The sequence below is a fragment of the Amblyomma maculatum genome, chromosome 10, assembly GCF_055883805.1.
Source record: "Amblyomma maculatum isolate TAMU_Amacu chromosome 10, ASM5588380v1, whole genome shotgun sequence".
In the NCBI taxonomy this organism is placed as follows: domain Eukaryota; kingdom Metazoa; phylum Arthropoda; class Arachnida; order Ixodida; family Ixodidae; genus Amblyomma; species Amblyomma maculatum.
In genome coordinates this window covers 66858860-66930948 of record NC_139353.1, presented here as the reverse complement: position 1 = coordinate 66930948, position 72089 = coordinate 66858860, and the positions used below count along the sequence as shown (strand labels likewise).

General features: G+C 43.6%; 1 long non-coding RNA gene across 2 annotated transcripts; it reads left to right on the top strand.

Moving 5' to 3' along the window:
* The first annotated feature begins 35269 nt into the window (after positions 1–35269).
* Positions 35270–57487, top strand: LOC146176726 (uncharacterized). 2 transcript variants are annotated; one of them, XR_014701556.1, is made up of 3 exons: positions 35270–35543; positions 35892–35992; positions 57238–57487. It is a non-coding gene; the product is annotated as an uncharacterized LOC146176726 (long non-coding RNA). The 2 variants fall into 2 exon arrangements; XR_014701557.1 differs by lacking the exon at positions 35270–35543 and adding an exon at positions 35576–35768.
* Positions 57488–72089: the final 14602 nt, after the last annotated feature.

Here is a 72089-nt window from a genome sequence, read left to right as displayed (position 1 = left end):
ATGAAGGCAATTCTGGATCACTACTCGAGCGCTGCACGCTCCTAAAGGCTTGAGTTGCTGCGTGCAGGCCGTTCTCAACAAAAGTCCTGCAATTGGCGCACTCATTTTCTTTAAAGAGCTACAAAGTTTTGCGTCCATTATTGAAATCGCAGCACGAGTGTCAATTAGAGCCATGACGGCAAGACCCTCGATGAAAACTTCAATAAGGCTGGCTGGCGATAAATGAGGACTTGCGCAGTTCGACGGGGTCGCAGTTCTTGTCTCACGAACTACGTCTTCTAGTTTTCCTCACATCAAGCGTTCCATTGACGTTGCATCGGAGAGATAGAGCGGCGTCGCGGCGACGGTGAACGGCGGTCGGACATGGCTGAGCGGTCTCGACAGAAATGATGGCTTTCTGGTGGCTCCGTAGGCGCGGAATACTGAGGTGCCGAAGACCGGTACCCAGATCTTTGAGTAGGCGGTGCTGACACAAGGAGACGGTTTTGGCAATAACAGGAAATATGTACAGCTAGCCCGCAAGTTTAACAAAGTGGCCGGTCATCTGTCGTGCTGTAGGGAATTGCGGCGTCTTGGAGCCGGTCAAAAATAGGTTGCTAGACCTTGCATCGGCACCGATGGTAGAGGGTAAGTTACCGGCCGTGGTCGTGCAACCATTTCTGCCTAAGTCAAAAGACCAGCGGCAGGCTTTGGGGTGATCACGTCATAGATATTAGGAGCGGCGACAGGTCGTGGAACGGCGTCGGTATACGTCAGCAGAGCAGCAGCGACAACTGAAGGCGGATGGACAAGTGTGTGCGCCTGAGCAACCTGTTCCTGGATAGCCTGCCGCAATGCTGAGGCCAAATGGTGTGGCTGCTCTTGAGGGCTAGGAAGCAGGGAAAGCTGCCGCACCACCTCTTCAAGAATAAATGCTTAAATTTTCTGCAGCAAAGATCAGTTGTCTACTGCAGGCGACAGTCCGGAGAGCAATTCAACCTGTGCTTGGGGCTGATGCGTCAACACTATCTGCTTGCGCAACTCCTCGAAGCTCTGCCAGAGCGTGAAGACTTCTTAGATGGGGTAAGCAAGTCGCATGTTGACATCGGGAGGGTGTAATGGTCAAAACCCTTCAAGATGTGTTTGATCTTTGCGGCCTCTGGCCCGTTGGCGTCCGCACGTTGCATACGTCGACGACTTCTTCTATATAGCTTGTAAAGCTTTCGCCAACCTGCTGCAACCTGTTTATGCAAGCGTTGCTCGGCACGCAATTTTCCGACAGCCCGGCGACCAAAGACTTCTGCGAGCGGCGTTTTAAATGCAGCCCACGAAAGGACATCGCTTTCATTGTTACGGTACCACAAATTTGCCAGGGCGGTGAGATATATATGACGTCGTTCAATTTAGTCTTGTCGTTCCATTTATTGCAGACGCTTACCCGTTTTTAAGAAGTGAGCCAGTATTAAACTTCGTGCTCATCAGTCCCCCTGAAGATAGCCGGGTCCTGCTGGCGAAGGAAGCCGGCGCAGAAGACAGTTGGACCCGGTTGATGTTGGACGCCGTCTGGCATCACAGGTGTAGGAAGCGTGCGGCTACAGAGCTCCAGAACCGACATTTTTAATCAGCGACTCGACGAAATGTAGGATGGCAGTTTATTAGAGGTACTGGGACGCGATCTAGGAGCCCGTCTGAAACAGTTCACGTACGAGTATATCCAGAGCACACACCGATATCGATGGTACTGGCAACAGCGCACGGAAGCTTCTTTTTCATCTTCGAACGTACATCTTACTCTTTAGAATACTAATATATACTTCATGTGCATTTAGCTTTGAATATCTTAAACATTTTTTTCATATTAGCTTGCTTTCCCTTTGCACCGCTCTCCCTAGTGGTTGCCTTGTGTTATGAACAGTGAAATTAATTGCAATGAAATAGCGAAAAAATATTTCTGCGATGCTTGAAGACAATGCTTCAATTCCCAATGACATAGCTATGAACTCTTTCGGAAGCCTGTGCAATCCACTGATGTATTGTTCCCGGAACTGAGAAAAACATAATGTCGATGTTAAACTTGGTATACAGAAAACGCCCCTGCATGTCTTATACTCTTGCGCTCCTCTGTATGGTACATAAAGTATATGATAAATGCCAGCAAATAAAATAAGAAATCATGATGGACCAGTTTATATAAAAAATAAGCGATCGTTGGAAATCTCGGAGAAATCATTTGCCGCTGGTTGGAGAAGGATGTACAATTTCGCACTGTCATTTAGAGTGGCAAAAGTATGACTGCCATGGTGTAACAGCAGTTTGTATACTTCTCTCTCCCGACATATTTCACGTCAACCGCTCGCCGTACCTTCTGTACCCATTATTGCTATAAACCTCCCTTGTTTACAAAATACTTTTAGCATTATCGAACTTAGCAAACAATTTATCGTCTGCGTGTTTCAAATTCCTGCCATTCGGGCTTAGTGGGGAGGCGTATTACAGAGATCTGAGGAACATTGTACAATTGCGTTAGGATGTACGTTTGAATTAGGTAAATAAAAAAAATATAACATATTGCGAATTCTTTTTAACGATTCGTAATATGAGGAGAACACGCAGAACACGTTCCCTTAGATATTTATATCTAAGGAACGTTAGAATCCCTTAGTTATATTCCCTTAAGTGGTGACTGATCACCTACCCGGCATTGTAGTTTTTCCTGGTACTGCTGCTTTTAATTCTTTCGCAGACCACAGAATCTCTGCTTCCGCGGCTGATAAGTACATACTGAAATTTGTTTTTTCACTTCATGACCCTCTTCCTTGACGCCCACTTTCCCCTCCCCAGCTTTTCTTCTTCGGAAGCAAAAGCGTATTTAAACCCCTGCCAGTGATGATCGCTATGACCAGACGACGACAAATCCACTTGTAGAAACGTCGGCTCATTTGCGAACTGAGGCGTACCCCATTCACCCCTGTGGCTATTATGCAGTAGGTCTATGCGATCAAAGTTCGAGATTTTCTGCATAGTTTGAAGTGCTAGGCGTAGTGCAGCAGTCGTAATATTGAATAAAGGTGCAGAATTGGGGATTGCTAATTTGCTCCGTAAATTAACCTCAGCACCTAAGAGCAGAGTCATTACCCACCGACCAGTTACATGTTCTTTGTCTGAATTCGCGACCGAAATAGAAGGACTAGCCTTTATATTTGTTTTATCACGTTTTTTGAGGACATTAACATGAAGCTGCATGCCGCGTCACGAAGTGGCAGTACAATTGAGGGGAATTATTGGAGGCTAACAGCATAACGCACACCATGTTTTTCTTTGTTTCTTGTTCTCCAGTATGAAGACAATTATAGACATCAAAACAAGTTCTGGCATCACTTTGAAAAAAACTTGCGTTTACCCTCTGCTGATTTCTATTTCTTGGTGTTATTTATAGACCTGATAAATTGCTTACAGAAATAAAGCTTAAGGTGAGAACTTCTGCGCAAACTATTATCAAATAGGCTTATCTGCGGGAAAAAACAATATAAACACAAAAATTGTGTTTTTATTAGCGCGGAAGATTTTCCAAATAATACACTAGAAAGATAATGGCATTTGTTGGCGCAGAAAACGTTTCTTCAAGAGAACGTAAAAGCGTGTTTTAAAATAAACGCCAGAAAAATCAATAAAACATTAAGAGAATCATTACAATGCTCAACTCCTACTTCTAGCATAGTCTAACTGGTGAAGGCAATAACTTATACACATCTCTAAAATGTCACGCGTTTTGAAGCCAGTGGTGCAACGCAGGACTGCTTCAGCTAGCATTTAAGTATTCAATGTCTAGTCTATAACTGCAGTCTCAAGAAACATGTGCTTTGCTTTTTAGAACTGTATAACCGTGCTACAGAGAGAGAATGCTGCAAAGTAAATGACAGATTCGATCACACTTGTCTAGAGCGCTCGAACAGAATGCATCAGAGCAAATAAAAGTGAAATATTTTTGAGGTTTTTGGCATTTGGCGAAAATTTGCCCCTGTGATATTCATAACTATCTATTCACCTCGCCGCGGCGTAGGGATTATCATTTAAATCCTGCGGACGCTTTAGTTCTTCGCTACCGTTTTTCCACACGAGAATAGGTGAGCGCTGTCAACTACTGTGATCGACTCGGTATTAGATGCCAATTACTCTTTCGATGTGAAATGCTATAAAATCACTAAGACGGCCTATAGCTTCACGGAGCGTAAAAATCTTGGAGAGGGAAGGGAGGAGAAGATCTTCTTCCACACACCCAGACACTTCTTTTTTCACTTGTTGAGTGCCAGCAGAGTACACCACATAACGTTACCCCCGCCTCAGAAACACAGTCCCGGTGCGTTCTAGGTAAAGGAAGCGTGAATAATGCGGCTTGAGTCGTGTCACGTGCACAATGTATGAAGCTCGTGGTGCGGAAGACTTCGGGTTCAAAGGTTCGATTTCATATGTGACGTCGGTGAGTCGGCGCAAGGTAGGGGCCCGTGTAGAGTGGTAGAAGTTTTTCGCATAAGCCCACCCGGCGTGAAGGGAGCCAGAGCAGAAAGAGAGAGCCTGGGCGTGGTGCACATCGCGATGGCAACTGTTATAACGGAACTGCTGGGACCCTTGGGTGGTAAAGAGCCTGTCGCGTGCAATGTAGCGAGCATCATTAGCGCGGGATATGGCATCAAGAGCGTAAGTACTAGTGGCGGCGTCCGTAGTGGGTAGCGATGTATCAAAGATGAGTAATGGGTGTCGGCCAAAGAGCAGCTAAAAGCGGAATAGCCAGCGGTATCATGACGAGAAGATTTATTATAGGCAAATGTTAAAAAGCGTAGATTAATGTCCCAATCCCGATGGTCGCCGGAGACACACATTGATAACATATCTGAGCGTACGATTGAGGCGTTCTGGTAGAGCGGTAGTAAATTTGTGACGGACGGTTCACGCACGGAGTAGCTCGTCAACCACTCTGGAGAGGAGGGAGCGACCACGATTCGTGAGTAGTTTACGAGGGGCACCGTGTTGTATCACATCGTGGAAGAGGAAATCAGCGGTGTCAGTAGCGCACCTAGTCGGGATCCCGCGGGTAATAGCGTAACGCGTAGCAATATCAATAAATAAATATCAAGGTAGGCTGTTGCATCCACAGTAAGTTGGCGTAGGCTTGAACAAACGGCCTTATTCACAGTGCTGCATACTGGCAGCTCGAAATAAACTCCCCCCAGTACAGCACATGACAAACGCATATATACACACACAGCAGCCCGACACATGCGCAGAACAGACATGATGGTGATACCATTATATCTTATCACACAACAGTAAACGCACGTGTCGCATCCCAGATTCCGACGCAACACTTCCTCCCCTACTAGATCAAAAACGGTCATAGCCCTAACGCTCCGGAGGTCTCATTTCCCGGTTGCTCCGTCTTAACGGAATAGGTTCATTATCAGATGGCCACTGATCCTGTGGGCTGGGTCCAACCTGAGGCGCTGGCTGCGCCGAAGGCATTGGAGGAGAGGCGATCTCTGATGCGTGTGGCAGGCACATTTCTTTTGCAGTTGGTTTTTCATCATCAAGAACAGAATGTCGCAAATGATCAGCATGCACAAAACGCACTTTGTTTCCAATGACAACCAAGTACGTAGTGGGGGACTTTACACGCGTAATTTTTCCAGGACGCCAGTTTACCGAATCACCGCGCACAGAACGCCCTAGTACCTTGTCCCCAGCAGCAAAGGATCGCGGCTTCGCTCTACGCTTATCTGCAGCCTGTTTCACCCTTTCGCTTTTCTCTGTCATTGCACTTGCCAATTTTGGTCTCAACAAGCAAAATCTGGTTCGCAACTTTCTTCTTAAGAACAATTCAGCCGGAGTCTTTCCGGTGAATGTGTGCGGCGTTGTTCTATAACAAAATAGGAAGTTGTCTATTCTGTGCTGCAAGGTTCTTGTAGTTCCCTTTTCTCTGTCCTCTAGCAACTGCTTGTATAGTGCAGTCTTTGTTGTCTGTACAGCCCGCTCCGCCGACCCATTCGACTGTGGGTGGTACGGAGGGGTGCATGTCTGCTTTACTCCATTTGCTTTCAGGAAGTTTTCAAACTCAGCAGCCCAGAATTGCGGCCCGTTATCAGTTACAACTTCAACAGGTAGACCATGGGCAGCAAACATGGATCTTACAACTTCAACGGTCCTAGCGGCCATCGTCGTTGTACACACCTTCACTTCCAACCACTTGCTATATAAATCAACTGCTAAAAGGAACATTTTGCCTTCCTTCACGGCGAAATCGCGATGAACCCTTTCCCAAGGGTGTTCGCACACTTTCCAGGGAGCCAAAGGTGCTGGTTGTGCTGCAGGTTGAACAGTTTGACAAATGCTGCAAGTTCGTACCGTTTGTTCCAGCGCTTCGTCGATACCTGGCCACCACACCATTGACCTTGCGACCATTTTCATCTTCGTGATTCCAAGGCGCTGCTCGTGCAGCAAGTTTAGTACAACACTGCGCAAACACTCCGGGACGATTACTCTGTCCAAATAATGCAGCCCGCTTCAATGGAAAGTTCGAAACGTGGAACCCAGAAAGGCTGCAGGTCCTGAGAAACAGATTTTGGCCAACCATGCCATATCATGTCGCGAACCACCATTAGCAGCCTGTCGCGCGTTGTTTCCCGTTCAATGTCTTTTGCCGTCAAAGGAAACTCGTCAAGTGTAGAAACATAAAAAATGTCTTCAGTCTGCTCTGACGTTTCTGGCAAAGGAAGTCTAGAAAAGAAATCGGCATGGCCAATTTTCGTACCTGGTTTGTGCGCTATTTTATAGCTGTAGTTCGCGAGGAACACAAACCAACGGTGCACCCTAGCAGTTGCCACAGCACTGCTGTTTCATTTCGGGTCGAAAAGTATGGTTAGTGGTTGATGGTCTGTCAACACCTTAAATGTTCTACCATAGAGGCAGTTATGAAACCTTTTCGCACCAAAAACAATATTCAATGCTTCTTTTTCGATTTGGCCATAATTGCGTTGTACAGGTGACAGTGACCGGGATGCAAATGCAATTGGTTTATTTTTTCCATTCACGATGTGCGACAGTACAACACCAAGACCATATTCGGACGCGTCACATGTTAGCTGTATTTCTTTTTTGACATCGTACAGCTCCAGAACACGCTCGTTAGTAAGCATCTCTTTAGAATTCGTAAAGGCAGTATCACACTGACGCGACCAGTGCCATGCAGTGTCTTTGCGCAACAAGTTATGCAGGGGTTCGAGAACTGTAGCCAGATTAGGCAAAAATTTTGAGTAAAAATAAGCCCAGAAAGGCCTTTAGCTGGGTCCCATTTCCAGGTTTTGGTGCATTCTTTATTGCTGCCACTTTATCAGCTGTGGGATCTAATCCATCTCTGTCAATTTCATGGCCCAGATATCGTATTCGTTTCTGTAACAGCTTACATTTCGCAGTGTTGACCCTTATGCCATGTTCTCTTAGGCGTATGAGTACCTGCTCCAATCGGTCATGGTACTGTTTTTGATCTTTGCCCGCGATGACAATGTCATATAAGTAGCAGGCTGTGCCAGTCAGTCCGTGTAGGATTTTGTCCATCACAGCTTGAAACACTCCTGGCGCGCAGGCTACGTCGTATGGCAAGCGTCGGAACCGGTACAGGCCGAGGTGTGTATTGACAGTGAGCAGTTCTTGCGCTGGCTCGTCTAATTCCAGCTGCAAGTACGCCTTAGACAAATCCAAAACTGAAAACACGAACCCGCCTTGTAACATTGCAAAAATGTCCTCTGGTAGAGGGAGCGGATACTGGTCAACCTCAATTGCCGGATTTACCGTGACTCGGTAATCACCACACAGCCGAAGCTCCTCGCCGTTTTTATTTGGAACAATCACCAGTGGTGTCGCCCAAGCACTGCGGCGCACCTTATATATGACTCCAGCTTTTTCCAAATTAGCCAATTTCTGCTCGACCCGTTCTCGCAGCGCGTACGGCACTGATCGCGCCTTACAAAATACAGGGGACGCGTTCTCCTTAACTACAATGCTCGCCTTGAACTCTTATCGCTCCGTAGCCCTGCTCGAACACTTCGCGATATTTCTCAGTCAATGTCATCAAGGTCATTTCTTTCGTCAGTGACTGCACATGCATCACTTCATTCCACCGGATTTTGATTTTACTCAGCCAGTTGCGGCCAAACAACGTAGGCATTCTGGCACATTTCGTCTCTTTAGCAATTACTAGCGGCAAGCGAAAACACTGCTCGTAGTACTTAACTTCCACATCCATTATACCCTTGATATCATCCGGAGTGCCATTGTACGTAACCAGTTTGACGTCTGTTGGCCTGAGCTTAGTGTATGGAAAGTGCTTCGCACACTCTGCCTCTGACATCACGGAAACCGCTGCTCCTGTGTCTAACTCCATGGGTACGTTTTCCCCATTTAACCGTACACTGACTACAATAGCAGGACTGGCAGCGCAGTTGTCGGCGTGGCAAAGGGTAAGAAGTTCACTGTCCGACGATTCCTGCTCTAGCTGATGTACAACTCTAGTTTTGAACATTTTAGCAACATGGCCTATCTTTTGACATTTGTAACACACACTGTTCAAGAAAGGACAACTTACAGGTGCGTGCTGCCCACCGCATCGATGACAATTCGATTTAGTCCTTTGAGCCGTAGACTTCGTTTTTGGCTTGTCAGAGGCGCGACAGCTGAACGCCACCCCTTCGGAGACCGGTCTCGCCATCGACGACTTGCTCTGCCAGAGGACATCACTGCCGCTTGAAGAGTGCTTCCCACTGGTTTCAGACATCATTGCCACTGTGTCTCTCGCTGCCATTTCCATGGCCGTAGCGATGCTGCAAACACGGTCCCAGGTGAGTTCGGCGTCGGTCATGGCGAACAGCCGGCAACGTATCGCCTCCGAGTATAGGCCAGCAATGAGGCGGTCCCGCAGGGCTTGCTCCAAGAATCTGCCGAAGTCGCATGAGGCTGCCGCTTGCTTTAGCTTCTCTATGAAATCCGCGATATATTCTTGAGGTCCTTGCTTCCTTCGATTAAAATCATATCTCTCGCTCACCACGGACCGCTTCGGAGTGTAGTGCTTCAGCAGAGCCGATAAGACTTCCTCGTAAGTTGATTTGCTGGGTGACTTTGGAAGAAGCAGACTTTGGAGCGTGACATACGCTTTTTCTCCTATGGCGCTGAGGAACAGATGCAGTTTCTTTTCCTCGGCTACTTCATTCCCCGTGAAGTACAACTCGAAGCGCTCGATGAAGACGTCCACGTTTCTGCTGTCAGAATCAAACTCCGGTAGCTTGCCGACTGTGGACGCCATCCTCAGTTCGTGTTATCCCATCCTCGTCGCCAGTTTGTTGCATCCACAGTAAGTAGGCGTAGGCTTGAACAAACGGCTTTATTCACAGTGCTGCAAACTGGCAGCTCGAAATAAACTCCCCCCAGTACAGCACATGACAAACGCATATATACACACACAGCAGCCTGACACATGCGCAGAACAGACATGATGGTGATACCATTATATCTTATCACACAACAGTAAACGCACGTGTCGCATCATAGATACCGACACAACATAGGCTACGTAGTCTAATGTCTCCATGGCACCCCGAGGGCTCTAATGGAGAGAGACTAGACCGTTGTAGATAATGACCAGCTAGAGCTCAGCCTGAAGGAATCTATTTAGGTGCAAATCCGCGAATAATATGGAGCCTGAAACAATGCAGATTGAAAAACCAGTGTCACGCAGTGGTACGTGAAGCAGAGGGGTCGCACTTATTTCGGAACTGACCATGCCATGGCTGAAGGTGTTCATGATTTTGTCCAAAGGCAAACCAAGTTCGCTACCAGTCCGTCCAAGCACATCAGTGATTTACTAAGCTCGTTCAATGCTAAGCTCGTCGCCTTGAAGCATCCAGGCGCAACAGCGGTCAAAGACACCTGCCTCCGCGGATTGGTATTTAAAGTTTGAACTCCTAAGGGTACACTCTTTTTATGAATGAGAGTAATGTTAGCGCTTTTCTTTGATTCTGAGACCGCCGTTGTCATCATTCATTGCGTACACAACGTGGTCAGTTTTCCTAGCACGATATTCAGTAGACATCTGATCATTCGCAACTTCGTCTCCCGTTTCATGCTTCTAATAGATTAATAACCTAGTCCATCGGTAATGATTGAACGTCTGATTGCTCTCCGTGACTGGCTAATGTGTTGACTGCGTACTTCATTACTGTCTTCAATTCTTATGTGAGTATATAATTCAGTAAAGCACACATCGGTTACTTTTATTATGACGTCACTATCAGCAATGTAATTGCCTGTCTTTTCCCTCTGAGGATACAGGTGATGTTTACCTGTCTAATTTTTTCCATCGCCTCTTGCAACAACTATCTTTAAATCCTCCTAGATTTTCTTCATACTGTTTTCTTGATGTTGGACACTTTACGCCAATTAATTATATTTCATAACTCTTTCCGATCTATCCTGTCTTTCACGTTTCATTTGTCTGCTGAGATAATTTACTAGTGCCTTCGCTGGACACTCTACGGCCTATATCCGTGCCCTTGCAAATAATATCACACCGTTAATTACCCTCCTCACTTGTTTGGTGTAACAAGATAGCCGAACTGTTCAATATATTGTGTTTTTGTCAAGCGAGCTCTGGTGCAGCTCAGCTAAATTGTCTCCTCCAGAACTCTTGCCAGCAGTCATCACCGTTCACTATAAATGTGTGGATGGGTCGTGTTTTTTTTTCGGAAATAGCAATTGTTAAAATAAAATATCTGTAAGTAATCTTCATTCATTTATCTGAAATTGTTCATCTCAATATGTAGCGTAATGTTCAGATAAGCAACAATATCTTTATAAGAAAATAGTAACTTGGACCTTTTTTACTGCTTTCATGCTAAATGTGAGCATCTTATAAAGTTTGCCATTGTCCATACGAAATTTCTATTTCGTTGATAACATTGTTTTTTGTCGTTGGCCAAGGCAAGGACATACAAAAATCCTAGATTGCTTTGACTGCATAGCCTTTAGCCTGACAGAAGTAGCCCCATTCTACAACCAGCCCAAAAGCTGCTTATGCTATTGCGAGCTATGCTATTTCTCCTTGTTTTCTGCGGAACATTATAAGGTTGATATAGCAGCAAGTTTGAAACAGCATAGGCACACGTCAGCATACATAACTAAAGGCTGGTGAAGGAGATGCAGCTTATATATTCTATATTGTAAAAGAAGGCTAGGTCGAGACGGCGAGGTCGTAACGGCAAGGACAGCCAAGCCTTGTCTCACACAATGTGCCCGGGGGGTCGGAAGCGGCCAGCCTGGTCGCTCCTAATTAACCGATGTACCGCGGCGCACAAACGGTTTCAAGCGAGAAACATGAACAATTTCAGTTCCACGGTGGCGTCGATCGGCTGGGGGATCAACAGGCATGACTTTGTACTTAACTGGAGAAGTTTGGCTGATAATCTCGTAGGGACCAAGGTAGCGGTGGTGGAATTTGTCACTAAGGCCAGGGGTGCGCAGTGGTGTATACAGCAGTACTTCGTCACCGGGACGATAAGAGACCACGCGATGCGTAGAATCGTAGCGACTCTTGCGGTCTTCCTGGCACGCTACTGTGTTGAGGCGGGCAAGATGACGGCATCTGGCCACACGAGATAAGAACTGGGTAGGTACTGATGTAGAGTAGTCGGGCGTAGAGAAGAAGGAAGCGTCGAGAATTGTAGTGGGAGGACGGCCATAAACGAGAAAAAATGGAGAATAACCGGTAGTCCGCTGTACTGCTGTGTTATAGGCGAAAGTGACGAATGGTAGAATAGTGTCCCAATTTCGATGATCCGGTGTGATGTACATAGAGATCATATCCGATAAGGTGCGGTGAAATCGCTCAGTCAGCCCGTTAGTCTGGGGATGGTAGCTTGAGGTTGTCTTATGAAGGGTGGATGACGCGTGAAGAACTTCGGCAACGACTTCCGATAAGAAGGCCGTCCCGCGGTCACTTAGGAGCCCCCGAGGAGCGCCATGACGCAATACAATTGATCGCAAAAAGAAATTTGCTACTTCTTGAGCGGAACCGGTCGGTACAGGTGCTGTCTCAGCGTAGCGTGTAAGGTGGTCGACAGCTGTTATAATCCAATGGTTACCCCCATCGGAGAGAGGTAGGGGACCATACAAGTCAATGCCGACTACGTCGAATGGCGCGGCGGGACAGGGAATAGGTTGTAGAAGGCCAGCGGGTGAAGAAGTCGGCCGTTTGCGACGTTGGCAGAGAGGGCAGGATGCGACGTATTTGGCAACGCAGGAATATAGGCCAGGCCAAAAGAATCGTGTTTTCACTCGGTCGTAGGTTTTGTCAACACCAAGGTGGCCTGCAGTAGCGTCATCGTGGAGAGCCGCCAGTATACGTGGACGAAGCACACGCGGCACGACTGGGATCCAGCGAGTTCCATCAGGGCAATACACGAAGCGGAGTAGGATGCCATCTTCGAGCTTGAAATTGCGAAGTTGTCGGCGAAGCCGAGCATTGGGTGGGTCCGAAGCGCCAATAAGGCGGTCGATGATGGGTCGGCAGTAGGCATCGGCTAATTGCTGTGAGCGGAGAGCGTGTTTGTTTTCAGAGTCATCAAATGAAACTGTTGTGATATACGTCGGAGAAAGAGATGGTCGGCTGTGGTTATAGGTGGAAATGCATTTGGAAGAAAAACAGCAAGCCGATTCCGAAAGTGGACAGCGAGAAAGAGCGTCGGCGTCTTGGTGTTGGCGAGCCGATTTATAAGTGACGTCGAAATTGTATTCTTGCAGGCGTAGAATCCAACGGCCAAGTCAGCCTGTCAAATTTTTGAGCGAAGACAACCAGCAAAGAGCATGGTGATCGGTCACAACTGTGAAATGCCGACCATATAGGTAAGGGCGAAATTTTTGGACAGCCCAGACGACGGCAAGGCACTCCTGCTCGGTAATGGTGTAGTTTTTCTCAGCTGGAGTCATAGTCCGACTGGCGAAAGCAATCACTTTCTCACGCGAAGTTGCATCGCGCTGCAGGAGTACAGCTCCAAGACCGAGACCACTAGCATCAGTGTGCAGGATGGTTGGAGCGCTGTCACTGAAGTGACCAAGAACAGGGTCTGATGTGACGGCGTGCTTCAGATTATTAAAAGCGGCTTCGCACTGTTCAGTCCACACGAAAGTGCTGCGTGCTTTAAGTAGTTCATGAAGTGGAGCAGCAATACTTGCAAAATACCTTATAAAACGCCGGAAATAAGACGCCAGGCCGAGAAAACTGCGCAATTCTGTAAGCCGTTGTGGACGAGCAAAGTTCAAGACCGCGATGATTTTTTCAGGATCTGGACGAATGCCGTCATGGCTGACTAGATGTCCCAATATTTTAATTTCCTTCTGTGCAAAGTGGCACTTCTTGGTGTTGAGCTGAAGGCCCGCTGAAGCGAGACACGTGAGGACCTCATTCAGGCGCGTGAGATGGTCGTTATAAGTTGACGAAAAGATGACAATGTCATCCAAGTAACATAAACAGGTTCTCCCTTTTAGGCCACAAAGCACAGTATCGATCATTCTTTCAAATGTCGCTGGTGCGTTACAAAGTCCGAAAGGCATAACATTAAATTCGTAAAGGCCATCGGGAGTTGAGAAAGCGGTTTTTCCTTTATCGTCCTCGTGCATAGGCATTTGCCAATAACCTGAGCGGAGGTCCAAAGTCGAGAAATATTCGGCACCTTGGAGAGAGTCAAGGGCGTCATCAATTCTTGGCATTGGGTATACATCTTTGCGGGTAATTTTGTTGAGTGCCCGGTAATCAACACAAAAGCGCACCGAGCCGTCCTTTTTTTTAACTAACACTACTGAGGAGGACCATGGGCTTGTCGAGGGACGAATAATATTGCGATGGAGCATGTCATTTACATTTTCTTCAGTTACTTTTCGTTCAGAGAGGGAAACCCGATAAGGCCGTCGGCGAACGATAGAGTTACCTTCAGTAATGATGCGATGGTGCGCAACACTAGTCCGTCCAAGTGGTGGGGAAGTGGCATCAAAAATGGCTTGGTGGTGTTGAAGCAATGTCAGCAGTTCTTGGCGTTGGTTCGGCGTGAGGTTAGGATTAATAGTCTTTGTGAGAACAGAAAGAGAGACGTCTGGCGAAACACGGCGCTGAGGCAGAGGGGCGGTGAGCACCATCAAGGACAAAGGTTGAACATCCACCATGCAGGGGAGAGAAGTTCCTTTTGGGAGCACGAGGGAATCACTTGAAGTGTTAGTGGCCGCTATTGTCGCTGAGCCGTTGCAGAACCTCACAAGACTTGACGGGAAGGCGATACCGCGTGCAAGATGACGATGAGATGGTGCGATGAGTACGTCCCCTTCAGTGATGTGGTCAGAAACAACGGTAAGCAGTTTTTCGCACTGAGGAGGCAAAACAGTATCAGCGGCGGCAACTAGGGGATGATGTCGTTCAGAAACTTCAGATGAAAAATCGCTGTCTGTCATATGGATAACACGGTCGCCACAAGAAATTAACGCCGAAGCGGTTGACAAGAAATCCCATCCTAAAATCATCAGATGCGCACATGGTGAGAGCACAGCAAACTGCACATGATGGCGGACGCCGTCAATAACAATTCGTACGGTGCACTTTGCTAAAGGGCGCAAAGGGACATCATTGGCTCCACGGAGTTCAGGCCCATCATATGGTGTCGTCACTTTTCGCAAACGGTAGCACAAATCAGCGTGAATGACAGAAATTGCAGCTCCTGTATCAATCAATGCTTCGACCGGTAATCCTTCAGCGAAAACAGAAATCACATTATACGGGCGATCTGGAGGACTTTTGGTAAGTTCGCAGAGTGCAGTTTGACCTCCGGAAACTGCAACGCTTAGTTTTCCGGATGGCGGACAGGGATAGTCGTTGCGGGTCGGAGAGGGGAAACTGAGCGACGGTATGGGGATAGGGGCCGACGTCGGGATGCATGGGTTCCACGAGGCTCAGACGAGGATTCTGGAGGTGGGGATGACCTTCGAGGTGGGCTTGGAGTAAACCGGCGTTGATAATATGACGTTGGAGGGATGTCACTTTCAAAGGTATCGTAACCACGGCGCTCGTTCTGGAGGCGCCGACGACAGACGCGAGATATATGTCCTCTGATGCCACAGTAATAGCAAATTGGTCGGGAGGGGCGCCAAGGTGCGTAATAGGGTGGTGCAGGTTGAGCCGTCGTTATTGCATTGACGTGACTGTAGTTTGGTGCCGGTCGAGGCGGGGGAACTAAAGGAGGGGGGGATGCTGCGACGTGCGCGTAAGTCGGTACTGAGCGGGGTGCCGGAGGGCCAGATGTTATAGGTTCAGTGATTGTTGCCAGCTCTTCTTTGATGACGCTGCGAAGACCTGCGTCATTAGATGTTGCGGAAGAGTGTTCGCACCCGTGTCGACAGACAGGCTTGAGCGCCTGGAGCTCTTCGCGGATGATGGCTCAAATAAGTGCCCGCAGGTCGAGATCAGCATAGTTCGGGCCAGTAGCGTTGGCGGGCTGCAATCGGGAGGACTGCAGCTGGTCGATGCGTTGGCAGGTCGTAATAATGGAATCAATAGTTGAAGGAATCTGAGCAACTAGGATGTTATACGCCGTAGAATTGATTCCTTTCAAGACGTGGTGTACTCGTTCATGTTCCGCCATGGTGGGACTAATACGCCGGCAGAGTGCAAGTATGGCCTCTATGTAAGACGCATATGACTCATCAGGGCCTTGACGGCGTGAAGCGAGCTTGGTCTTCGCGATCTCAGTCCGAACTGCCGGGTCGGCGAAGTACTGTCGGAACTGCTGTTTGAAGATGGTCCAGTTAGTTGTGTGGGGCTCGCGGTTGATGAACCAAGTCTTGGCGACCTCAATAAGGTAGAACGAGATGTTGAGAAATTTCAGAGCATCGTCCCACCGGTTGTAAGCACTGCAGCGTTCGTAGGTGTCAAGCCAGTCATCGACGTCTTCATCGCGACGACCAGCGAACAGCGGCGGGTCGCACTGTCGTGTGGGCACAGTCGGAGGGGGTGATGCAGCCGAGGTAGAGGGTCCGGCTTGTTCGTGGGTACTGTCGGTAGACATAGCGATGGTGGCAGTTGCCAAACGGTGACCGGAACGTAGCTCCAGCGAGAGGCAGGGCCCAAGGCAGCAAGGGGATCAAATTTCGCCTCCACCACTTGTAAAAGAAGGCTAGGTCGAGACGGCGAGGTCGTAACGGCAAGGACAGCCAAGCCTTGTCTAGCGTTTTAATCCGATTACGAACCCAGGCGCGCGCCGCAGCCGGCGCCGAGGGACGATGATGATGGTATGTACAAATGAAAGAAGAAGATCATGGCATGTACAAATGAAAGGTCCACAGAAGGCTCACACTATTTATATTGCATCGCTTCTCAATGGCAGCGCACATCTTCATGTCACGCTTTATGGCGAGGAACATTGGGCGTAAATTAGTCTAGAATAGGGATCGATTGAGGAAATACTTCTATTGGCGGTGATATGTCGGTAAGCTCCAGTGCTGACACTTATCTCCAAAACCAAATATGCCTGCCATTTATACACATAAGATTTCGAGAAGAAAGTCTGATTGTATCTCTTTAACAGGCGTCACATGAACGCTGCATTTGTCGTTTTGGCAAAATAACAGTCTGCATTTTGACAACTCCAGCTCTATCCACACTGTAGAACATATTTTGCTTAACATCCCTGTTTATGCTGACGAACGTGCGTATTATAAATTTTTCATGCTGAAGCTCTGCTCAATGCCTATAAATACTATGCTGGTTGAGATTTTTTCACCTCTCTCAGAAGACAATGACATGCAAGTAACTTTTGTGTGCATATTTTTATCGCAGCAGACACTTTAAGAGCACTAATTTTGCATTTCATGCTACCTTCAGGCATTCTTCATCAAGTACGCATTTTTCAACCAGTACACATTGTTAGCCCCCCCTCCTCTGAACCCTTCTGAAAGTGTGTTTGCTTATGTGGGGCCCAAAGTACAACTGATCAGAATATAGTTATTAGATCTTCCAATGCTTGTGTGTTAGCAATTTGAAATGCAAAATACTGAAATTTTATTTCAACGCTATAGTGTCGCACGCTATTCTCCTTTGCCTTTCCAATCATTCATTTATATGATATGCATTCGTTGCAAGTATTGCACCTCTGTGCTCATCATTACTAGAAAAGAAAATATATTCTCATTTAGCTGTGATTTTTGGAAATTATACGCCTCTTCACAACTTCCACAAAGAAAGGGATTTATTATACTCGTAAAAAAAAACCGATACAACTGATTTGATTTTTGGGTTCATCGTTCCTTGTGGTGAGCATGAAACGTAATGCGCACGACAGGGGGCAAGACTTTCGGCACCAACCTTCACATTTCAGTCCATAGTTTTAAAATAGCGCTTGCTGATCAGTTTTTATAACAATGTTTTTATTACTTTTTGAATGCAAGCCTTCAGTGTCGCTTGCACCACTCGCAAAAGACACGTGCAGGGATGTCATTGCCTAATACAGCTGTCACAAAAATATCAAAAACTGCTCCTGCTCTTTCACTGGTTACTAAAAGTGTCCTAACAAATAACTTTTATTGTCATGCCACATAGCTGTACCATATGTTAGCTCACGATGAACAATGATATTGGCATGTAGTGGTGACCAGGCCGTTGAAAGTAAAAGAAGACACAGGCTTGATGGCACAGAAATTAACTCTTTATTGGGCTGACTTGCACCCGCAAAAGATTTAAGCAACTCGGCAACGGCGATAGCAACAAACGGGCTCGTCGATCGTCGAACAAAGAATGCCCGTCGCACTCGTGAACGCTATATTTAAATGCTGCTCAGAACAATCTAGATAACGTCGCAAACTGCTACCAGCAAAAACTGGAACATTGTAAAAAGATAAACGAGTGGCCGGAATCTACGACGCAGATCTCGGTACATCTCGCGCTACAACGGAACTGATAATGGTGCGACTCGCGACATCGAGCAATAACAAACAAAGAATACAGAACTGATACGCGATTCAGAATCAGAGTGATAAGGCCGCATGCCGGCAGCTGTTAAAAAACAACAATTACAGTTTTGAAGCTTTCCCGGCAATATGAGCTTCAAAACAATACGTACAATAGCCATAATAAGTTGAATACCGTTCACATAATAAAAAAATTCAGTGCTTTTATTGACACACAGAATGTTCTGCCAAAGTTGAGAATATTCATTGCGCAGCGGAGTATCTTTTCTTTATTATCTTCGTAAATATTTGCAATAAAATGGCTCTAACTGATTTTTGCAACACTTGAAAGCTTTTTGCCTGTACTGTCTGTTTCACCAAACCGAATTTAGTTACCTATATCGATAAAATATCTACTGCAAAGCAAACAAAAAGCTGGAAAGTTTTTTTTTTCTTGCTTTATATGCAGTTGCAATTAGAAAGTCCTCGTAATAACTAAAATAAAGACCAGATGCGGAGCTTTTGCTGCGAATTCACAAGTTCGTCTGTCTGGAGGTGCATGAAGAGGGAAACGACACGTGGCAGAGCGGTTGAAACGTCGGCGAAACCAGTCGTTTTCGACACCTCATTGCTTGCATCTCGGTTCTCGGCAAGCTCGGTATTGTAGTCCCAGTTGGGTGTACAAACAGCTAATAATTTGTCACCTAGCTGTACAAGGAAAGAAAATCTCTCTTCTGAAGCAAATAGCCACACCGTGACGGCACCCCACCCCATTCGACAAAAGTAAATACTGTTTGAAGAATAACAACAAATATTACGGTGTCAGTTGCGAAATTAATTACCAAAGGATCAGCCACACTGATCGCATTATTCCTGTAAAATATGAATGAAGGCAACACATTATAACTCAGGAAAGCAAAGAATTGTTCTTTTCTGTTGAACATCTGCACGAAAGAAAAATGAACATGTTCAAGTAGTTGATTATGAAGTACAAAACAACAACCATAACATGACGTGGGAATTTGACCTCATCTCAATCTCAGACAAATTTTCTTGTCCTCACTTAACAGTAGCTTTAAATGTTAAGATTGAAACCTCCTTAGATGACCTCATCTCAGTTTTTCAAGCAATACTAACATCCTCCCAAATCATCACCTCACACTGCTATTTTGATATTATGAGGTGGATTTCGGATCGTCGAACTTGAACGGAGAAGTTTAAAATTCGAAAAAGACACCTGGTTTGGGGTATGCTAAGTTAATTGTCTGAAAACCTCTCAATCAATGACAGATACGTACTGCAGTAACATCGTACACCAAGAGGGCAGAGGCGTAATGCAGTAACATCGTACACCACATGGGAGCCTTATTTTTGGCCTGCATTGAAAAGTGGCCGCCACGTCCAGGACTGGATCCTGAATCAGATCTGTGTGCAAAAAAAAAAACTTAGGTACATTACGTCTCTCATCATCGTCTTCATCATAAGCCTTACTATACCCACTGCAGGGCGAAGGCCTCTCTTATATTCCTGCAATTAACCTGGTTCTCTGCTAGCTGCATGAGCTTCACCCCTGCAAACTTCTTAACCTCCTCCGCCCACCTATCTTCCTGGCGCCCCAAGCTACGCTTTCCTTCCCTTGAAATTCATTTTGTTACCCTAAGCGACCATCAGTTATCCTTTCTTCGCACTACATGTCTTCCCTATTCAAATTTCTTCTTGATTTCCACTAGAATATCAGTGACTTGAGTTATTTCTCTGGCTCACTCTGCACGTTTCCTATCTCTTAACATTATCGATACCATTTTTCTATCAATACCCCTCTAAGTTGTCCTCAACTTAAGTAGAGCCCTCTTTGTTAGCCTTCAGGTTTCAGCCCCATAGGTAAGTACAGATAAGATGTTATCGTTGTATACTTTCCTCTTGAGCGATACCGGCAAGCTGCTAGTCATAATCTGGGAGTGTTTGCCACATGCGCTCCATCTCAGTCTTATTGTCCCTGATATTCTCTAATCTTGGTCCGTATCTGCGGTTACTACCTGTCCTATGTAGACATGCCCGTCTAATACTCTCAGTGCTTCGCTACCTATAAACGTAAACTGCTGTTTCTTCCTTAGGCTAGTGAATATTACCTTAGCATTCTGCTTATTGATTTTCAAGCCCACCTTTGTACGTTTACTCTCTAGGTCGTCAAGCTTTTTTTGCAGTTCATCCCCTGGGCTACTTAGCAAGGCAATGTCATCAGCAAATAACTAATTACTGAAGTATTCTCCATATACCCATATCCCTAAATTCTCCCATTTCAAGTCTCTGAATACTTCCAAGCAAGCTGTGAATAGTACAGGGAGATTGTGTCTGCTTGCCTAACACCCTTCTTTATAGCAATTTTGTTACTTTCTTAATCCAGAACTATGGTTGCGGTACAGCCCCTATATATATATATATATATATACATTCCAGAACTTTCACGTAGAGCTCATCCACACCCAGTTTTCGCAATGGCAGCATGAACGTCGAGGATTCTACTGAGTCAAATGGTTTTTCTTTATGTAATCAATAATGCTATATATAAGGGCTAGTTATATTCAGAGCATTTTTCTATTACCTGGTTGATAGAATGAATATGATCAATAGTAGAGTATCCTTTCCGAACACCTGCTTGATATTTTGCTTAGTTGTAGTCTAAAGTTGTCATGATTCTATTAGCGACTCCCTTGGTAAATACCTTATACGTAACAGACAGTAAGCTGATTGGTCTGTAATTTTTCAAGTCCTTGGCGTCCTCTTTCGTATGAATTAAGATAATGTTTGCGTTCTCGCATAGTTCCGGTACCATCGATGACACCAGACAATGCGTATACAGGGTGGCAAGTTTTTCTAGCCCAATATCCCCCACCCCTACGTCCTTAAACAAATCTATAGTTACCTGATCCTCTCCAGCTGCTTTCCTCGTTTTCCCAGTTTGTAATGCTTCCTTAACTTCGTCCTTCGTCACTGGCGCAACGACTGACTGCATTTTCCTGCCTTCAATCTCAGTGTTTTCCGGATTTCTTTAGGTACTGAAGAGATCAGTACTGAACTGCTCGGCTACTTTCACCATATTGTCCATATTCGTGGTGGGATTGCCCACCTTGTCCATTAGCGCATACATCTGAGTTTTGCCTATGACCAATTTCTTCTACATCGCATTAACGCTTCCCACGTTCTCTACGGCATGCTCAATGTTCTCCATGTTGTACTTCCCTATATCGGCCAATTTGCGATTATTGATTAGCTTTGATATATCTGCCATTTCTATCTTTTCTGTTGGATTTGATGTTTTTATGCTCTGGCGTTTCTTAATCAAATCTTACGTCTCCTTAGACCGTTCATCGGTATCCTCTCTAACTATCCTACCGCCTACTTCTATAGCGCAGTCAGTAAAGATATCTATGAAATTATTTTTCATTGCTTCTAGTCTAATGCTGTCATCATAAGTTATAGCTAAATATCTATTCTCTAGCGAGATCCTGATCTCTTCGGCCTCCTCGTCACTGCTATTTCGTTGAGGACCTTTTTTCTTACTAATCTGTTTTTTGCTCTTTTCAGATTTAGACTAATTGGAGACCTTACCATCCTGTGGTCACTGCATCGCACCTTCCCGACTACCTCTACGTCCTGCATAATGGTGGGGTTAGAACACATTATAAGTTTAGTCTCTCCGTCGGGACTAAACAATAATGACAGTACATTCAAACTACTCATTACAAAAGTAACGGGGGTGGTGTTCATGGTTGTTCGGTGAAGTTGAACCAAAAGTAAAAAAATTAAGGGTATGACGTAGTAGCGTAGGCTATCAGACCGCATGCAAAGCCCCACTTTAAACAAGCATTATGAACCTGCATTAGCGTCCTATAGAGGTAACGTGTCTTAGGTCCTAGCACGCTGATTCTGACATAACCGTCCCATGTGAAATCAGAGACCCAGGTTGGCAGCTTCTCCTATGGTGCCACGCCGACGGCTTGAAAGCCTAGAGTAGTGTAGCTTACCCGACAAAAATGATGGCTACAATTACCGGTTGCAGACTAGAACGCTTTGTTTAGCGTTACATGGCACTTCTCAAATTATATTTACAGACTACTTAATTGAATAACTAACTAATAATAATGACGCACGCTTTTGTGGCTGCTCCAAGGCGTAAAGCAAAGGAGCAGTACAAGTGTAAGAAAGCGATCTAAACTTTTCTACCATGTACCTTAAGCGTTGCCTGTTATTTTTTTTTTTTAATTGTAAGAAATCTCATAAAATACCAAAAAGATTTGACAGAGGGTTATCTTTTAAGGTGAATATTGTCACGTAGCCGTTCAGGCCCGTAACCAGAAGGTTGGTTTTAATAGGGGGTTGACCTAGTAAGCACAGAAGAGCAGGTCCAGAGAGCACTGAGTGACAGCAGCAGACTTCAGCTTCTTCTCCAACGCCACGGGGCCACTCCTTCGAGTCCGCGCACGAGACTCTCGATTAGCAGCCGCCTAGCGGCTGCTGTTGCACACGCTGCCATATACTGCAAAAGTACGGAGGCGTTTTGGGCCTACTTGTTTTAACCTAGTTCATTTTTTTTTGCATGATACTGACATCTAAAACAAACATTTCCGCAAATCATTCAATGAACTCGTTCATCACCACCTGTGCCGTGATAAGGTCACATAACCTTTCAAATATTTAAAAAAAACGGCTTAAGATATTTTATGTTGCTATGGGGCCTGGTGCGTTCCAGCTTAAGATGTACTCATGACGTCTTTTCGGGAGACACCGCGACATATGGTGCATATTTAAAAGTGGCCTACGGATTCATATTTGGTTCAGCGGTGCTTGATTACAGAAGCCATGGGTTTAACTCTGCACGTCTGGCGCCATCGTGTGGTCACGGTGTCAGATGGCGAATAGTTGACATTACCGAAAGCTGGTTGAAGTGTCCGAAAATTCACGCCACGGAGGCTCTGCAGTTAAGACAATCGGCTACTCAAATCAGTACATGGTTTCGAACTCGACCGTATCGAAATCGTCCTGGTCGTCTTTTAGAATAGCGATTACTAGAGGTGATGGCAAGTCGTTTGGCAGTGGTAGGATACATTGCCCTTTCTCTGTGCTGCCAAACTTGAAATATCTGTAGGAAAGACGCGCGTTATAGTTATTATGTAGGACGTTGTATCAAATAACCGCGCGAAGCCACGTAGCTGTTACCTCACGAAACAACTTAGCATAGTCGGCACGAACAGAGAAGAACGACTGGGCGAGATACTTGCTCTGTGGAGGTGAGGGTCATTTTGACATCACACGCTTAGACGATTAAAACATTTGCTTTGGTTTAGTTATGGTGAAGCCTGGATCGAAGCGCGAGCTTTTGCCTGATACATTATACCCCTATCACGCCCTGTCATTGTGGGCCGCTACATTATTGGGGACACTTAAGCTCAGCCTTTAAGTGTATAACGAAGATCGAAGTTACCAGCTCACATATGATGTTCCACTTTAACCAAGCCGTATGGATGTGCCTGCGTGTCCCTGGAGAACAAGAGTACAGATGGGTCTGGCAGGTTGATTCGGATGTCATCGTGCAAAGTGAAAAGAGCCACCGGAGTTAGCAGCTGCTAACCGTGGCTTAGGGGAAGTAACCTCAAAAATCATGAACATATGAAAGTAGAGGTCCAAGTTGACGCTATTTTTGGGGCCCACCGACACTAGCGATAAAGGCTCGATTTAAAGTCGTAGTGAAGCTTCAGCTTCACATTTATTTCACAGCACTACAATAATCTCACGCTAGATAGCGAAGCAATGGCTGTAAAGTTAAACACGCAGATGAGCAGCGCAACAAACTAGGATACAAGAACACTTTCTAAACGGGACTAGGTCTGTTTTCAGTGTGTTCTTGTGTATTTGTTTCTCGCGCAGCTCCTCTTCATCATGCCTCACTGACTGGCCCACACGAATCTGTTACTCAAATGGAAAATAAAAGTATGGCAGTTGGATATTTATTTTTCATGCGTTAATTTCAAACCCTTGCCGCACAGAAACGATTACCCATATTTTAGCTCTGTCGGCGCTTGCCATCATCCATAATTTACGCTTGAGCAAACCAGCTGCTACCCTCCCTGATTCGCGGCTGGCAAAGTGCAGAGAGCGAAAACGCAACTTCCTACTCGTATAAATAGGTGAGCCAACAGAAAATTCTGCTAACAATGCAAGGGTATGGCAGATCTACAAAGAAGTTCCATAGAATATATAACACATCATGATAGTTAATTTTATGACTCAAAATATTCAGAAACAAAAGGTCGTAAATAGTGGAGAAATTAAGCCCTCCTTCCAAGACAATCTGGAGTCCTCCAAGCTCGGTCTGATGAGATATGGTGGATCCGCAGCGGGCTGCATCATCCTGTCTTCCTATAAGCAAGGGAGCTTACTGAATCAAACCTCGAAAAGCACTGTCATCAAAGAGACGGTGTCTTGAACCGCGCTTAGGAAGGACTGGTGCTCAATGAGAACTGCAAAATGCCTTCACTTCGAAAGCTGACATCACCGAAACGCTACCATCAATCTCCCGTATGGTGTTATAGACCAATTTTCACTCGTCCCTCAAAACAAAGCTCACCTGCAACAGACCTTAGCTCCATCCGTAGGTTCAGTTTATTTTCAAAAAATCTGATAACCTTTCCACCTCAGCCAACGACTACGCAAAAATCGTGTCCTCATTGTACCACTTACCAGCGAACACATGTTATTCTACTCAATGAAGTATTTTTGATTCATGTAACGGGGGATTTATTTAATAGGTTTAATCAGCGTCTGCTTCCAACATAGCGGCTGACATGAAACGTCCTCTCTTGCCGAAAATGTAAAAAGAAGCGTGATACTAAGGGAAAGGTGTGCGGAACCTCTCGCATTATCTTAATAAGGCTGCCAAATTTGAGGTCCTGTTATATTGAAGAAAAAGTGTGTTCAATAGGGACGTAGGGGGGGGGGGGGGGGGCGGGGGGGGGGGGGGGCTGTCGCGTTTATGAAAAGGGAGCGGCAGCTAATACGATTCCAATGCATGCTTCCAAATCTCACAGTATTTACTTTGAAAAAATATTTAGCTAATGCTGCAAATTGGGGAAAATTTCCTTGCCTAATCTATATATATGTAGACGCTATTGACTTCTTTTGCATGCATTTGATTAGGAAGCTCTCATTTTCCCTGCATTTGTTAGCTGAACGTTGAATTCCAGTAAAACAACAAACGTATAGGAACTGCTTAACAGTTATTACGCAGAAACGCAATATGATTTATATATGCCAGAAAAATATGAAATCTAAGGTACATTTAGCTGGCGCAGAGCTTCACACGACTAGTCGGACTTTTATTATTGTTTTCTGCACAGAGTTTAAATTTCGAACGGTATTCAACAACGACTGAGATCATTGTTGTAAAATAGCGGCGCCTTCATAATCAACGATCGATTAATAATTATGTCTGAATACTTATTCACTAATAATGACTAAATTAAGAAATAATAATTACTGCTAATTGATAACTTAATAATGATTGAATAAATAATTACTTACTAATTATGCCAATTTGCGTAACAAAATATGGGACTCAGGCTTTCGCCTTTCACTACTTTACTCGCTAAAGTCCCTCGTAATTATTTATGACATGTTCGCAATGCATTGTAAACGCAATATTGCTAGGACTTGTTTTACGGCGTGCGAAAATTATTGTATTGATTTTTATGGAGCAAAATGAATTTTGCTATGATGCGCCTGACCTGATAATACAGAATAAAAACTTAGCACTGTGATATGCACCTTACACGACTTAGCTTCGTTTAAAAAAGCTATAGGGTTCCTAACGCGCGAGGGCATGTAAAAAATGAAAGCTTTCAATGTCTGCGTGTCAAGACCAAAAGTTACAATCGTTCTTCAAATTTCTCGACATTCTGAACGCAAATACTGATGCAATATCTTGATTCTCTCATTTGTCTTGTTACTTGGCTTAATTGGTTCTCATTTTTACTTATTCTTACTTATTCACTTATTCACTAATAAAGACTAAATGAAGAAACAATAATTAGGGCTAATCAATAACTTATTTATTATTTAATAAATAATTACTTACTAATTATGCCAATTTGCGTAGCAAAATATGGCACTCAGGCTTTCGCCTTTCACAATCACAGTCGTACCCTGTGGTTAGAAAATGGTGAGTGTATGGACGGCGTTGAGACAATCACACTTGTGACTCTCTGTAAATCTGAAGGATAAACAAGAGTAAGCATTCCGTGCAGTGGAGCCTCTGCGTCGATTCGTAACATTAAATATTTGATATGTTATGTTCATTTCTATTTTATGGGACCGTTCTCTTGGTAAAGAAGGGAGCACGCATAAGAAGTGTGTCAGACAGAAGCCCTTCATTTATTCGATGGTTTTCCCGCGCAAGAAATAAACACAGGAGGGTTACAAAAAATTTTCTCAGGTAGGAACTCCAGGAGCTGTACTCTTTCCGGAGCCTTTCACACTGAGTAGCCGTGCACTGAATTCCGCAATCAAGTGCAAATGTTTCCCCACCTGCGGGGGCTCAGTAGTTGGAGAGCTTGACTGCTTAACCCAAATATGCGGAATCGAATCGCAGGGGCGGTGACCGCTCTTTGATGGGTGCGAGAATTAGTGGAACACTTCAGCTCTGCCATTAAGGGTTATACGTGATAGTGCTTCAAACACACGTAAGGAGTATCTTAGCTTTTATCATTATTTCGCAAAGAAAGTCCTGGAAACCTCAGATTTCGCGAGGAAAGTCCGATTGTATCTCTTTAAACAGGCGTCCCATGAACGCTGCATTTCCCGTTTTCGTAAAATAAGTCTGCACTTTCGACAACCCCTGCTCTATCTACACTGCACTGCAGAACATATCATGCTTAACATCATTGAGTACGCTGAAGAAAGTGCGTACTATTTTTTTACATGCCGAAGCTCTTCCCAATGCTTATAACAACTACTATGTTTTATATTTTTTTACTACCTCTCTCAGAAGACTGGATGTGCAAGGAACTTTTCTTTGCATATGTTTATTCCATTAGACATTTTAAAAGCACTTAGTTTACATTTCGTGCTCATCCAGTACGCATTATTCATCCCGCACAAACTTCTAGCCCCCCCCCCCCCCCCCCCCCCCCCCCCCGCCTGGCTTGCGCAGTGGTTAGAGCGCTTTACCATCCTGCCCAAGAATGCGGGATAGACATCAGGCCTTCGCGGCCACTTTTCGGTGGAGGCGAAAAAGCTAAGCGCTTGTGTGCTGTGCGATGTCGGCGCACATTAAAGAATCCCAAGTGCTCCAAATTTCCAGATCCGTCCACTATGGCGTCTCCATGGCCTGAGTCACCTTGGGACTCAGACAAAACGAAACCAAACACTACTAGCCCATTTGTGGGATTTTAGAGTTCACATCAATTTATGTAAAAGCAGTACGCATCAGTACACCGCAATAGGCCTATTTTACTCCCTTCTCTTTTCTCTTTAGCCGTTTTTGCAATGGTCTATTCAGTCTCTTATCTCCTCAATTATTTTTTCCTGAGCAGACTGGCACTGAACCAGTCTAAACGACTGCTAAATGTTCTGCATTTCATTAAAAGTAAAATGCACATAATTTTGCAACTTATCCCTGACTTTCAGTCCTAGTTTTGCAATTTTGCTGAATTGAGCTGTGTTTCCGAAAATGTATTGCGTAGCTTTATATCTGTAAAATATATCTATTTTGTTTACTGTTAAAAATGACAGTGCTTTTTCACAGAATATAAAGCTTCGATGTAGAAGCATTCTATTTGTTCTTCAAACCTAGGAAAACTGCAAAAGGATGTTAAAAGTTGCAATACGTAGCTGTACAAGGTAGTAATGGTCGGTAACCAGAGCCAAGAGCAACAATGTAGTGTGTTTAATTTTTTAATTCCTTGATTCACTGCCTGGATAATGGAAAGTTTATTTCATGGCATGTCTATAGAGGCCACTTACTAAAATCTGAATGCCTCTGAAAGTATCTTTGTTTATGCAGGGCGTAAAGCACAACTAATCACAATATAGATAATAGTCCATCCGGTGCTTGTTTCTTAGCAATTTGATAAAACAAAATACTGAAATTTTAATGCAGCGCTAATAATCTGTAACGTTATTCTACGTCTTTACAAACACTCATTTATTTGATATGCATTGGTTGCAAGTAACTTTACCTCTCAGCCCATCATTACTAGAAAAGAAAATATATTCTTATTTAGCTGTGATTTCTAGAAATTATACACTTCTTGACGTCTTCCACAAGGAAAGGGATTTATGATATTGGTTAAAGAAATGATAAAAAGATGAGATTGTCATTTTCATCGTTCCTTGTATTGCACACAACAGGGGTCAATTACGTCTTCACCAACCTTCACATTCAGTCCATGGTTTTAACATAGCGCTTACTGATCAGTTGCTAGGATAATTTTTTTATTACTTTTTGAATGCAAGCTGTAGTGTCGTTTGCACCACTCGCAGAGATACGTGCAGGAATGTCGTTGCCTAACACAGATAACAAAAAATATCAAGAAATACTAAAGCAAAGAGAGTTGTTCTTTCCTCTCGAACATCTGCGTGAAAGAAAAATGTACTTGTTGAAATAGTCGGTTAGAAAGTAGAAAACAACACCCACAACAAGATGCGGGCATTAAACCTCACCTCAACCCAAGATAAATTTTCTTGTCCTCACTTAACTTTAAATGTTGAACTTGAAATCTCCTTAGACGACCTCATGTCAGTTTTTCAAGCAATACTAACAACCGCCCAAATCTTCATGCAGACAAATTTTCTCCTTAGTCAATATCACAATATCACAATATCAACCAATGCAGACAATATCACCTTACACTGATATTGTCATATCTTCAGTTAGAGTCGTCGAACTCGAGACAAAGACGTTTAAAATTTGTAAAAGACGATTGGTTGAGCTATGCTATGTTTATTGTCTGAAAACCTCTCAATTTATCACAGACGCGTAGTGCAGTAACACCGTAAACCACAAGAGAGCCTGACTTTTCGACTGCATTGAAAAGCGGCAGTCACTTCCTGAATTCGATGTCGAATCAGAGCTGTGTGAAAAAAATTTATATGAACTGCGTCTGTCAAGGATTTGAAACAATCAAAATAATGACAATACAATAAAACTGCTGTTTACAAAAATAATGGTGGCCGTATCCAAGCTGGTTCGGTGAAGTTGAACCAAAGGGAAAAAAATTACAATTGTTCAATGCTGCTGAACCGAGTGTGGAGCAAACGCTTTGGCGGAGGGCGATCGAGCGTTGCATTAAACATAACCAGCCTTCTGTATCAAATTTCACCGATGTTTTCAGTGGTTGTGTGAAGGCGTTGATTGCATCTAAATATGGCGACACTTACGCTTCGCCTTAAGGGTATGACGCGATAGCTTAGGCTACCAGCCTACATATATATTCCCGATTTAACCAATCCGTATGAACATGTCTTAGTGGCCTATAGGGGTGACGTGAATACGAGGGTCTTGGAAGGCTGATTCTGGCATAACCGTCCCTAGTAAAACGAGAGACCGAAGTTCGCAGCTTCTGCCATGCTGCCACGCCAATGGCGTGCAAGCCTAGAGTAGTTTAGATTTCGCTACAAAAATGACGGCTGCAATTACCGGTTGCAGACACGAACGCTTTGTTTAACGTTACACAATTTTCAAAATACGTTTACAGTCCACTTAATTAAACAACTCAGTTCAGTTCAGTTCAGTCGTTCAGTCGTGTCCGACTCTTCGTGACCCTATTGACCATGTCACGCCACGCTTTCCGGTCTCTCACTATCTTTCTAACATCACATAACTTCATCTGCAGTGCCTCGAGGATGCCATCTAACCATCGCGTTCGCTGCCTACCCCTTGTCCGGGGACCCTCAACCTTCCCCAACATCAAATCTTTCTCCAGCGACTCCTCTCTTCTCATCAGATGACCAAAGTAGCTGAGCTTTAAATTAGAATTTGACCCTCCAATGAGCAGTCAGGGTTTATGGTCGACAATATTGACTGACTTGATCTTCTGGCAGTCCAAGGAACTCTCAAGAGTCTTAGCCAGCATCACAATTCAAACGCGTCAATTCTTCGGAAGTCAGCCTTTTTCACAATCCAACTCTCGCATCCATACATCACTACTGGAAAGACCATAGCACGAGTTATACGGATCTTGGTTGGCAGACTAATGTCTCTGCTCTTTACTAGGTGGTCAAGGCTAACCATTGCTCTCTTTCCCAGAAGCAGGCGCCTCCTAATTTCATGGCTGCAGTCTCCTTGCGAGGTAATCTTGGAGCCCAAGAAGAGAAAATCTGTCACAGCTTCCACTTCTTGTCCCTTGATGCTCCAGGACTTGATAGGGCAAGACGCCATGATCTTTGTCTTTTTAATGTTCAGTTTAAGCCCAAACTTCTCACTCTCTTCTTGTACGCGCATCAGAAGTCTCTTGAGTTCCGCTTCACTTTCTGCCATTAAAGTGGTATCATCCGCATATCTAAGGTTGTTGATACGTTTTCCAGCAATCTTCACTCCATCTGACGACTCGTCCAGACTGGCCTTCCTCATGATGCACTGTGCATATATGTTAAATAGACAGGGCAACAGTATGCAGCCTTGCCTCACTCCTTTCTCAATCGGAAACCAATCAGTAAGACCATGCCCAGTTCTGATTGTTGCCTCTTGCCCTTCATACAGGTTCCTGAGGAGACAGATGAGGTGAATTGGAACTCCCATCTCTTGGAGAGCTTGCGACAATCTGCTGTGATCTACACAGTCAAACGCTTTCGCATGATCAATAAAGCAGAAGTAGATGGGTTTCCGGAACTCTCTTGCGTTTGCCATGATCCAGCGAAGGTTGGCAACTTGGTCTCTAGTCCCTCTGCCCTTGTGAAACCCAGCTTGCACGTCCGGAAGCTCCCGATCCACATACTACTGCAGCCTACCTTGGAGGATTTTCAACATCACCTTGCTAGCATGCGAAATAAGCGCGATCTTGCGGTAGTTGGAACAATCTTTGGCACTGCCTTTCTTTGGAATGGGGATGTAAACTGACCTTCTCCAATCCTGTGGCCACTGCAGGGTTGTCCAAATCTTCTGACATAATGTATGCAGAATGTTAACAGCGTCATGGTTGAGGTTTTGAAGCAACTCAGCTGGAATGCTATCAATTCCGCTAGCTTTGCTCTTAGCAAGGCTAGCTAAGGCCCATTCAACTTCACTCTTCAGGATGCCCGGCTCGAGATCAGTGATCACAACCGTCTTATGTTGGGTTTGTACATTCGGGTCCTTCTTGTACAGTTCTTCTGTGTATTCCTGCCACCTCTTCTTTATCTCTGCGGCTTCAGTGAGGTCCTTGCCTCGTTTGTCCTTTATTACGCCCATCTTAGCACAGAAGCTTCCTTTGATATCTTTGATTGTCTTATACAGAGCTCTTGTGTTCCTTAATTGGCTGTCGTCCTCAACTGCTTGGCACTGTATGTTCAGGAAAGCATTCTTATCTCTCCTTGCTATTTTCTGAAAATCCGCATTGAGAACCTTGTATCTTTTTCTTTCCCCCATAACTTTTGCCATCCTCCTTTCCTCAGCTATTTGCAAAGCCTCTTCAGATAACCAGTTTGCTTTCTTGCATTTCTTTTGCTTTGGAGCTACCTTAGTAGCAACTTCTTGTATTATATCACGAACATCAGTCCACATCTCTTCGGGCTCTTTGTCTTCTAGATCTAATTCTTGAAATCGATTCCTCACTTCCACAGCATATTCTAATGGAACCTGATCCAGATTATACCTGAAAGTCCTTCTAGTTTTCTACGTTTTTCTCAATCGAACCTTAATCTTGGCAACAAGAAGCTGATGATCGGTGCCACAATCAGCCCCAGGCCTTGTTTTTACTGCTTGTATAGCGCTTTTCCATCTCTGCCGGCAAATAATATAATCGATCTGATTCCTGTACAGACCGTCCGGTGAAGTCCATGTGTACAGGCGCCTCTTGTGCTGTTGAAAATGGGTATTCGCTATGGTCAGGTTGTTTTCTTAACAAAACTCTACTAGCCTCTGCCCAGCTTCATTTGGCTCACCAAGACCGAACTTGCCTGTAATTCCGGATATTTCTTCACTCCCTACCTTAGCATTCCAGTCTCCTATGAGAAAAACGACGTCTGATGATGGGGTGTGGTCTAAAATGCATTTTAGGTCCGCATAAAATCTCTCAACGTCAGCTTCTTCAGCAGTAGTGGTCGGTGCATAGACTTGGATAACTGTTATGTTGAAAGGGTGACCTTGGATCCGAAGTGAAATCATTCGGTCGTTTTTGGGGTTGTACCGTAGCACTGCTTTGCCCATTCTTCTGTTTACTATGAGAGCGACCCCATTCCTTCTCTTAGATTCGTGCCCACAATAAAAGACATAATGGTTGCCTGAGTTAAACTCTCCCACACCGGTCCACTTGAGCTCGCCGATACCCAAGATATCAATGTTCAATCTGTCCATTTCTCGCTTGACGATATCCAGTTTACCTTGCGTCATAGATCTTACATTCCATGTTGCTATGTGATACATCTCCTTGCAACATCGGACTTTCCGGTCGCTTCCCCACCTATCCACAACTAAGCGTTCAATTGGCTTTAGCCCAGCCGCTTCATTCGTCCTGGAGCTACTAGGAATCGCCCTTTGTTCATCCCCAATAACATGTGGGACGCCTTCTAACCTGGGGGGCTCATCTTCCGGCGCCATATCCTTAATGGTATTGTGACTGGCCATAGGGTTTTCTTGGCAGGAAATACTGGACTGGGTTGCCATTACCTTCTCCAGTGAATCACATTTTGTCAGAACTCTCTGCCGTGACCTGTCTATCTTGGGTGGCCCTCAGAGCTCACGACTTCATCGAGTTTCGCAAGCCCCTCCGCCACGACAAGGCAGTGATCCATGTACCTAATTATAATGATGCACGTTTTGGTGGCTGCTCCAAGGCGCAATGTATTTTTTTTAAAGCAGCGGTACAAGTATAAGGAACCGATCGAATCTTTTCAACCGTGTACCACACGCGTTGTCATTTGCTTTGAATTTTAAGAAACCCCATAAAATAACAACAAGAAATGACAGAGGGGTATCTGCTAGGCTGAATATACTGCAAAAGCACGGACGTGTTTTGGGCCTACTTGTGTTAATCGAGTTTGAATTTTGTTTTTTTTTCATCATTCTTACCTCTTAGACACACATTTCCGCAAAGCATTCGAAGAACTCGTTCATCATTCCCTTTGCTATGATAAGGTTACATAACCTTTCAATTATTTTCAAAAACGATGTAACATATTTTATGTTGCTTGTGCCTGGGGCGCTCAAGCTTCAGATGAACTCATGACGCCCTTTTCAAAGACATCGCGACAAATGGCGATTTAACAGTGGCCTACGGATTCATTTTCGGTTGAGCGGCGTGCTTGATTACAAAAGCGATGGGTTTAACCCTTCTCTTCTGGCGCCATCTTGGGGTAACCGTGTCAAATGGCGAATATTTACATTCCCTAAAGCTGGCTTAAGCTTTTCAAAGTAAAATTCCCGGTGGCTCTCTAGTTAATGATACTCGGCTACTCAACTCAGTACATTGTTTCGAAATTGACCGTATCAAATACGCTCTCGTCATCGTTTAGAGTAACGATTACTATAGGTGGTGGCAACTCTTTTGTCAGTGGTAAGCTCCATCGCTCTTTCTCCTTGCATCGAAACTTGAGAAATCTGTGGGGAAGACTTGCGCGTTATAGCCATTATGTAGAACAGTATGAATTAACCGCTCAATGCCACGTGGATGTAACCTCACGAAACAGCTTAGCCAATCTTAGTAACAGCACAAAAAAACAAGAACGATTGGTCGAGATACTTACCCTGTGGATGTGTGCGTCATTTTGATATCACCCGCTTAGACGAATAAAACATTTGCTATGATTTAGCTATGGTTAAGCCTGGATAGAAGCGGAAGCTTTTGCCTGCTACATTATTCCCCTATAACGCCCTGTCAATGTAGGGTGTTACATTATTGGGGACACTTAAGCACAGCCTTTAAGTGTATAACGAAGATCATACGTTACCCGCCCACATTTGATGTCCCAATTTAACTAAGCAGTATGGATGTGGCTGCGTGTTCTAGGGGTAAAGTGAATGCCGGTGTATCTGGTAGGCTGATTCAGATCTCACTCTGCCATATGAAAAGAGCGACCCGAGTTGGCAGCTACTAACCCTGACATAGGGAAAACATGAATTAAAATATCATGACAGGCTAAAATCACCCTCTCATATTTGTTGGTAATTTAGCAGGCATGCTGCGGACCGTTGCTAGGTACAAGCAGGTAGGGTACTATACATAGCAAAGAAACAAGCAGATAAAGTTATACAAAATGAAGCAATATACAGCATAAACGCAGTTACAACATAGAGTTTGTAATGTAATAAAACCAAGACACTTACATGTAACTTAGAGGCATAAGGCAAAAGAAAGGGAAAAATATATATATAGACACATATATACATATACACACATATATACGCATTATATACATATGCATATACATATACACATACACACATATATAAACATGCATATATACAAAAAGCGAGGAACCTGCAGTCAATAAGCCTTGTTGTTAACAAAAATCCAAAAGGCCCGAACGCCAGCACACTCTAAGAACTGGAACTCTTATTTCAAGAGTCAAACAGCCTAATTACTCCTGCAGATCTCACTTTATTCCTGCTATATGCGAGGAAGAGTGAAATGGCCTTTCAATCTTCCAAGAAAAAATGAGTAAAGTGAACATTCTACTCCTGCAGATTTAGATAGCGTTAAAGGTTGTTTTACTCCTGCGATAAAGAAATTATAACTTTCCGTGCCACACATGTTTCGATTGTTGCTCGGGCAGCACAAGTGTCCGTATTGGACATTGAAGCAGGCTTCTTTTTCATTTTTTCCTCCTGTCTGCGTGATACCGCATTAAATAGTAGTAATCAGCTATCAAGGGTAAAGGCTTCCAGGCGTGTCGTCTGCTACTGTTTTCAACTACGAAACTGTCAACTGCTCAAACCAAATTTACCTGAAGAAATGAATAACCTACGACCATCTAACTTCACAAATGAACTTTATTATTTGAAAATAATATATGCATTCACAAATACTTGATAGTTATCAAACTCATGCTCCCTCTTTTTTTTTTGCGTTGCGCAACTGTTGCTCTCCTTGTTCAGTTCAAGCGCTGCGTTAGCTGTGCGTTGTTTGTTCTTGCGGCCTGTCAGTTACATCGTATTTCGCTTAGCAATCCTTTATTACTGCCGGCTTGACCTCTTAAACTACCCTGTTATATCATTATGAAATGCATCGCAAGCCTCAAGCCTTCGAAGTGTTCACCATTTGCAGCGCGCACACAGGATATGTATGACCTGCAACTTGCTTTCAATGCTCGCTCGCCAACGGCATCAACGGTCTCCGGACAATAATGGAGTAATTCAGGTAAGGTTCGCTTCTATTTTTTTTCCGCAACTGCAAGTTTAAAATACGCGCAAAAGCGTGTAGACTTCTGTTCATTAGCACATATTTTGAAGCCTCAGTTTTACCAAGCGCTATTTTCTTGTACTGGGAGCAGTGGCATTGTCGCTTGTTCGAACATGGGAGGCGCGTAGGCGCTATTTGTTTTGGCAGTGCTGTAACCGCTAATTTTCTTCCGTAGACACAGAAGTATGTGTTCTTGTGTATACATACTTTAATAACTTCCATTTTTTATCATCACAAATATGCATCGGCAGTCACGTTTACGTCCGGTTGAGTGAGGCATTACAGTTTTGTTCCTTGCACTTCCAGGTGTACACTGTTTTTGAAAATGTTCTCCTGGAAGACAGCTGCTTGCTCAGGGTGGATGCTTGCTTGGTTGCTAAAGGCGTCCCGTGAACAGCATTAAGCTCGTAAGTGTGTTCTTCCGTCACATGATTCTCAAAAGGCACTACCATGATTAATGGTGATAAATGCTTTATTTGCCTACCTATGCTGTACAAGTGGAGGAACCGCGGCCTTAGGCTAAGCACATGCCCACAAAGTGCGGTCAGCTGTTGCCATGGTCTCCTAGGCTGTTCTGTCTGAGGACTTCATTGCATATTAGAGCACTTCAGATGGGCAAGCAGCTTGAGTATGCGAATGTGTTTGCTTGCACTTTATGTTCTGAAGATTAGTGTCGTGTGTAGCAGCCAATCAAGGAAGTAATCGTGAGTTAATCCGAAGAAAATGAATTGTTCATTTTTCACTTCCTGGCATACTTTTTTCCTTCTGCAGAAAAGTCACTTACAAACAGTATGCATACTTTTTTATAGCTGCAGCATGGACATGCTGTTATAAAGCCACTTTGAAACCTCAAAAAAGTAAAGTTGCTATTTAGGTCATGCTCATAAGAAAGAGAAGCTGCTAAGAATGGCTCACGAATTAATTGTCGAGTCATAAAGAATATTCTTTGTTGCTGTGCAAAATAATGCAAAATGTCCTAGATCTAAAAAAAAATTCTGGAAACATTTCAGTGACCTGCTGCGTGCTTGTTGAAACACACACACACACAAAAAAGAAAATGAGGGTGGGGACCAATGTTGAGTGCACACAGGAAGTTGAGTAGCGGAGGAAGTCATCACCGAGCTCTATGACAGCAGACTTGGCATGGCAAGGAGTCATAGAGCACTGGCACGACAGTGTTGCATCGGCTTCAGCTCTTTCCACGCACTTTTGATGGCCTTCCATAACTCATCAGAATTTGCAGTGTGCAGGACCCTTTTTTGCAAATTGGCTTTTAATGCCTGAAATGTTTTCAGTGACTTTCATATCAGCGACCTTAGGAAGCCAAGCTAGTGTGATGGGCTGCAAAGCTTTTCAAGGTGCACTTTCACAATGTGCGCCGTGAGGATAGGGAAAGAATGCTGCGGCAGAAAATGCCCATTCTTGTAAGCTCTTAACCACACGGCCAGAGTAAAGAACACATAAATGACGAACACAGGTGCTGAACTTCAATTTTATTCTGTAACCACTAATATTCTGCTTATATACCCATAAAGGCACAGACAAGTGGCGATTTTTGACACTTGTGGCAACAAAAACTAATGTGACAAATAAAAACCAAAAAAAGTACCGAAAGGGAAAACCCGAACGAGGAGAGAACGAGATAGGCAAGTTATCTTTTAAGCCGCCAACACATGGAAAGTGGACTAATAAGTACAAAAAAAATACAAATGTGGAAGGAGAGCAGAAAATGGGTACCAGAGGTAAAGGTAACAATTAGCACAGCAAAATGCATGAGATGAAGTGCACTAAAACTGAAAAAAAAGCGTCATGAACAGCGACAATGAAGCCGACAATTGGCTAAACCAAAGCAAATGAACGAAACGCGCATGATCAACAAGGGTGAAGTCAACAATTAACATAGCGAAAGAATGAAGATGAGGTGCATAAAACCAAACAAGAAAGATAAAATGTCAAGAAATGAATTCAACAAATGTAACAAAGCGAAAACCAGGCTAGATTAGAGAAGTCCATAAAGAAAGGCAATCTCTTTTTCCAAAAGTGAAATGGACGGGGTGCTAACACAATCGTCCTTGAGCCTCAAAATCTTGGCAGCTTCGACTATTTCATGTGTCAGCTTTACCAATGTGTTTTTAACGCTTTTTTTTCAAAGATTGGGTGGCATGGCTTCTTTGAGTCAGTGAGAAAAGAACGTCAACTCCTGCTTTCTTTTCACTCATCGTAAGGTTGTGGGAAATTTGGTGCATGCAACGAATCACTGCAACCTTTTTGCGTGGCCTGTGCACTTCAGCCAGTGGTTGTGTTTTTGCACATGGTGTTTTTCAGCACTTTTCCTGCGACAGTGGAGAGGACTTGTAATGGGCACCCTGATTGCGTGAGCCTGCACACCTTTTTCAAGAAGCTTTCTTGCAATTTGTGCTCGCATGACTTGTTCAAGGCGTTGACAAGGGCAAACTGGATGATATTTCTTTTGACCAGCTTTGGAACGAGCGGAGCTGGATTGTTTCCCCTTGGTCCAAATGCCCGGCACACATAACTGGGTGTAAAGAAGATTCTTAGTTCCAGGATGTGCATGGAATCATTGTCCGGCATTTCGTGCATAAATTTAAGGGGAGCCAGGGCACTCTTAAGGACACTAAAAATTTCAGGTACTTCATGAAAAAAAAGGCTTCCTTCTCACAGTCGAAAAGAACTAAGAAATCATCCACAAAGCAGAAAATATTTTTAACTTGTTAGTGTTTGAAAATGTTCCTGAGACCTTTGTCATGCATAGCTAAGAACAGATCACTGATAACGGGGCAATACATGATCCAATGCAGATCCTGTGACTTTGGATAAAGTGTAAACCATTCCATTCTAGAAATGTTGATTTTAGGTACACAGAAAGCATAACCAAGAAACCATCTACAGAGACACCACACTCATTCTGGAAGGATACTGCTCCAGGTTTGTCGATAGCTTCACGAACGCATTTCATGAGGTCCCCCATCTTGAGGTATAGAATAAAATAATTTTAACATCTGTAGAAAAACACGGTAGGCTTTCTTTCTATTCCAGTTCAAAGACCTAATGATTTCATCTACATTCTTTACCAGAAAGGTATCATCGATAGAAAGCAATTTCTGGTTGCCTTGCAAATACATAGAGACGTCTTTCTGCCAGGTATCCTCCGAAACAATAACGCACAGAGGGCACGAGAGGTATATCTGGCAGAAAGACGTCACTATGTATTTGCATGGCAACCTGAAATTGCTTTTTATTGATGATCTCTTTCTGGTAAAGAATGCAGATGTAGTCATTAGGTTTTTGAACGGGAAAAGAAACAAAGCCTATCATGCCTTTTCTATAAATGCAAAAGGCTTGTTTTATTCTATACCTCAAGATGGACCTCATGAAATGCGTTCGCAAAGCCATTGACAGACATGGAACCATATCCTCCCAGAGTGAGTGTGGTGTCTCTGGAGATCGTCTCTTAGAATTGTTTTCTGTGTATCTAAAATAAACATTTGCAGAAAGGAATGATTCATACCTTATCTAAAAGCACGGGATCTGCATCATATCATGTATTACTTACTCCCTTGCTCAGTGATCTGTTCTTAGTTATGCATGACAGTAGTCTCGGGAATCACTTTGAAAACTCACGAATTCAAAAAATTTTCTGCTTTGGGGACGACTTTTTAGTTAATTTAGACCGTGACGTATAAACCTTTTTTCATGAAGTACCTGAAGTTTTGAGTGTCTTTAAGAGTACCCTGGCTCCCCTTGAATTAAAGCAAGAAATGCCAGACAATGATTCCATGTGTTTCTTGGAACTAAGCATCTTCACACCCAGTCACGTGAGCTGGGCATTTGAACCAAGGGGCAACTAGCCTTTCCTATAATATGACTCCGCTCGTTCAAAGCTGGTTAGAAGAAATATCATCCAGTCTGCCCTTGTCAATGCCCTGAACAAGTCATGCGAGCACAAATTACAAGAAAGCTTCTCGAAAAAGGTATGCAGGCTCACGCAATTAGGGTAACCGTTACAAGTCCTTTCCACTGTCTCAGAAAAAGTGCTGAAGCACATAGGCAACACGATAATGTTCCAGGGATTCTTTACATGCACCAAATTTCCCACAACTTTACGACGAGTGAAAAGAAAGCAGGAGTTGACGTTGTTTTCTGCCCTCGAGCAACTATTGCAGCTTTGGTGAATCGTTAATGAAAAAGAAAAGCAAAAAAAAAAATAAATAAAAAAGAGGCCGCACTAAGAAGCACAGAAAACCCTTAGCAGCACGTGCGGAAGGCGCTCACTCTAAGCCTTTCACTTACCGTAAGCTATACATGGACCAACTGGCCGATGAAGGCTAATGGAGCATTAAAATGACTTATCAGGTATATCCCCCAGGAATCTGCCCGTCCACTGCAGGAACCGACTTAAAGAAGCCATGCCACCCAATCTTCAAAAAAAAAAAACTGTGTTAAAAACACATCGTTATAAGCTGACACATGAAATAGTTAAAGCTGCCAAGATTTTGAGGCTCAAGGATGATTGTGTTAGCACCCCCTCCATTCCACTCTTGGAAAAAAAGATTGCCTTTCTTTATGGACTTCTCTAATCTAGCCTGGTTTTCGCTTTATAACATTTGTTGAATTCATTTCTTGACCTTTTATCTTTATTGTTTCGTTTTATGCACCTCATCTTCATCCTTTCGCAATGTAATTGTAGACTTCACCCTTGTTGCTCATGAGCATTTCCTTCATTTGCTTTGTTTTAGCTATTTAGTGCTCATCTTCTGCATTTAGCGGTCAATTGTTGGCTTCATCTTTCTTGTCATGCACTTTTTCTTTCAGTTTTAGTGTACTTCATCTCATGCGTTTTGCTGTGTTAATTGTTAGCTTACGTCTGTTACCCATTTTCTGTTACAATTGCATTTTTTTTTCTGTTATTAGTTCGTTGTTCCACGTTTTGGCGGCTTAAAAAATGATTTGCCTATTTTGTTCTCCCCTTGTTCGGGTTTGCTCTTACGGTACTTCTTTTTGTTTTTATTTGTCACAAGTGTCGAAAATCACCACTAGTCGGTGCCTTTATGGGTATATAAGCAGAGTATCGGTGGTACCAGAATAAGGTTAAAGTTCAGAGCCTGTGTTCGTCTTTTATGTGTTTACTCTGTCCGTGTGGTTAATTAAGCACTGTCAATCATGAATCAACACCATTAGCTCGACAACTTTTTCTATCCTTGCAAGGTCCTTTTAGCAGGTGAGAAAGGAGCTGGTGGCAATGATTACAAAATGTGCTTGGGAGCTCAGCTGACCATCAATGCAGGGAAGAGGTGAGAGGCTGTCTGTGGTAACCCCCCCCCCCCCCTTCACATGTTTAAGGATTTTTGAGTGATTGGCCTGAGGCCATTGACATAAAGGGGATCATACCTTAAAATAGCAGTATTTAATGAAAGTTACAGCCTTGGCAGCAAAACAAACATGGTATATAAGAAAGCAAGCCACAGGTCAAAAGACAAAAGTATAATCATTTACTTTTTAGCAACTAGGCAGCACTCTTTTTGTTTCTAGGCCCACCCAGTACAGGCCCACCCAGTACTGCCTTAAAGTTAGGGCTTTTGTGTAGCCATCCTATCTGAATCCTGCTTTGTCACGCCTTTGCCTAATAAATTTATCTGACACATTAAGGCTCAGGGCAGCCCTTATCTCACCCCCTGTTACGAACAGGTTGTCACTAACAGAGGCAACAATTTGTAAATTCTTTTTGGTGAGATAGTGGGAAGCATCTTTGATTTGGTCTTCATCTCGGTAAGTATGTATGATTATGCCCTCTGAAGCCTCAGCCACTCCAGTTGCTTTTCTGTAGTGCGCTGTCCAGTGATGTCCCTCTAATTCAGAATCTTTTCGTTTGAGGTATCGCGGCAGCCTTATAGGTCCGTAGCCATGCTGAAGCTCTAAGCAATGCATGTTGATAACTGTCCATTTTACAGATTAAAAAAGCGTTCACATCAGAAAGTGAGAAATGAACGATCCATAAATGGGTGTGTTTGGCCAGTGTTTAAATTGCATTTCTTCAATTGTTTGCTGTATAGGACAGTCTTCAGAACATAAAATATGAGCAAGGCCGTTTGTCTACTCATGCTGCCTGTTCATCTGAAGTGTGCTAATGTGGAGTAACATCCTTAAAGAACAGTATAGCAGATGTGGGCATGCTATTCGACCCATGTACAACCTCTTGACCAATCACTTTGTGGCTAAGTGCAGTTACTACAGGCCTACTATTACCTTCCATGCTATGTATGTGTTAATTGTTGCACTCCTTATTTAATCTTAAGAGAATGATCTGTGTAGGTAATTGCATAAAATGGATCACTACCTTATTTTGTCAACTGATTTATTGCTATTGCTGCCATGCAGCATGTGACACTGATTGAGTGTAGAGTTCTCAAGCACTTCCTTCAGCCAATGCTTGGTTTAATAATTTTGTTGTCATTGTCTTGTGTTAAGTAATGGCAATAATTAGTGAACTGGTTGATCTTGTGCCCTTCCAGCAGGTGTGCTTCTGCTTGGCAGCACATGAGAATCAGCGATTCTTGTTTATAAGTCACTGTATCTGTTCTGTTCCCAAACATGTAATTGTACTCAAGGGGACTCAATCACAGTTCTTCAAAGCTGTTTTTTTTTTTGTAATACACTAGTTGACTTTGCTTTATATTTGATGATATGTATTCTTTCCTTGACTGTAATTGTGTATATCAGTGGGCCTCTTAGATTATCCACTGTCCGCAGGTCGCCTGAGTACAGCCCAGCCATTTGTTTACTAGGGTTGCTCTGGCGTTAGTCTTTCTCCAGGTGGACAGTTCCGGGCTACCTGCTGGCTGCTAGACTTGCCAGGATGATTTTATGTTGGCTGCTCGCATCCAACTAGCAAACAACGGAGAGGTGATATGGAGGTGAGGAATGTCTGTGGCTGTTTTTATTGACTAGGACCGCAGAGCTTCGGGTGAAATTATCTTTTGTTTTTAGGGTGTCTTTAATAATGTGCAGGCAGGTGCTCATTTCAGCTGGTCTGCAGTGCTCATTTATTACATCTTTAACTGTCGCCGCATGCATATTTTGTATGTGTGTGACATTGTCTCCCATCACATAATTTACAAGATTAGATGTTCGTTCCATATTGAGCCTACTGAGTTCGGATTTGCAAATTATATTTGATCTGTCATGTTCTAGCATCAACTTATTTTACAGCATTGTTCGAGAACCTTCTCGAGCGTGAGAGCAGACCTCAATTCCCTGTGCACTCAGGCATGCGCATTCATGCAAGTATATCGTCAGCATGCGACACACGGTCCGAGTGTTCGGTATTTACTTTTGTAGCGCAGTGGAAAGGACATACCTTGGTAATTGCTCAGAAATATTTTAAGATGTAACGTATGCATGCACTATCACGTTTCACTTGATTCATTAAGGTGGTCACGACAGCTAACAACTGAGCATAAACTAGTTATTGCATTTCACTCCTCACACGTTAAATTATAAATCCTCGAAATTTGAGCTCATTCGGTGCAGCAGATAGTTTTAAAAATAATTTTTATTATTATTGAAATTGGCTTTCTGGTCTGGCAACCATTGGCCGCTGACGTCATGAGATATCATTCCCATGTCGTCTGCTATTCGCGATGTAGTCTATGTAGGCTGCACTTTTGCACTCATGCTTAGATGGTGGTCACAGATTTTTTTTTTTTTCAGCAAAAATATTTTATGCGCATATTCTCTTTTCTTTGAAAAGCCTTTACTATAATATGCGACTTTAGTGATCCTCGGACTTGTTTTGGGCTTCGTCTAGAGATTGCCGAGGAGGCTGAAATGGACGGGCTCATGCTGTATAATTCAGCAAACAATCAGAAGCATATTATTCTTACGCTATGAGATTTAGCTTGTTTTAGCAACAAGCACTCACGCTTATAAAAAGGTACTTGTCCGTTTTTTCCCGCCGTGTACCCGCGCCACGAAAGTGGGGAGGGGTTAGCATTATGTTCCTGATTGCTGAGGTATTGCCGTTGCTCTTTCGGTCCAAAAACTAAGAGTAAGCAAGCATTACCTTGAGGCGAGAGCATACCTTGCAACATTAAAGGAGCAGACAAAACTTTTAAACAAAGCAGTACCTCTTGACGACCTTCCATTGATCAGTTCCGTCGGTGTCGCGGGGCCGAAAACCTCACACTACGGTGATAGGTGCTGGTCGTGCTGGCGTCGTCGCCAGTGTAATGCGAAAAATCATGCGTCGATAAGCTAAAGCTGATAAGCTGACTGACCGTCCCTTATGCTGAAGAAAACATGCCTTATTTTATATTGCTTTTGTGCAGTAGCATCTTCATCAAGCGCTTTTGTCTGAGGGTCGGCCACTGAGTCAATCAACTCCCTCCCCCCCCTCCCTGCAAAGAAAAAAATAAGTGTCCTTTGATATTGCAGCCAGCATTTCAGACGACGCTCCACCGTGCATAGTCTCATGTCCGCAGTGATAAGAATGTTTTTAATATGAAAGCGCCTCTACTTTAATAAAACTTTAGCAGCACACCTCTGATTTGAATTCATTATGCAATTGGGGCTGGTACAAAAGCAGCCAATGGTGTGTGCTGTGCCTTCACTGTGGGGAACAACTGCTAGCATGACCGGCGTGGAAGTACGGCCTTGCATGTTGTTTTCCATGCATGATGGCTTACACGGGGAAGATTGGGAAAAAATAAGGTGGTTGTCACGAAATCGGCGCATATATTCATCAAGTCGGCACGGCGCGAGGCCCGCGCGGCGTCGCGTGGAAAGCATGTAGAGAAAAGCCCCCTTCCCCGCGCGGGAGAGCGCGTAGCTTTGTACGCGTGGCCGTCACCCTCTTTCCCCTTGCCCGGGGAGGACGGTGGTTCATCGGTATGGAATGCGCCAGAAAAATCGAGAATCTTCTATGGAACCTGGCCAATGACGACGCGCGGCTCGACGGGAGGAGAAGAGGGAGCTATAACCAGCGAAGCTATGTGTGTGTGCGCGCTAACTTTGACGCGTGCTAACAAACAGACGCGGCGCGTCCTATTTAAAGAGACCGCGCCGTTTGATGAGTCAGTCAGTCAGTCAGTCAGTCAGTCAGTTCGTCAGAGCTTTGCGACGTGATCGGCTGGACTCCCGGGCATCACCCGCTGCTGGCAAGCCCACGGACTTTCAAGGGAGCGGCGCTCGTCTCCTATGGCTACCACATCGTGACTCTTGAGGCGTCGGACTGCAACAGTGCCCGGTGAACAATTTGGTGTTTGTTTATGTAACTCTCTCGTGTTTGATCTGTTGTAAAGCCTCTATGTTATTGAATGCCTGTGTAATTGCCTGCTTAGCGTTTGTTATTCTGAGAACTTCTCGTCTGTTGTATTTCAAGTGATCTTGTGTATTCCTTTGTATCGTCTCTTGCTGTGCATAAATTGTGTTTGTTTGTTACTTCTGACTCCGATCCTTACTCTGGTTTGAACCGGCGACCGCTGGGCACCAAACGACCACCCCCTTCTGTCACTACAAGGTAGTTGAATTCCGGCTGAGCTTGCCACGTAAGTCGAGGGCACCTCCTTTGCGACCGGAACAGCTACCCCCACTCACTCAAAGGGTGTCTGGGAGTGTGCGCACCGTTAAGGGCGCATCGTTAATAATACCCCTTAATTATTAACGGGTGACAGTGGTAGATAGTGCATGCATTTGGCATTTCTCAAATATTTCTGAGTGCTTCCGAAAACACATCCTTTTTTCACTGTGCAGAAAAATGAAATGAAGACGTGAAAAATTAATGCACTCATGATACTGATGTACTGTCTTTGCCAGAAGTAACCAGGCTGCGTGTTCCGCTTCTCAGCCGGTTAGCAGAGAATTCATAAAATTTCTGATGCTGTAAATTGGTGCAACATAAATGAGACCTCCTGTCTTCACTTGCCAAAAAGTTATGATCCTCAGGGGATCCATGTTAGCTTCAGAATGCAAGCAAGAAGCAAAACATGCAGCCTGGTTTCTCTTGGCAAAGACGGTACATGCACTTATTAATGTGCCTTCTCGAGTACGTACTGGGAGCTGCAACCCACGGCAATGCTCGAGAAGGTCCTCAAACAGCAAGTCAAGTAAAATAAGCTGAGTACGGACTTGAGAGATGAAACGTATTTTGCAAATAAATCGATTTAATGAGCATAGTATGATGCAAACATCTGCACTTGTAAATGGTGAGAAGAGATATGTTGCCCCACATACACAAAATAAGTAAGCAATGGCAATGGAAAGACACACAAGATGTCCACCACGACTGGCAGAAATAAGCACTATCCTTGAGATTGTACGAAATGTCTTGTTCACTGAAGTACCGCACATGCTCACCACTTCCATATAACCTCTGTTGTCTGCTAGCTGCCCAAGCGCAACCCACACTAATACTTCTGTCACACGAGCAAGTCCCAACTCCCTCGAACTTCTTTTCCATAAAGGACCATGGAGGGAGTTCAGCCCTAAAGGAGTTGCCGCCGTGTCACACGGCTAAGAACCAGCTTCTCCGAGACGCCGTCGGGGTCCCATTAGGCGCTGTTCGTTTTGTGTATGCATATAAAAAATCAAGTTAAAAACATGTAAAATAATTTTTAGCTGCTTTCTTTCCAACAGTTTGAATTGACTTTAAAATATAAATGTATTTTCATTCATATGAAAGGAATGCGATGTTACTTTTACTAGCATATCGGGTTTGTCTGTTCTACTGGCCACAATGTGTTTGCGAAATTCTTGCGTGCATGCTTGGGTATTTGCACATTTACTTTTTTCCATGCTTTGCGTTGTGCTGCAGTACTAAAATTTGTTATAAACTCAAAATTAATGCATATGCGTTTTTTTAACACCTGCGCTGAAGCTCACAGGGAACCAGAGTACTCCCTTTACCTGCTCGAGGGAGATGATCGGAACTCCTTACGCTAGGAACTTCCTTAAGCTTCCTTTCCTAAAGGACTGCCGTGTGACACGGCGCGTATCTCCATTGAGATAAAGACTACCTTGGTTGAAGGGAGTTAAAAGGAGTTCAGCTGTGCCCGTGTGACAGCAGTATAAATCATCCTTGTAGATAGTGGCATTCAGTGGCATATCATCAGAGAAAAAATGACCCCCCCCCCCCCCCCATACACACAGAAAAATGTAAGAGCTGGCTCCACACTCGGGCGCCCCTTAGGCTAATAACTTAAGCCCAGTGACAAGGTGGCACGTATGCGGAAACTAACGATAAAAAAGAGTAAGCATGACAAATGTCTCTTAAACGTAATTTATGTTCATTATTTTACCTGTGTTAGCTGTGTTTTTGGTCATTTATTTTTAATGTGACAGTATTGAAGGCCCCGTTTCCCCAAAATCTTGCATTGTTGTTGGCAACGTCGTGAGCAAAAAAGTCATGATCAGGGTTCTAGCATTTGGTAATAAGCAGGTGACATTTTTGTGGGTCAGGCATTGATTTTTGGTGTTAGTTTGTGTGGCATCATGAGGCCGCATGAGATGCCGAATTGCCTGGAGCTCCTTACGATTGAAGGGTGAGATGGGCCCTTCCGAGTCGCACTTTTGTGCAATGTTGCTTAAGCAGGTACATATATATCTATGTCAGGTTGTCTTTCAGATAATGTGATAGCTTATCACTGTATGCTAATGAATGTTTGAGATAAATGGATCAGTGACGAAGCGAATAGCAGTATGCAGGTACGAAAAGGAGGGTCACCTTGTAGAAATGCAGACTGGAGACAGTCAAACTACCACATTATACCCTTAAAGGCAGACTTTAAGTATCCCTCCAGGTCTTAATTTTAATTTATTTATCCGAGGGCTGTTTTTAGCACCTGTTTTCCTTCCGGATTTGGTTTTCATTTATAATTGTGTGAATTTAAGGTAGTCTCATTTCTCGCAAGGGTGGAAGAACGGGCTAGTTGCTGGTTCATATTGGGAAAGGAAAAAATGATTGCACACTCGACAAAGTGCTGTGTTGTCATTTTTTGTTTATGTCTCAAAAATGCGCTGTTATTTTTTCTGAAGCTCTCTGTTCTTACTGAGCTTTTTCATTTTACCTCAGATGCATGACCTACAGTAATGAAGAAGGACATGCCTCTTTGTTTATGCCTTAATCACTTAATGTTGTGGTATTATATTTTTTTTCTTATGTCTATAGCCCTGTGTTTTAGATAAAAAGAACGACCGAGGTTGCCCTGCTTTGTTATATTGAACAACAATGCACCATAAAGTCATCCCGCTGTCAAAACATGCATGAACATTAGAGCATATCCTACCTTCCGTTATCACTCTCAGAGAAAGTGTCTAGTATGCAGAAACAATAAGGCGGTAGGCATTGCTAGTGAAGTTAACTGCCGCCTGACCACATGCCCACAGGCTACGAGGTCAGCCGCTCAGTGTGTATGTGTGTAAGGGCTGATGTGTTAGCAGAATTAGGGTAGCAGCAGCTTCTCTACACTGCCAGGAAATGAACCACTGACAGGGTTTTAATTAGTTTGAATACTTGTCACGAAGTATGCTGTGTTGGTCTAACTGGTCACATTGCAATGCATCACCTTCTTAGTTGGATCTCTGCCTTCTCCACTACTGCAGAGTGTAGGTAGAGCAGTGTGTTATTAGTCTGTGCAGACGTAATTGAGCGGAAAGGTTGCTTTGTGGTCCAAGCAACAGCGATCCGATATCACCTTTCTTAAAGGTTGTTGGGCTGGTGGAGTGCATTACACAAATATTACATGTATAATGTATGTTCTGCATGCACATGTGCTTGGTAGCATTGCCGCAGTATCTTTGACTATTCAGGATCGATGACAAGAATGCCAGCCTACCTACCACCAGCTGTTGTGAATACCTCGATTACTATATTATTGCGTTGCTACAGTGGCTTATCCACAACCAATGACTCGGTCAAAAGAACATAAGCACTCCAGAGAGCTTAGACGTTAGCTTGTCAGGGTCAGGGTGCTTACTGAATTTGGTATGGCAAGCATCATGCAAAAAAAGGAAGTGGTGGCAGTCCTAAAACTTTTACACTCTGCTAGATATAATTTCTTTTTTTTTCATTATTTTGGCAGTGTGTGGATCTTGCATGAAAGTAGCAATTATCAGTCAGTTTTGCAAATATATTCGGTGGAATCAGCTGTGCAATACAGTATGATGCTATATCTGGCTAGTTGCACATTTAGGATTTTTTTATTCCGCAAGCTCGCCATAAGGCATATTATAAAAACCCATCTAAATTGTTTTCCATAAGTAACCGAAGAAAGCTCTTGCTCTTATCGTTGTCGGTGAGCCATTTGGAGAAGTCCTCTTGCCTTGTTGCAGTTAGTCCTACTTCCTGCTGAATCTGTCCTTGATGGTCCCTGCACAAGTGCACAGCAGGTGGCGAACATCCACTTCTGCAGCTGGTGTGGAACACTTCGGGCATGTGGCGGGTCCGATGTCTTCTTGAGATTCCCATCGGCATGTTACCGATGGGGTAAGGGCCGCCCCAGCTCTTATTCTTGTTTCTTGCTATTGTTGTCTGCAGTACTAAAACCTGGCTCCTCATCTCCCTGGTATATGAAGTAATCAATTACAGGCTCTGCATCTCAAATACCCATATATTTGAACCTTTGAACAATAACAGCATCTGGGGACATCACATGCAAAGATTTGAAAATACGCAAACAGACAGGCTAAAGTGACACTCCAAGCTAACCTCATGGTGTCATTACGTGGTTGACTGCTGCCATGCGCAAAGTACAGATGTGTCTGAATTGTTCTTTATATGCCACAGAGCTAGACGATGATAATGATGGCAACAGGCAGGGGCAGTACCTTGGGGTGTATGCAGGGCCACTGTACTATGCAGATTCCATTTCCTTCCAAATAACAGGTTCCAAATTTACAAGGAGTGGCTCATACATAAATGTAGCCCTTAGTTGAGTGTAAAAGGCACACTATATTTCCGTGGTATGGATGATCAGGTCGTTTAGGCTTTTTGAGAAAATGTATTGCATAAAAGGGTTGCCCTTTCTCAGTATTATTTACAACTGGCAAAGTGCTAGACTGCATTATGCTAAGATGGTCTGCAGTCTACCTCTCCCTTCTTGCCACCCTGCTGAAAGATATCTGTTGTCTGTCTGTAGCAATGCATCCGTCTGTTGTTTCAGGCTATTAGGGAAAGTGACACTATGCACAGGCAACCGTAATAAGCATACTTATTGCGTCCCCACTAGCAACGTAAAGCAATTTGCCTTTACAGTGGTCTTGTTTATGCTCTTTCAGCTAATTCCTTGCCTTTTCATGATGCTATTTCCTTACACCTTCAGTTAAGATCACTGCAAAATTGCCATATATGTGCTCTGGGGGTGAAACCGCAGCCATCTGCTGGGAAATAAATGACATGACTGCATTAATTTTGTAAGAACTGAATCTGCAGTTTTTACCACACATTAACGGTGCATTAGAAAGACACCAGTATCAGTTCTGAATGAAAAATGTAACCCTCACTAAATTTTATGGACATACGCACGTGGAAAAGTGCTGGCCTTTACACATTCTTTAAACTGACCACTGAAAGTCAGCAACAGAGCTATCTATAGATACATACACCTTCACATTGTCTTTTTGTTTACTGTTAAATACAAATATAGTCAGATATCCAAGCATTCAGGCGCCTGATGCAGTCATCGGTTGTGGGTGTGCCGCTTTAGGAATGCAATAATAAAGCAGTTGAGGTGTTCACGACAGCTGGTGGTTAGGTGGGTCGGTGTTTTTGTCATCAACCCTCAACAGTTAAAGGCTACCCAAGCACATGTGCATGCAGAACATCAATTGTATGCATAGTTTTTGTTTAAAGCATTCTAGCTGCACATCGAGCTTTAAATAAACTGATACCCAGTCGCCGTTGCTCTACTTTTGAAGCAACCTTTCTGCACAAGCAGATCTGCACATACCAACAAGCCTGGTAGGAAGTGGCTCTTTAGCATAACGCCATCGGCTGCTGTCTAGTTTCAATTGATGAGTGTGCACTGCTCTACCTACAAAGGAGAGGTGCAGATTATTTGCTCTGTGTGCTATCTGCACGCTGCAGTAATTGAGAAGGTGCAGATCCAGTTGGGCAGGTGACACATTGTCATGTGACCAGTTCGGCTAACAAAGCATACTTCGTGGCTCGTATTCAAACTTCTCAGAGCCCTGTTAGTGGTTGATCACTGCCAGTGTAGAATAGCATTAGTGAAACTGCTGCTACCCTGACCCTGCTCACACTTCAGAAGTTTTGCCTAGCCGGCACACTGACGGTCCAACTGATCGACCTTGTAGCCTGTAAGCATGTGCTCGGGCAGTGGTTAACTTTACTAGTGCTTCTGATTTATAGTTTCTTGCACTGTTTTTTCATTGCTCGACACTTTCTTTGAGGATGATAATGGGAGTTAGGATGTACTCTGATCTTCATGCATGTTTTGACAGTAGGGTGACTTTATGGTGCATTGTTGTTCGTTATAACAAAGCAGGGTGACCTCAGTAGTTCTTTTTGTCTCAAACTCAAGGCTATAAACACATATTTTGACAGTAGCTCCACCCTCGTTCACAATAAGCATTTGTTATAGCTGAGGCCAATATAGGTGGGCTCTACTTCAGAGCTAGAAAAAAGTAGTGAAACCAGTACCAACAAGTTCCATAAGTACTCACTGGTACCAAGCTGTCGAGGATTTTCTCTTTAGTCTGACATATCGAATACACACACATGTGGCAGCTGTTAAATTAGGTTAAAAAAATAAAAACAACAGTAGGCGATAATGCGTAAACAAATTCATCTTCTTCATTGCTGTAGGTAATGCATCTGGGGTGGAATGAAAAACTCAGTAAGAATAGAGGGCTTGGGAAAAAAAGAAACCGCACTCCTAAGACATTGAAAAAGAAAGAGATGACAACACAGCGCTTTGTCCTTGTCTCAAGAGAGTGCTGTTTTTTTTCCCAGAGATGAACTACCAGCTAGCTCAATTTTCCACCCTTGCAGGAACAGAGACCACCTTAAATCGACGCGGTGCTACAAATGGAAACCAAGTCCGGAAGGAAAGCAGGTGTTAAAAATCTCGGAAAAATAAATTAAACCTAACTTTAAAACCTGCAGGGATACCTAAAGTCTGCCTTTAAGGGTATGCTGCTAGTTGCTTCGTCACTGATCCATTTATTTCAAACATTTATTAGCATACAGTGATAAGCTACCACATTATCTGAAAGACAACCTGACATATATATACTTGCTTTAACAATTGTATAAAAGTGCGACTCGAAGGGGCTTGATTGCCATCTCACTCTTCAATCACAAGGAGCTCCTAGCAATTCGGCATCTCATGCGGCCTCATGATGCCACACAAACTAACACCAAAACTCAATGCCTGACCCACAAAAATATCACCTGCTTATTACCAAATGCTAGAACCCTGCTTATGACTATTTGCTCACGACATTGTCAACAATAATGCAAGATTTTGGGGAGAATGGGGCCTTCAATACTGTCACATTAAAAATAAATGACCAAAAGCACAGCAAAAACAGGTAAAATAATGAATATAAATTACGTTTGAGACATTTGTCACACTTACTCTTCGTTTTTATTTTAGTTTCTGCATACGTGCTGCCTTTTGACTGCACTTAAGTTATCTCATTAGCCTACGGGGCGCCCGAGCGTGGAGCCAGCTCTTGCATTTTTCTGTGTGTAGGGGGGAGGGGGGCTACTTTTGGTTGCTCCAGAATGCGTTCATTTTTTCTCGACGATATGCTGCTGGATGCCAGACTTTCACAAGGACGATTTAGTGCGGGCTGCGCTTGGGTAGCTAGCAGACAACAGAGGTGATATGGAAGTGGTGAGCATGTACGGTACTTCATTGAACACGACATATCGTGCAATCTCAAGGATAGTGCTTACTTCTGCCACTCGTGATGGACATCATGTGTGTCTTTCCATTGCCATTGTTTACTTATTTTGTGTATGTGGGGCAACATATCTCTTCTCACCATTTAAAAGTGCAGATGTTTGCGTCGTACTATGCGCATTAAGCCGATTGATTTGTAAAATGCGTTTCATCTCAAGTCCATACTCGGTTTATTTTACATAGCTTGCTATTTGAGGGCTTTCTCGGGCATTAGCGCGGATTGCAGCTCCCCGTGCTTAGTCAGGAAGGCACATTAATTCGTACATGTACATCAGTATCATGAGTGCACTCATTTTTCACATCTTCATTTCATTTTTCTGCAAAGTGGAAAAAGGACGTGTTTTGGAAAACACTCAAATATTTGAGAAATGACCAATGCATGCACTATCTATCACTTTATTCGTTCCCAATCTTCCCCGTCATGCATCATGCATGGACACCAACATGCAAGGACTGTCACGTTGGTCATGCTAGCGGTTTCTCCACAGTGACGGCACAGCACACACCATTGGCTGCTTTTGTACCAGCCCCAATTGCATAAAGAATTCAAACCTGCGGTGTGCAGCTTAACTTTTATTTATGGTAGAGGCGCTAGCATATTAAAAACATTCTTATCGACATTATGCATGGATGACGGCATGCAAGACACACTGTCGTGTCAGCTCTACCACATAGTGCCCTCTTTTCCCCTGATAGATTCCTAAGACTACACTGCATTCCCATCCAGCAATGGAGCCAAAGTTCGAGCATCACCGATGCGGCATCGACAAATCCCATTGATGCTCTCTCTCTCATGCTCCCTGTTTCCGCACTCCTTTTATGTTGATCTTTGAGAAACTAAAATCAGCTTTAAACCTGTGCCCTTTTAGCCATTTAAAGCTGTGTCTAGCTGGGTCAAAGCTATTGCATGACCTTTCAATTTTTTTTTAACATATGTTTTTGGACTTCTAAAATCGTGACTCCCATTTGAGAAACATTGCTTTTTGATGGCTAAAGTGAAACATGATAGTGCATGCATGTGGTACATCTCAAATATATCTGAGCTATTACCAGAGCATGTCCTCATTTCCACTGCATTCAAAAATAAAATACCATACACCCAGATTGTGCTTCACACACTGACGACATGCTTGCATGAATGCGCATGCCTGAGCATGTACTGAGGGCTATGATCTGATGTCACACTCGAGAAGGTCATTAAATGATACCATAAAATAAGCTGAGGCTATGCACTTGACAGATGAAAGATATATAGAGAATCCGAGTTCAGTGAGTTCATTATGAAATAGAAATCTGCAATTGTAAGTTGCCTGGTGGGAAAGAGTGCCGCATGCATACTATACGTATATAAGCAGCGACAGCTGACAAAGAAAAAGATACCATAGGTGGGCACCATGGATCAGCTAAGAGCGCCTATGATGCCCTCGGATAAAAGAAATGTCGCATGATACTCCTGTCCTTCTAGTCAGTTTAAAAATAGTGCATAAATTTCTCACTTCTATATCACCTCTCCATTGTCTGCTAGTTGGAGGGCTGCAGCGAGCATAAAATAATCCTGCCATGTCTGGCTGCCAGTAGGTACAAACAAGACAAATATGAATAAAAATTGAAAACGTTGCTTATGCTTTCTCTAGTTTCGCTGCCTGCTAGCTTCTCTATGTAATTTGTCATTTGATAGATTTCATTACTACAAAAGCAGCGTCACTTCAAAATTTACATTGACATAGTCTTGCCTGAGTGGCAGTATTAACTTAAAATTGTATAGACACCATAATGCCACAGCATTCATGGCTTTATTCTGGATATAGTCTGATATAGGCATTTTGAGCAAAAATCATGGGCATATCTCTAGCAGGTGGTGCTTGGCTAGTGACATGGCTGGACACTGCTCAGTGGTTGTGCATGTCACGAGTCTACATGACACGGCTAAAGGCCCGTTCACACTTGCGACTAGCAGCGGTCGCGCGACCGTTTTGGTCGAAAAGCGACAGTCGCAAATGGTCGCATCGGTCGAAAAGCGACTGCCGCGGGCCGATCGGGCACTGCTCGAATTTTCAGTCGCCGCGACTACTAGTCGCAAACCATTTCACCAATCAGCGAGGTCCCGGAGTACTTGATCGAGCACCTTCTCAATGCAATTAAAGAATACCCCTACCTTTTCAACAAACGGCACCCGGAATTCAAAGGCAGGGAGATAGGATATGGCCTGGGAGGAGATTGGAAAGATATTTGGACTATCTGGTAAATACCATGAACTTTTGAGAAATGGGTTTTTCACGCAGGTGCAACATTTTATATTGACACCACGGTGATTGACATTGTCTATTCGTCGTCGGTGTTTTCCTGGAAACACGAGAGCGCGGCATTCGTACCGGCTCGCCTGAAAAAGCTGAAGTGTCTGGCAGGCGGCAGCTACCGACGTTCACTGTCATCGCCCAGCAGCTCTCCTACTCCCAACTCGTTCGGAACGAGAACAGAACGAGAAGGCGACTGTCGCAAGTGTGAACATCGGTAGTGGCGAGCTCCTCTCCTCTTGTCGCGCGACTGGTAGTCGCAAGTGTGAATAGACCTTAAGTTGGCAGATAGGAATTCTGGCTTTAACCAAGCCATTAAATGTGCCCGAGTGACCTAGGGGTAGCATGTCTTTGTCTGGATCCAAGGTTCTTTGGATCCAGTCAACCAGGCATCCCCAGGTGACTCAGGCAGGTTCAGATCTCTTGGTTAAAGCAGGTCTCTATATCTTTATGTGGTCTAACATAATGTGATGGCTTACAACTGCGTTAATGAGTATGCACAATATAATAGAATAAATTGTGGGGTTACTCAATTACCCTGTAGTGAAGTGTCTGTACATGAATGAGAATCCACACGGAAGCCCCAATGTGCTCCATCATACACTTAAGGTAGAGTTTAAAGGACCCCCGATATTTTTGCGTGTTGTCTGTAACAGTGTGCATGACTATACATGGATTACCACATAGTATTTGTTTATGGCTGCTAAATAATACAATCTCTCCGATCATCTGTTTCATTTTCAATGCCATAGCAATGGCTGTGTCAGAAATCAGTATAGGTCATGGAAGGCATGAAAAACAAGAAACTGCAATATCTGCTTCATGATTTTATTCACTATATCGCTGAAGCTAGCCTGGTTCAGGAGCAGTCATCACACTGAACGTGCCTTTATGACCTTCTTGATATTTGACACAAAAGCCTTCTTCTCCTGGATTCTAAATATAACTAAACTCAAGGATTCATTCAAGTTATTAACACGAAAGCGTTACTTCGCTATGTTCACAGATTTCTGTCCGTAGACCGCACCCGCAAAATCGTTTCCGCAGCAGTTGCGAGTAATCAAGAAACGTGAGAGGTTAATGAGTGGTGTCAATCGATAGAGGCTGACTTAATGTTGCTGCCGAAAAATAGGCCAGTAAGCTAGTTAGGTAATTAATTACAGGCAAAAAATGTAAAAGTTCTCTGCAGCAGTTGTGAGTAATTGAGAAGTGGTAGAGGTTAATGAGTCCAATTGATAGAGGGTGACGTAGTGTTGTGTCCGAAATAATAATTAGGCCAATAAGGTAATTAGGTAATTAGAGGCAAAACATGCAAAATCGTGTCCGTAGCAGTTGTGAGTGATTGAGAAGTCGTAGAGGTTAATGAGTGGTGTTAATCGATAGAGGGTGATGTAATGTGTGCAAAGAATTAGGCCATTAAGGTAATTAGGTAATTAATTAGAGGCAAAAAATGAAACAGTAAAGGCAGAAATGGTCTCATTAGCTAATGGCTTGGTGCCATATTTGAATGTATCAAATACTAAAATAATTAATCCAGTGAATTAAGGTGAGTATGTGACATTACACAACCTGAAGTCGAGCTAAAAAAGAGCATATGAAGGGATTAGCATGCAATTTCAAAGTACCAAAGACAAGTAGTTAAGGCAGTCAATTAGAGTGGCGTCAAAGGTGTGACGCCACGCAACTGGAAATAGAGCTGAAAAAGGGCATAGGAAGGGATTGCGCAATTTGAAAGTACCAAAGACTAAAATGAATAAACAAGAAGTGGATAATGTGAGCTAGAGGCTGTGACATCACACTACCAACCGGAAGTCTAGCTGATGAAGGGCATAGGAAGGGATTGGTGCACAATTTGAAAGTACCAAAGAAAATGGGTAAACAATAAGTGAATTAAGCAAACAGAATCAACCAACAGCAGATTCCGTGCTTTTGCATTACTCCAATTCAGATTCTGCAGCGCTGTTTTTAGTTGTAGATGGGTGCACTCTGCAGAAGCGGCCACAGTAAACTCCAGAGGGAGTGGAGGTTCGCCAGTACAGCTGCATGTGTTCTACATCCAAAGCCAATTCTCGAGCAACAAACGGTCCAGTGCCGGCGAGGCTTGTGTTTAGCCTCTGAGGGACTAGCATAGTGGTATTCCCACTTGAAGTATAGCAAATTGGCAGTCAGAATAAACGAGGTATGTGGATTTCTAGATCACTAGCTTTGTTTAATGATTTGTAATGAAAAATCTACACTTGGTCATGATGTGCCACTGCTAGGGCATACCTAGGTGGCGACCCCAGGCCTTCACACCAAGTTTTGTTTTGTTGCATTAGCTGTAGGTTAAAATGAAAACTTGAGATTAGGAGTATGTTTAGTTGCTTATAATGGTTTGCTTTAACCTCCCTTGCATTGTTTTTATTCTATATGCAGGCACCTGGAAAATGCAAGGATATCTTGAGCGGCTTCACTCGGCTCGGCAAGCTGCGATGTGGTCGAGCGGCAGGATCACTTAAAACTTTGCTCACAGGATCACTTGGCTTGTAGCAGTGTTCTGGGCATCTAATGCCAAGTAGACTGTGGTGTCGAAAACACTGATGGGCCTAGACCTCACAGAGCACATCCCAAATGTATTGCTGGCATGCACAGCAATTGTGAGAAAATAAAAGCTGTCATCAGCGTGCTTTTGCTTCCCTATTTATTGAAGCACCGATTTCACATCACAGACTGTTGTGTGTATGGTGCAAGAAGTGTGGAAAAAATTTGTACATTCACCATTGAACAGTGTGTAGTGGAAATACTGTGCACCGTTTTGCAGAGGAAGGTATGGCCAAAGTGAGTCCTACAAAACATATGGCTGGAACTGGTTTAAAAAATGGTAGGATGTGTAAAATAGGCCATGAAATTCCATCAGAAGGAGTAAAATAAAACTCTCTTTGAAGGAGTACAGGCACTCCTGTCCTTGAACTCCTCCTGGAAGAGTTGTAGGACGCTACTACAGTGTGTAGTTTTACTCCTTTCGGAGGAGTACCTTTACTCTATTCACAGGAGTAGCGCAGTACTCCATCAGTGGAGTCCGATTACTCTATGGCTAGAGAGAGTTCTTTTACTCTGGAAAAAGGAGTCGTATATGGGACAAGCGAAAACTCCTCCAAATGGAGTTCTAGTACTCCTTCTGTTCTTAGAGTGCAGCTAGTTCATGAAGGTGGCCTGGGCAAACAGTTCCTCTCAACAATGGTGCGAGGAAAAAAGAAACTTATAGAAGTTAGTTCGAGCAAAATAAGGAGAAAATAAATCTGTATGGTAGTATCGAGTGTTTCTGGCTGGTTGAATAAAATATTGTGACGGGTCAAGTCCTAGTTTATTGGTTAGTAAGAAGGGAAGAAACTCTAAAGAAAGTTCTATTTCCGATCTTGGAGGTGTGGTACATTGTGAATTTGCATTAATTCCGAAGGGGGATCTGATTTCAAAAATTTAGGGAACACGAATGTCACAGCTTTTCATTGCACTTTTTCAAGCTTTTTTTATATTTGATGTAGTTTTCGGTTCACAAACTATGCACGCATATTCAAGCTTAGGCCTGATTAAAGGAAGATAGCCGAGAAGTTTTACATCAGATGGGGGATTTCGGAGTTTATGCCTGAGGAAACAGTTTCCTAATTGCGGCTCTACAATATTGTCAATATGTGTATTACAGGATTGGTCACTTGTAATTGGCACGCCTAGGTATTTCACAGCAGTTAATTCCATCAGCTCAGCAGACCCAAGTTAATAGCATACTTTATGGGATACTTTTTATGCGTTATGCGGATAGAAACAGTGTTCTCCTGATTTAGCGCCATGCCCCAACGTGTGCACCAGTTTACAATAGTGCCAAGGGTAGTATTCAGGTCATTTTGATGTTGAGTATTAGAGATTTCCCGAAATAATGTGCAATCATCGGCATAGAGCTGGATGTGAACACTAGTGGACATTTCATCTACAATGCCATTAATATATAACAAAAAGAGTAATGGCCCCAAGACGCTTCCCTGGGGCACACCGGACGTGACTGGAAGAAAGCCCGACTGATGCCCCCCAAGAGCAACGTACTGCTGTCGATTAGTGACGCATATCCATGAAATAAAGTTCTGTGGGAGACCAATTCATTGTAATTTGATTATTAGCCTATATGGGCAACTACATCAAAAGCTTTGCTAAAGTCTAAAAATATTGCGTCAATTTGGCCCTTGTGGTCCGGGACGGAAGCAAAAGACTGAACAACAGACATAAGTGGCGTCACAGTAAAATATCTTTTCCGAACGACGTGCTGGCAGTTAGCTAGTATAAAATCATGTTCTAAAAAGTCAAGAATTCGAGTGGCAATAACATGTTCCATAAGTTTGCTATACAATGAAAGTAAAGAAATGGGACGATAGTTTTTTAATACCAGGCGGTCGCTTGGCTTAAAAATGGGTATTACTCGTGCTGTCTTCCAGTCCCCCGGTACTTTCCCTGTCAGTAGAGACGTGCGAAAAATAATGACGAGAAACTCGGCAAGTGGTTCAGCATATCTCCGAAGGAAGATGTTTGGTATATCGTCCGCTCCAGCGGAGGTTTTAGTTTTTAAGTTCAAAAGCATAGAATATACATCGGTATAAGTTAGGAAGTTCACCTCAGACGGATGCGCGCAAGCGGGGCTCAGCGTGAGTGGCTACTAGACAGAAAACCCGCTGCGGAAATATTTGTTGAAACAGTGAGCGATAACCCTTTAATCACTGATAATTTTATCATCAACTACTACTTCAGATACTGGTTGTTTTATGTCGCTGATGTATCCCCAAAATTTGGTCAGGTCAGTTTTTAAGAAGTTTGGCAGAGTTGTTTTGAAGTAGAAATGTTTAGATCTGTGTACCGCTTTTTCGAGGGCATTTTTAAGTTCAAGGATATAGTTAGATTGCAGAAGTTTCTTCTCTAGTCGCTTTATTTTTTGTTTTAGATGTATAATCGGTCGATCATCCAGGGAGTGCCTTTATTATTCTGTTTTCTTTTTGTGAGCCCAAATGTGTCCAGACAATAACGATATATTTCTTTAAACTCATTCCACAGGACGCAGGCATCCTTTCCATCAAAGTGGATAAGAGATGTTTCTAAGTTATGTATTGTGTGGGCGTCATCAGTGCGTGGGCAGTCTTTGTATGTCCGCATTTGCTGCTGTTTTGGCGCGCTGTGTTTACGAATGGGTATTGAAATGCTCACGTGACTGTGATCAGAAAGCCCTTGCTCAACCGATACAGTGCAATCATAAAATGCGCGAGGTATAAATGCCAAGTCTAAAATTTACCTAGAGGTGCGCGATACTTGGGTAGGCTGGCGAACAATCTGAGCTAAGTCGTGTATGAGCATGATATTGTAAACTGCATTCACATGCTTATTGGACCCTCTGCATTGTTCCAGGCTCTCCCAGTCAATACTTGGAAGATTCAGATCGCCCATCAATATTACTTTACATTTCTTGTATTTTAACATATGCGTCTGTAACATAACCGGCTAGTCACTGGTGACTTGAGGGGGCTTGTAGAGAGCGTACACCATAAATTCATTATCCCAGCATGGCAGTCCCAAGCACAGGCACTCAAGATCAGGAACATCTTCAACTAAGGTGGCTTTTATTCGTTTTTTTGACTATGACGGTGACGCCACCACCTCTTGAGGGCCTGTCTTTTCTGAACACTTTGTAGGAGGGTCGAAAAATCGCATCATTGCTAATATCTTTATGCAGCCAGGTCTCAGTTATATTAGATATGCGAGGATCGTATTCAAGCAATAGGATTTCAGGTTTATCGGTTTTATTGACAACACTTCAAGCTTTAAGGTACATATTCTCAGCTGTTTTTCTTGCACTAAAATTGGTTTACTGTATCGAGTAAACTTATTTAGTGAACTTTGAAGCTTGTAAGACGGCGCTGATAGGAATCTTGAGATTAAGAGTGACTTGCTTTTGCCTGCGCTTGTTGGCGCGTCCTGGGACGAGACTTCTTTTCCTCGTTATTTACAAACGGTACTTTACCGTTCAGTTCATCGTTCCTGATGTACGCTCTGATGTTAATGTACAACTTAGTAGTGGCCATCGAAACTTTGTCACCGTGATCACGGTTGGCTTCGCACTATCCCATTGCTTTTTTCTTATAGCTCTGGTTTTTCGGCAGATGTCTTCACTAACAGAGAACGAGCTATTTTTAAGTTTGAATCCTTTCTTTATTATTTCAGGGTTCTGCCATGAATCCAATAACTTAAAAATAACTGGCCTAACTTTGTCTGTTTCTGGGTTTCCCAAACGGTGAATTCGCTCTATGGCAACTTTGTTGTACCCAAGAGTTCTTTTAATTATGTTTTCACAGATAGCGCTTTCCAGCGTTTCTCTCGTTTCGTCATGATCCTGCGGTAGGCCAAAAGCAATCAAGTTGAATAGCCTGTCACGATCTTCTAGTTCATCAATCCTTTTCTCTAGGATTTGAACCAGGTTTTTCAGAGAATTAATCTGATCATTGCAGGAATCCACCTTGGCTTCTAAGGCCGATATGGCATCTATTTTCTTCTCTATATTAGTCAATCGCTTTTCTTTAATTTCTTTGATGTCGGTTGCAATATCTTTCAACTGTTTTGCAATCTGTGTTAATTCGGGACAGGGTTTAGTTCAACATCTCCAGAAAGTAACAGTAATTTTCTTAGGAACACAGCAACTTCAAACAACTGAGAACAGCGGTGCGGGCATGTCAGCACAATTAAGAAGGGATCGCTAGAGCGAATGAATTTTCCGTAACGTTTTCTTAACTGCGGGTTACACAGAAATGGGTTGTAGCGGTAAATCTCGGTGGTGCCGCCGTGCCCTATGGCCGTGCCACATCTCGAAAGGCAATATATAGGGGAGCAGTTTCAGGGCGTTGTCCACGGATCATGCACACTTCCCACGGAGCGCGTAGCCGCCCAGCTGGAAACAGCGGTTATCCCAGGTTGAACACGTTGATGGTCATCCACGATATGCAGCGTGATGGGGCTGGCAGGTCCGGCGATTATGTTCAGCAGCACTCCAAGCCAAATCTGCGGGATACACAAAAACGGGTTCTAGAGGTGCATCTCGGTGGTGCCGCCGTGCCCTTTGAAAGTAGAGGTCCGAGTTGACGCTATTTCCGGCGCCCACTGACACTGACGGTGCAGGCACATTTTTGAGTCCTAGCTTCAGCTTCAAAAATATTTTCACAGCACTGCAATACTTTGGCCCTAGAAAGCAATGAAATGGATATAAACTTAAACACGCAGAGGAGCAGCACAAGAAATAAGGACAGAACACACTGAAAACAGGACTAGGCCTGTTTTCAGTGTGAAAGGAAATAACAAAAAGGATAAAATTGGGATGGAGCGCATTTGGCAAGCACTTGCAGATTATGAATAGCAGCTTACCGGTATCGCTCAAGAGGAAAGTATATAACAGTTGCATCTTACCTGTACTCACCCATGGGGCTGAAACGTGGAGGCTAACCAAGAGAGTTCTACTTAAGTTGAGGACAACATAGAGGACTATGGAACGAAAAATGGTAGGGGTAACATTTTCTGACTACTCATGCGGTACAATGGTACAAGGCACGAGTACCACATATCGTGTAACAGCCTTTTTTGGGGTAGTAAACGTGATCATGGGAGAGAAGTTATTATGAAAATTATGAAAATTCGATTATGATGATGTGTGGATACATGTTGAAGAGGCAAGGGGGTGGTGTTCTGAGACTTTCGGGGAGCGGATGTCGGTAGTTGCGAGGTCTGCTTTGGTTTAGGTGGAAGGTAGACCAAAATCCAAAAGCTGAATACTAAACTAGTGAACCACACCTTTTCTGGTGGCGCGCACAGATTCTCGACAAGAAATATAAACGCCGCATTCCTGTAACAATTATAACTAGTCTTTTAAACCACCCGAATACATGCGAATAAAATGGAGTCAGAGTGAAGGATTTTTTAATCTTGACAGCAAATGCGTCTCTTGCTCTCTTTACCCTTTACTGTTAGTGATACCCTCATCTCTGAAAGTTTCATTTACAGCAAACGTTGCATATTTATAAGGTTATTGCTTGCACTGTTACGCTGCATTGTAGATTTTGTTGTGAAATATTAGTGTCATCATTTGAAGAATGAAGTGCCACGCCAGCAAGACGCTGTGTATGCTGTGCGTTTCCTACTTCCGTGTTCAAACCGTAGCACGGTACACACAAAGTTCCCATTATTCCAATTTTTTATTCACGTGTAAGTGAATATTGCTAAAATCTTTTGGCATAAAACGTTCCATCCTGACTTGAGTTCTTGATTGTTTATTATTTCGCGTTATTATTTATGACTGCTTTAGCTACGAAGAAGGTTCAGGTGCTAAATTGACACAGTGTAATGATATGAGACGACACCGCCGGTCATGAAAGCGGTAGTCCTACTCATCAGTGCTATTTAAGTGCTCTTCCACTTAAGTCTCCAGAATGCATGCAAGATTTTCTCACAAGAAACTCCATTAAGCCTTTAAGGTAACCTGCTAAAGAGGAAGGTCTCCTGGGAAGCGTGCCTACACTGCCTGTTAGCATAGCGTAATCTTCGTAGCATAGCGATCTTCATAGCGTAATAATGTGGCGACACAGAACGACTTTGTCTGGCGTTTTGTCTTTCTGAAATCTTTAATCTTCAGTGCCTTTGCAGAGAAAATATCACATCCAGCCCCAGATAAAGCAGCGTAACGTGTAGCTTTTTTTAAATCAGCTCGCGTGATACATTTGCTACAGAGCTAGAACCTGCAGTGAACAGTTTTGTTCATTTTTCTTTGCCCAATGCTCAGTCCAATGCATATCAAATAATATACATTATTTACACAAGTAATAAGAGAGGTTACTCGCCTGTGGGGATTCCCCTAAATATTCGAGTTACACAAGTGGATTGCGATTCCGCAGTGGTTAAACTAGGTAAGCATTGCTGACCATTTTATTAGACTACTGCGCCGTTGTCACAGCCGAGCAGCGACGTCTTTTACTGCGGTCACTCGCAATATGCTTTGCATGACCTTGACTAAACCAGCTTTCTATTGTGCTCTAACATTCTAAAATCCTTTCCGAGAGCACTAGTGAATCTGCACTGGAGGAATATTTAAGCCTGAGGGATGCTGCTGTACATTGTAATTCCCACATATTTAGTGAATATTTCATACTGCGGAAATTATGACAGCAGCTGCATCATTAACGACATTGCGCAGCAAGCTCTGCATGTTCTAGTATATTTAAGACCAAAGCCTTTCATGGTTCATGACGAAAATCTTTGGTCGGCGAGATCTTCCCTAGAGATATGTGAATGAGATTCCGCGACTGACAGATATAGGATGCCTTTGCTTTCCAGTAAAACAGATATAGAATGCTGGTGAAACTTTGGTGCGCAAAACGGAACACTGGTTGTGTCCGACAGGGGACGCGCGATGTAGCGTGTTTAGCAGCAACGCTCAGGCTTTTGCATTTCTCCACTGTCTGTTCTACAGTGATCTCGGAACTTTTTTCTTGCGTTGATTAAAAGACATTTTCACACTGATATCACTTTAGCTCGTTTATTCGGCTTATTCATGTAGAAACAGGCACACTTATCATTTTTTGGCTAAAATAAGTCGCAACAAGCCCAATTCCGATTTTGTGACATCACACAATGACGTCACAGTATGACTCTGACATAACTAGGTCATTATGAAGAAAGTAAGGTAGTGCCACGTGACTGGGCGTGAGGTATCACATGATCACTATGGACTTCACCATCATTGCCTATTTCGACGATCGATTGACTCAACTGGCCCTAATTAACTAATGACTCCACATGCTCCAAATATTCACCCTGGGGACATTGTTCACCATCTACTGCCTACAGTCATTCATATCTTCCTATCGCCCCTTACTTCGACGCATTCCTGCAACAAAGTTTTGGTTGCAGGACTGTTTGTTGCATTCCTGCAACAAACATAGCCATTTAACGCTTACGCCTTAAAAACACCTTGCTCCCACTGCACTCTTAACGCGCTTCATGTGGCGACACATTTTCAGCGTCCTACTATTCAGGCACAGTCACCGATATAGGCTTTATCTCTATAGTCCACAAAAGCACTAATTAGAGCTGAGTAATAATCGCAGCTATCATTGTAATATCGTGTCAAATATAAAGTAAATCTTTCTACTCAGTATGGCTTTCAGCAGGGATGAAGTGCTATAGACCTCCTTGAAGACTCTTGAGACCTCAGAATTGAAACTATTCATCGGAATTAATTTTATCTAAAGCTTTCTTATTCCAAACCTTTTCAGTACGCATACGACACGCCACTATTTATGTCCTATCGATCCTTTGAACATGCCAGAGATTTGTTACCAGCAGCCCTTTATATTATAGTACAGTTGATTGCTTAGAACCAAATATATTTCTAAAAAACAGAAGTATCCCGTTGTGCCTAAAAACCCACACAAAGATGTAACCTTGAATAATTTTCATCTTCTGTAAAATACCTTAGCCTTTACATCGATCAGCAGTTGACATGGGCTACGCATATCCATCATGTCAATTGTCTCTGAACTGTATCAGTCCAGCTGTAGAGGCTAAGGTTTACCTTCCCAATCAGGCCCGCAAAATGGTTTTCAGAGCTTTGGGTGAAACCGTATTGCGGCATGGAGTCCCTGTTCGTGGGTATTGCTAAAATACGAGAATTTTTGAGGTAAATAAACTTCTGTATCGAACCGCAAATAAATTGCATTAAGCTTTCCAGAAAACTTAGAAGCTGGTGTTAAACTATTATTAGCGAAAATCTGCCCTTTATCATATATTTTTTTCTTTTTTAGTTACCAAAAAGAACTTTTTTTCGAATAACTTGAGCTTTCTCGGGATAAACATAGAGTGTTTCGCGGAAAACACCTTTTTAAACACCATGTGTTCCTACGAATTAGGAAAAAAAGGTTTCGGTTCTACTGTGCCCCTATCACAATCATAACCTTACAAATGTGGCCCACACGTTTGGTGTTCTAGTGGTTTTTGAAGCGAAAAGCTTCACTGCGAGGGTGGGAGCCGCGTTTGGCCGTTCCCCGAAAACTACAGCACCGGAAGGACTGGGTGCATCACTCAAACATAAAACACAACCTTACGTTATGTTCGAGCATGAAGCGGAGTACGGAAACTGAAATGCAATAGTAATAAAATATTTATAGATTAAAATGATTTCTCTAAATAGCGTAATACATCGATGGCGTCCTTCGCGCCATCTTTGCTACATTGAATAAGTTAATTTGAAAACTCGGCGCGGAATAAGTCCGTAAAAATAAACAAACTTTAAAGTATGGTAAAAGACGGTTGTTGCTGATAGCTGTCTCTGAACGCAACATAAAGGTACCATACACACACTGAAGACAGGAATTGATTACGATGCAGGTAATTGAATAGCGTAACCGTTGTCACACCTTCGCATCCTGGCTACGTTCGTGGCTCGTTTTGCTGCTGTTAAGAACAGAAAACATGGTATTATGGAACTTAACGGGGAACATACTCCAGGAAATATGGTGGTAATTTATTTGAATGTTAAAAAAAGTTACTTACTGGAATCGCACACATGTCTTACAATCATGTGTGTAGCGTTATTTCATAGCGCCACAGAAGCTTTATTCTTCAGCTAGGTATTTATTACAGGCTTTTAAATTCAGCGTAGAGCTACATTATTTGCAGAGTAATCAGCCTGTAGGCGAACCGTCCAATTCGAACATACAACACAACACCACACAACTAGTATACGACTTAGCACAACTTCACTAAAACGGTGTCAAGGAACGACAACATATCAATAATGGCAGCCAGTCCGGTTAATAGTCACTATCTTCGTAAGTGTCTCTAACCTGCTGTACCATCTGGCCGAAATCAGTAGTAGGGGAGACTAGAGGCTCAGCATTCTGTTCCAACATACGCGTTTTCCACAGGCTGTGCAGTCCAAGGAGGAAAATAATGTCAGTGTTCGTGGTCATGTTCGGTGGTTATCAAGTAACGCACACTGTGGGAATTCAAAATAAAGTCTTTCTTCAATGTTTTTTTTTGCAGCAGGGCCCAAAATAACATTGCATATTTGCAGGCAATAACACAGTGTTCGATGGTTTCAGGTGTATCACATAACCGGCAATTAACAGAAGAAAGGAAAATATTTTTTTTTCCGAAGCCATACTTTAACAGGCAAAACCTCGGCAGGAAGTTTAAAGAAAAACGTTTCAGTAGAAGACGAGATCGGCATTTTGCGCACCCTTTTTAACACATCATGCCCCATATAATTAGAATAGAGTGAACGATATAATGGAGGCGGGAGCAACATAGATATCAATTTTTGGTGTAAATTTTTCCGTGAAACATAGAATACGTTCTCACAAGTGAAGCGAACTGCCAGAGAACACACTGAATCGTAAACTTGTTTCATAAAACCGAATAATAGGCCCGATCGGTAAAATTGGAAGACACCACTAAGTTTGGAAGAAGGTTCACAAGGTTAGTTTGCAGGGATGCTCTGGTAATTGGATGGGAGCTATTACGGAACAAGAAAAAAAACGAGAAACTTACTGTCTGACATTAAGATGTGTCAAACCTAGTCCACCGGCAGAAACAGGCCTGAATAAGTTATCGCGCCGCATGGGCTCAAAACTGGACGATCATATAAACGTCGCAAACGTTCGGTGAAAACTGTGGATGTAATTCCTCGCGCAATGGAGTACCTGTAAAACATAATAATGTTTTGTAGCCAGAAACATGTTACATGCGTGTGCTCGGCCAAACATTAATAGGCGGTGCGGAAGTCTGAGCATAGCTTTGGAGTGCCGTGACCCGCTCTTTCCAGTAACACCCACTAAACTTGACTGCATAAAGGGGAACTCCAAGGTATTTAGGGGGAACAGAAGACCATTCAATTCCAGCATAATGAGTCGGCATTGCTCCTCATGAACCGAGCCACAGACCGGAACTTTTCAATTTATTCATTTGAGCGCCAGACACAACACCAAACTGCTCAATGGTGGTTATATATTTTGTCAATGCTGGGTTTGTCTGTGTAGTAAAAGCGCTAAATCGCCGCATACGCAATGACTTTGACTTCATTACTGAAGGCAACATAACCGCGGATATTGCGGTTTTGAAGTACACTCAAACAAAGTGGCTCTAGGTAGAGGGCAAAGAGTAGCGGTGACATAGGACAGCCTTCCTTCACGGATGATCGAATTAGCACAGGCTCTGAGAGGTGACCATTAACAATCAAGCGAGTGGAACAGTTGTCATAACAAAGTTGCACCCCTTTCAGTACAGTTGATCCAACATTTCTACGCTCGAGAAGAGAAAATATAAACGAATGCCGGACACGATCAAATGCCTTCGCAAGGTGAATCTGGAGTAAAGCAAGCTGCTCATAAGAGCCAGAGCAAGATTTGAGAATTGTACGTGCAATATGTATGTTATTTTGTTTAGAGCGTCCTCTCAAGCCACACGTCTGATGAGGGCCAATGAGAATCGTCATGGCGTACTGTAAACGATTTGATAGTACTTTCGATAAAAATTTTGTGGTCCACATTTGCCAACGTGATTGGCCTGTACCCATCCACTGAGAGCAATTTTTCTTTATCCGTATTCTTTGGAATTAAGACTGTGTGCTTCCTAGTAAAGGACTGAGGTAGGACCCGCACATCAAAACTTAATGCGAAAATCTTCAGCAAGACAGGGATCAGCAAAGGTTTAAACGTTTTGTAATACTCGCATGATATGCCATCAGGGCCTGGTGTTTTAGAGAGGTGTAATTGGTCAATTTTGTATTCTATTTCTTCCAACGTGAAAGGCCCATTGATAAGAGCACAGGCATCATCTGATAAAGGCGTTATAAGAGCTTTGAAGTTAGCTAGTAAATCCGAATTAGAAGTAGCAGAAGCGTCACTTAACAGTGTCGTGCAATAGCTCACAAGCACTGAGATGATGTCACACGTTTTTGTTACTAGGGTGCCATTAGACATCATTTACGGTATAAATTTGGCAGTAGCGTAACGGTGCTCGTCAAGTAGAGCTTGTCGCGTAGGGGTTTAAGAGTGCAGCACGATTTGTACGAGATCGAACTCGGGCATCCCTGTGTCTTTCAGTGTTCTGTTTTTGTAAGTCACACTTTACCCTAGTTTTTCGTCTAAATAAACTCCAGGTGCCTCACATTCTAATTAATAGAGGTTATAAAAAATCTCATGCAATGTCCTCTCTTGAAATTTTCTGTAAAATGACCTAACAGACCCAATTTCAATAGCTATCGTTCGCACCACCTGTTTAAACAGCTCTCATGCAGAAAATATTGGCTTGGCACCTGTCAAACACACTTGTAGCTGAGCGTATCCGAAAGGCAAACTCCTGATCATTTACAAGGAAGTATTTAGCTTCCAAAGCTCCCATTGCGGCCTAAATTTGCGACAGTAAGTTCTCCCGAGCAGAGCAACCACCATACAATGATCTGGAAAGGAAACCGGTAGTTTCCCGCAAAAAATCACGGGACATCAGCGTGGAAGAAATATAAATCCTGTCTAGGCGCGCGTGGGACCTCTCTTGGATATGCGTGAATATGTAGTTGCATGACATGAGGCCCCTGTATCAATGAGGACTGAGTCATCTATAACACGCGAGAACACTTCACCACTTTTGTCTCTGTGTACACTAGCCCCAGCACGATCATTCAGGTAACATATACACAATTAAAGTCTCCCATTAGCACAACATTCTTATCACGATCTAGGAGGCTAGCCATCGTTTCAAACATATCAAGACGCTCAGCTGCACTATTGAACGCATAAATATTGATGTCTCCGCTTCTTCTTGTGGAGTAAAAAATCACAGCTTATTAGCCGCCCATCAGAGTCAGCATAGTAAGATAACGCAGAATAAGGGAGAGCCTTTCACAGAAACAAGAATCAACCCGCCGAAAAAACAAACAGCATACGTCACAATAACATTATAATCAGACAAAAAGGGTCGTAGTGCCCTCTCTGTATCCTGCTCATTCTCAATCTTCGTTTCCTGGACGGCGACAAAATCAAGCCGCCTGCTGCTGAAAAGTTGACGAAGTTACATCTGCTTCTGATGAGATCTAAGGCCTCACATTCCGCGTTGCAAACGCTAGCTCCTCAGGGGGCGCAATGGTGACCACACAAGTGCTAACTAAACTTGCATTTGTCTCTCCGGAGACGGCGACGTCGCCTCCAGACATCCAACACTACTGCGGAAACGCGAACGTTGGCACATCCCCTTGGGTTTCGACATGCGCCGGCGGCAGCGACGCTTCACGCTTACCAAATCACCATCTTCACTCGAGTCAGATGCGCATTGTACCCGGCGCTTATGAAGGCTCTCTTCAACAGAAGGAACGGCCTCAGTTGCAGGTAGCTCTGCAAGCTCTTCCTCGGCATTGACCTCAATGGCTGGAGTAACCGGGGCGGCATCTTTGGCAGGATTAGAACAGGTTTCAGGCTCCCTATCGTGTGCCGGATTCGGCGTCTCATATCGAGGCAGCGTTTCCATTCTTTGGAGTCACCTTGAGGAACAACCGTTGTATTAGCTCTGGAAGGCGCGTCCCCAGTATCGGCTGAAAGGACACCAGCCGCGTCTACCACTTCTGTGGCGTCCATAATATGTTCTTGTAGAGCGTCGTCCGGTGGCCGCAGCTTGTCCGCATAGGTAACGACACACTCTTCTGCGGTGTGACCGAAGAGTCGGCAGTCCTCACAACGCGGCGTACGGCAGTGCCTATGAATGTGGCCAACAAGGTTGCATCGGAGGCATAGCGGTGGTCTGCCTGGTATAAAACAAGGCTCTGTATACCACATATAGTCAGTACATGTAAGACGTCGCTAACGCCGACTCCTCAGCGAGAGACACAACAACATCCCGGTTCAGAGTTCTCAAATCTTCCATTTCTGCCACTTTCCAGATTGCCGTCGAAATCGAAGACACCTTCCGGTAGGCCTGTAGTGCCTCATGTACGAAGGTGTCTTCCAAGCTTTTGGGAAGCCACCGAAGCTTCAATTTCACCACTTTTGGTTCTGGGTCCACGACGACACAACGGCGGTCCTTAACAACGCGATCACAGCAAGCCACCAATTTCTCTTTCGATTGTGCCGATTTGCAGGTGACCATCGATACATGGGACATTTGAAATTGGCCAATTGAACTAATTTTCTTGAGGTCCACAACATTCCGAAGGGAGTCTCTGAAGTCTTGCGCCATGTACAGGTGTCCGGCAAGGTCCGCATGCAAGAAAACGGAGTCAGCGACCAGCTTAGCATTTGAGAGACGGGGCAAAACAATTCGGTTTTCACTACTGCTGGCATCAGCCTGAGCAGTATCTCGGCCAGACGCCGATTGAAGCCATTCAGTGGAGAACATCGAGAAAAGCAACCGCTTGGAACAGCGTCTTTAAATGCGCTCTCATTCGTTTTGATTCAACGCACTAAAGATGGCGCGACGGACGCAACTGGCATGTTCTTAAGATTATACTGCAAGCAATTTTATTCCAGCAAACTATTTTGTCAGGTAGGCATTTTGGTTTATGCACTGCAATGTATACTCAAAAAGATATATATTTATTGATTTCTTTTTTTGTGTGTTATATTTTTTCTTGACGCCACCCGGCTCTTCCGTTGCTCAGATTTCAGGGAATGGCAATACGCGCTTGTGAAACCGACCATGTGAACCGACAGAAGCCCTATACGATCAATCTTTCCTTTCGACTGCATATCTTGCAGAACCGCTCCTATTCTATCCGGAAGGAAAGTGTAGAGTGGTAATCTTCATCGTTACAGACACTGCCATGCACTGCGTTCTGGTGCACCCGAATATGAAGCTGGCTGCTGTCCTGGTGGTTGTCTGTGCCTGACTCTAACTTCATCCTGAGAAGCTAGATCCACCTGTGCTTACTGAATGAATGAACTCCTACGTGATAAACATATATGCCACTTGTACTCTTTCTCCGCTTCGTGTAGGAAGATGCTATGAAAACGTTTATGCACTTGTACGCACGTATTTGAAACCTCTTGCACGGGATAATTTTATCTTTACGAAGACGAAGTAGCGTTGTTGAGGCTTCTGTAGCAGGTTTTCAGATGTGTCCGAACTGTAAGAGACAAACAAATCAATCTTTCCCTAGGTAGGCACAACGTGAAACCCATACCACTGTTTATTTAATCTTAGTTAACTTGTTTTTCATCAACCCTAAATACGTC